The following is a 72,089-nucleotide window of genomic DNA, read 5'->3' as shown; positions in this document are numbered from 1 at the left end:
CTCTGCTTGGGCCAGCTCACCATGTAGGCCTTCACCAGGAGGTCCCAGGAATTGGACCCCAGACCTCCCATATGGTAGGTGGGAGCCCACTCACTTGAGCCACATTCACTTCCCAGATTTTCCAGTTATTTAAGAGAAGTCAGAATCAAACGTGCATGGAAAATTTCATGAGTTTTAAAGTGGGAAATTCAATAATTCCAATAACAGTCTCACCAAAATAACAGCAAATATTTCCTACATACCACATGCAAAAATGTACACAGGCTAGTTATGGCCTGTGGACTCCCAGTTTTCAATCTCTGCCTTTCTAAAGGGAGAAAAAGTCGCGGGAATGCAGTTCCTGGGATCCTCACATCTGAAAATATTCTGATCATTTAATGGGATTATAAGTAATTCAAGCAGGTTTTTTTCCAAACATAGTGATTTTCATTTTTACTATTCATCAATTTTCATTCTTGTTGAGTAATATTATATAAAAAAAAGGACCCATGTATACATTTTTTTCTTGTAGTGTTTGAATAACTGTGGTTTAAAAAATACCAAATGTGGCCACCCACTTTAAAAGAAAAATCAAAGATCATCTCTTGTGGCCAATGCTAATTTTTTTCCTCCATATTTTGGACAACTACCAGCTACTTATATTTTTCTAATTGGTTCATATTTGAGAAGCCAAATTCAAGCTGCTGGTCGAAATTGACAATGTATCCAAAGGATTGGATCAATTTCAACTCACCAGATTGTTGTTTTACTGAGCTGTCAGGATTAGCATTCTTCCACTGTGATTTGAACACTGCCCAAGAGGGAGTAACCATACATTTCAGGCAAAGAATTTAAGAAGGGGAAGGATATTGCTTATAACAATGGGAACACAATGGAGGTATTGTCCTATGCGTATGCAGAATCCAATATTTTCTAATTACTTTTCACATTGTTAAAAGTCTTCTTCTGTTTGTATAGACATGTAATAGATTTAGTATAATTTATTATAAATTAATTTAATATTATATATTAAATACTATATAAATAAACAGAAATAACAATGCATAGGGTGATCATTGGAAAAAAGCAGCAGCAAAAATGAGAAAATTATGTTTGCTATTTAAAAGCTTGGAATTTAAGGAGCAGATGTGGCTCAAGCAGTTGAGTGCCTGCCTCCCACATGGGAGGTCTCAGGTTTTGTTCCCGGTGCCTCCTAAAGAAAAAAAACAAACAGACAATGAGGAAACAAACAAACCAAAACAACGAGCAGACAACAAGCAAAAACAAGCAGACACTGAGGGCAAACAATGAGGAGACAACGAGGACAAACAGCAAGCAAACAGACAACTAGAGCTGAGTAATAGCTGTCCTCCCTAAATGCGGCAAGTGCTTAACAATTCTCACGTCATGAAAGAAATGCGTACATGTGTGCCTTTCTGGGAAGGGAGTCTTTAGCTTTTATCAGTGAGATTTTAAACCAAGGAATTTTAGGAACTTCTGGTACAGGCGTGATGAAGATCGTGCTTTGGTAAGAAAATATAGGGACACTGAACAAAATAGGCAACAGGACAAGGAATGGAAAATGCAGACCAACTGGAAATTTATTATATTAATCATTACTAACTAAAAAAAAAGGCTTTAAATTAAAATAAGAGTAGAGATGGCATGAGAGTGGTTAAAATCATGTCTTACAATGAAGAAACTGAAGCTCAGATCTGTTAAGTAACATGCCCAAAATCACACAGCCAAAATTCACTTCAACAGGCAAGATGTGAATTCAGTTTTACTGAATCTCTAACTCCTTTTTTACCACTCCTTTGTCTCTCTTTTAGTACACGTGGAAAAGAGGCAGACACACCATTAAGGCAACACACTGAATGCTGGACGGATCCTAGTCAAAGAAACACCTATAAGCCCTATTAAGGTTGCGCTCTAAATAAACTAAGCACTCAGAACTAAATGCCTGGCATACAAATTACCCCTAATTGGATGAAGGAATCATTATTTATCCTAGACCACTTCCACCATATCTTTTTAAACTGAATGGTTCTCCTCTGAGAATTATTATATGATGAATTTCAAAAGATTTATATTTTGGTTGGAGATGGAGAGAGATTTGTATGTGACCTAAGGAAAGCCCATCATTAATTACATGAAATAAATTTATTTAACAGGAAGAGATTTTAAATTATGGGACAAATGTTGGCTAAAGTTTAGTTGATATATTTCTCCTTAGTACCCAAACTGTAAAAAGTCAACTACCTTTCTTTATTACCCATTCTCTATTTTGGAGTTCCATCCAAATTGAAAGAGTTTTATGGAGTTACATAATACTGAAGACTCCAGTAATCATGCATAACATCAGTTCTTTTGGAAGGCAATAACTTAATGCTACTGAAACAAAAACTTTATTAGAATTTTGACAGTGCTTTGAAATGATAATGCCCTAAAGCCACTATCTGTTTTATGAAGTCATTACTATTTAGGGATAACATAGTTGGCATCAATTTTATTGAAAATAGGGAATTGCTATTTTTATGCAAATGTCATGGCAAGAGGTGAGCATGATTATTACACATTAAGGGAGGCTGGAAATTAGATGTTCTTTTGATGTAAATCCAAAATCTAGGGTAAGAATTAAGAGTACTTGATTTTACCCTGAAAAAATACTTAAGGATGGCTTAATCCTTTGTCAGACATTAGGCAATTTCTCTCTGGGTTAGAGGTTGGGGGATTTCTACATGTCACAGATAAGATGTAGGATTGCTGATATGGGAATAGGAAGTATATTTGCTGCTTCTAGTATATACCTCCACAGTGATAACATCCAGAACTTAGTTTTCATGGTTGGAGTGATCTTTCTATTGCTGTGCAACAAAGCAACAGCTGCTACCTTGCACATTTTCTAGAAGAAATATGTATACATATGGAAGAGAATATATTTCATTTATAATTGGAGAGGCCGTCTTGCACGATATCCTTTCTTTTAATCTTATTTTCAACCCAAGTTAATAATCATCAAAAAAAGCTAGTAAGATATATTATTGTTATTATATGCTATTATTATTCTTATTGCCATTTCAAAGGGAAACATTTGAAGTGTCTTAGTGCAGTAATAAATCTTTCATTCATTGGCTGTTGGCTTTGCCAATCTAAATGCCAGAGATAAGAAATCAATCAGCATCTGCATATGTCTTCTTTTGTAGTTCCTATTTTGCTTATGGAACTTTTAGTGGGACTATTTATGGAGCCAGGAGACAACACCAAATGCATTTTTAAAAAAAACAAAACTAAATATCATTTAATGAATATTAGATTGTAAATATACAGATTTGGAAACAATTTTATTTTTATAATATATGAATATTCAGTTTGATGAACTTCTGATCTGAAAATGTTGGCTGAATGCTATTAGTATATTACCAGAGAAGATACCACAGCTAAAGTATATTTTGCTACTATCATCATGTATCAGATCCCAAGAGTATTTAAATATATTTCTGATGAAATCGAGTGCTGGTATATTGATGGATAATTTATTTTATAAAACTAAGCCTACAATGTTAATTGTTTTCACATTCAGAAATTCATTTCTACTTTGCTGTGTTTTGTTCTTTTTCATTTAATTAAAATACCATATTGCACTTGCTCTGTACTCTTTTAAGATGTCAAAAACTTAAATTCTCTGGGTGGTGGGTGGGCTCAGGCTTGCAGTCAGGGTCGTGGCGGGCAGGAGCTCTGACCTTGCTTCTCTAGCTCCTGCCAGGGCCGCTCAAGCCAAGTCCTAGCACGCTGTGCCCTTCTCATTTCTGTCCTCTGTACTGTGAGACCCGCCTGTGTTCTCAGGCTTCAGCTATCAAGCCTGTGACAATGTGGTGCATTCGTTTTAGGGTCATTCCAGTTCTGCTCTGGAACTACAAAAAGTTTCTGGAGTAATTTCCTTCTTTTTTAGTTTTATAGGGCCCGGAAAAGCTATACAAGAATCCAGCAATAAAAATAAAGGCAGTGTAGACTTTAAGGGTGCAGACATAAATGGATTACCCAGAAAAAGAGCAATGGAAATCTCTGATGAAAATTTTTAAAAATCCCAAACTGTCCCATCATTTTAAAAATGGACCTGATAATATGAAACAGTGCCTTCTTTGCAATTTTCTCTAACCTTTTCTTTAAGACTAGAATTCCAGATATATAGTTTAGGTATTTCCTGTATGCTAATTAGGAAATACAAGGTATTTATATTTAAAATGTGTTTAGTTATATTTAATGAACTCATCCCTTAATTCTTTTTTTCATTAATGTAGCTTTCATTTCTATTTTTGTGGTTTTTATAATACAAATAAAATAGAGCTTCTAGTTTGAGTTCTAAATGATTTAACTAAATGAGTGCATGATTTTTATTTTTCAATAAATTATTATAAAGTAAGGTTTGGTGAAGCTATTAGGTAAAGGACAAATGAGTTTCTATGAGTCTCAACAAAAGAGTCGGGAGGTCATCAGAGGGGTCACACATATGCATGCCTCAGCAGGGTCCCAGAGACAGCCAAAGTCTATACAAGCCCAGGTATTTGTTCTTCTGAGGGCTACAGAGACCCACAGGTTCTATGGTCATGGCAGATGACTCTGGAGTTCAGTGCCATGTCGTTTGGACCTACTTTGGAGTTTGTGTTCCTGAGTGTGATGGAGTTGGACTCAGATGTTATCTTTCTACACATGCCTCTTCTGTTACTTTTACCAGACCTGTGGCTGGTGCTGGGGTTGGTGTATACTCAGGAGACCTGAATTCTGGACTGTCCATGTGAAAGCCAGGCCCTGAGCCTCAGCAGATTTGCAACTCCTACCATCTGGTTTATTGGAATTACCCCAGCCAGCTAACAGGGAGTTGAAGAAGATCGACCACCACACCAGGGAGCCAAGAGTGCCTAAAACTGCAGGCAGGAGAATTGCATACATCATCCATGTGGAATCTAAGCCCCCATTCGATATAGAGGTGGAGTGGACATAACCATCCCAGGGTCCACAGGATGGAGGAATAGAGTATGGGCTAGTGTGGACTTACTGATATTCTACTATGGAACTATTGGGATTAGTAATGGAAGAAATTGTATCATTGATGTGGAGAAAGTGGCTGCGGGAGCTGCCGAGATAGGGAGAGGGAAGAAGAGATATGAGGTGGGGGCATTTTCAGGACTTGCAGTTGTCCTAGATGGTACTGCAGGGACAGATGCTGGACATTGTATGTCCTGCCACGGTCCACTGGGTGGACTGGGGGAGAGTGTAAACTATAATGTAAACCATTATCCTTGTGGTGCAGCATTGCTCCAAAATGTATTCACCAAATGCAATGAATATCCCATGATGATGAAAGAGATTGTTGATATGGGAGGAGTGGGGTTAAGGGGGTGGGAGTATATGGGGACCTCATATTTTTTGAATGTAATATTTAAATATAAAATAAAGAAACATTTTTTAATAATTTTAAAACAGCAGTGAAAATAAAATATGACAGATAAAACTCAAATAGAAATAAATTTACCAACAATGTAAAGCACTTGTATTCAGAAAACTGAAACTCATTGTTAAAAGAAATCAAAAAAGACCTAAATTACTGGAAGAACATTCCATGTTCATGGATTGGAAGACTAAATATCATTAAGATATCAATTTTACTCAAATTGATAGACAGATTCAATGCAATCCCAATAAAAAGCCCACCAAATATTTTTTTAAACTGAAAACTTGATTATCAAATTTATTTGGAAGAGTAAGTCATCCTGAATAGGCAGAAGCATCTTAGAAAGAAAAAGTGAACTCTCTTCTCTAGCCTTTAAATGATATTACCTAGCTAGAGTGGAAAAAACAGCACAGTACTAGCATAAAGACAGACACATAAACCAATGGAAAGAAACTGATGGTTCACACACCTTATCCACAAATTAACTCAAAATGGATAAAACACCTAAAAATAAAAGCCATAACCATAAAGCTTCTGGAAGAAATTGTGGGAAAATAGCTTCAAGACATGGTGATAGGCAGTGGATTCTTAAAGGAGAAAAGAGGAGTACTGAGATGGACTACTGAAGTATAAGTATATGTAGAAGTTTTAATTAGCTTTACTGTAAAAGTGTGGAAATGTAGAGAGTGGATGGTAACACTTAGTAACTATTAGTTTATAAATGTGGATGTGGCTGAAAATGGTAGTCTAGGTATGTGAATGCCAATTAGCAGAATGTTAGAGAATATTCTAGGAACAAGAGCACAGTAAACCAAGAGGTGGATGAGAATTGTGGTTAATGGTACAGATGCAAGAGTGTCCTTTGTCAGCTAAAGCAAATGTACATTACTATTGCAGGGTGCTGGGAATGTGGAAAAGCATGGGAAAGATACAACTGGGGTGACCTATGGACTGTGATTAGCAGTAATAATATAATATCCTTGCATCTATGCAAAAGATGTACTGTGTCTATAAGGGAGCAGTATGGAAAATGTGTTCCAAATATACACTATGGACATGGTAAAAATCAGGTGACATTATATTATTTGTAACAAATGTTCCACTAGTGTGGTATGTTAATATAGGTGTGCTGATTGGGAATTCTGCACAAGTGCATGATTGTTTTATAAGTTTCCAACTTATGTCATAAAAAATATATTTAAAAAATAATAATAGGTTTGGTTGGTGGGAAATACACCAAATATAAGAAAAGGACTATAATTCATAGTAAGATTTTGACAATATTCTTTCACAATTTGTAACAGACATCTCATGACAGTGCAGGGTGTTGGTGGAGGGTTGAGGTACGGGACCCGCAAATGATGTTATGCATGTTTGCTTTTTAAGTTCACAACTTTTATTATACTCTTATTGTTTCTCTATGTTTATATATAAGTGATATAAAGATAATAATAGGGGGTTAGGAGAAATTACTTTGTTTGATAGTAATATTTTGACAATGCTTTTTAATCATTAGTTAAAAAGATTCAACAACAATGCAAGGTATTAGTGGTAGCTGTGAGAGTCCGGTATGATGTTATATATGTTTGGTCTGTAAGTTCACAGCTATTACTGTACAATTATTTTTTATGTATGTTTATGTATGAGTGATATACTTCAATAAATTTTAAAACAAAATTAAAAGTATTGGAAAGAATGGAGAGAAATAAGAAATCTCATTTTTTGCTGGTGAGAATGAATATTTGTAGACTCAGTGTGGAAGTTCCTCAGAAAGTTAAGTATAGTATTAGCATATGACCAATCAATCTCACTTCTAGATATGTACACTAGAGAATTGAAGGCACAACTTGAACAAATATTTGCAAAACTATGTTCATAGTGGCATTATTCACAGTTGCCAAATGATGGAAGTAATCTAAGTGTCCATTAATGAATGAACAGAGTATGGCAGATATATTCAATGGAATATTATTCAGCTGTGAAAAGGAATACATGTGACAGCATGGATAGACCTTGAAGACATCATATTGTGTGAAGTAAACCAAACATTTGTTTATTGAATGATCTCACTGATATAAAACAATTAAAACAATCTAACTCATGGAGTTAGAACCTAGAATATAAGCTACCATGGGATAGGGTGGGGTTTGGGAACAGGGAGTTAATGTTTAAACTGCATAGCATTAGTATTTGGAAAAGTGGACAAGTTTTGTTAATGAATGGTGGTGATAGTAGCAGAGCATTGTGAACAAAATAGCATGATATATATCTCAGAATGTGATTAAAAGGGAAAATGTTTGCTTGTATATATGGTATATGATTTTTTAAAAATTTGTAGAACTGCATTATGCAAAAAGTCAACCCTTATTTAAATCATGGACAATAGTTAATATTATCTTTATATAAACATGCTTTCATTAATTGGAACAAATGAGTCACAGTAATACAAAGTGTTAATGATAGACTGGAATATGGGAATCCTGAATTTTATAGATTATTGTTGTATAAGCCCACAACTTCTCCAATTACAAAGTAAAAAATTCTTACCATGGTTGAAGAAATGGTGAATTTCCTGGCCTTTGTCTACCTACCTTATAATCATGGTTTGGTAATCTGAATCAGAATCACCTGATTAATATAGTTGGACTCCGATAGATCCATGTGTTCACTCATCCCAAAGTTTATGGAAAACCTTACTTCCTGATGGACTCATGCTGTGCTCTCATTTACCTACCTGTTTCCTTCATTACCACTGATCTCAGCTACATTAGCGCTTCTTCAGAAAATGTATGACATCATAACTAGTCCAAATCTCTCTAATATATACTCATATTGAACCATATACCTTCTACCAGAGCATTCATTATAATAACAATTTTGCATTTATTTTAGAAATGTAATATGTACATCTATCACAAAATGGCAGCTTCATTGTGACTGAGGATTCCTTCTTTTTTTTTGGCATTAATGCTTCTCAATTACCACTAACACAATAGGCAGTTTATAACCATATGCTCAAAAAATCGATGACCTTATATGAATGAGGCAGATGTAAGAAGTCAGAGTCCCACTTTTGAGACATTATTACAACAAATATTTTATCTGTATCCTGAAATGCTGATGATGAATTTATTGCTATGCTTTATAGTGTACCACAGGTCTGTTAGGCTCCATTCATCTTTCTTCATTCTTTTTTCATTTCTGCTCAAAGACTAGATCATTTCTGTTGTCTTATTTTCAAGTTTACTGATACTATTTTCTGCCTGCTTAAATCTGTTGACAACCCTTCAAGGAAATTTTCATTTCAGTTCAGAATTTATGTTTGGCTCCATTTTATCATTTCCATCTTTTTATTGATATTCTCATTTTGTACATACATTGGTTTCCTAAAATCCTTTGGTTCTTTTTCAAGGTTTTCCTTTATCTATTGAGCCAGTCATTTTATATATAAACTACCACAAAGAAAAGCCAGGACCAAATGTCTTCAGAGGGGAATTTTACCCAAGATTCCTAGGTAAATTAATACCAGACCTTTTTGAATCTTCCAGAAACCTGAACAGAAGGGAACAATACCTAACTCTTTCTTTAAAACCAATATTACCCTACAATATAAAGCCAGATAAAGATAAAAAAGAAAAGAAAATAGCATAGCATTTAAAAGTGAATATATATACTAAATTCTTCCATAAAATACTAGTAAATTGAATCCAACAGCACTTTTAAAGAATTATACAACCGTATGAATTGGAATTTAACCCAGGTATGCATGCTGGGGTTTTAACATATAAGATAAATTATTGTAATATACCACATTGACAAAACAAAGGGAAAAACATGATCATCCCTATCTACACAGAAATGATGTTTAACTTCAAAACATTGCTGCAATAAATTAAGGAAGACATAATAAATGGAAAGAATTCCATCTTCATGAACTGGAAGATTAAATATCATTAAGATGTCAATTCTACCCAAATTGATCCAGATTCAACACAATCCCCATTAAAATCACAACAGCTTGATATACAGAAATGGAAAAGCCAATAGTCAAATGTATTTGGAAAAGTAAGGGGCCCAGATTAGCCATAAACCTCTTGAAAAAGAAGAATGTAGTGGGAAGACTCAGACTACTAGTCTTTAAAGTATAAGAGAAATCTACAGCAGTCAAAACAGCATGGTATTAGCATAAGGTTAGGCATACAGATTAATGGAAGGAAATTGAGAGTTTAGAAATAATTCCACACACCTAGAGCCCACTGATATTTGACAGGACTTCCAAGTCCACTTCACAGGGAGAGAATAATCTCTCCATAAATGGTGCTTGGAGAAATGGATATCCATATTGAAAAGAAAGAAAGAGAACCCCTATCTCAACACTGTACAGAATTCTATTCAAGATGGATTAAAAACATAAACATAAAAACCAGGACCAAAAAACTTCTTGAAGAAAATATATAGAGGCATCTAACAGATCCTGTGGTACCATTTTCATAAACTTTACCATGAAAGTATGAGTGGTGAAAGAAAATTTAGAAAAATGGGTTCTCCTCGAAATTAAAAATATATGGCTTCAAAGAAGTTTTTTCAAGAAAGTGAAAAGGCAGTGTACACAATGGGAGAAAATGCTTGGAAACCACATATCTGATAAAGGTCTAATATCCTGCATCTATAAAGTCTACAACCCAATACAAAAACATTATACAACCCAATTAAAAAAGGTCAAAAGACTTGAATAGACACTTTTCCAAAGAGGAAATACAAATTTTTAAAGAACACATAAAAAGTTACTCTACATCATTTGCTATTAGAGAAATTCAAACCAATACCTTAATGAGTTACCATTTCACATCTCCCAGACTGACCACTCTTAAAACACAGAAAATTATGTAAGTAATGGAGAGGATGGGGAGAAATAAGAATGTTTATTTCTCTTTATATTTCTTTCACTGGTGGGAATGTAGAATGGTGCAGACTCTCTGGAAGACAATTTGGTGGCTCCTCAGTAAGCTAAGAATAGCATTGGCATCTGATCTTGCAACCCTACTAGTAGGTATATACCCAGAAGAGCTGAAAGCAGGGATGTGAACAGATATATGCACACCAACATTCATAGTTGCATTAATAAATATTTCCAAAAGATAGGAGTAACCCAAGTTTCCATCAACAGAGGAAAGGATCAACAAAATTTGGTTTATGCATAAGATGGTATATTATTTAGCTTTAAGAAGGAATGAAGTACTGATGCATGAAACAAGAGTGTACCTCGATAATCTTATTTGAGTTAAATAAGCCAGAAACAAAAGGATAAACAATGTATGGTCTCACTATCATGAACTAATTATATTATACAAACTCCTAGATGTAGAACCTAGTAGATACTTTACCAGACAAATGTATAGCTGATGCTTATTCTCTGCAGAATTTTAAATTATGTTGACTCTAAATGTTTGGAAATTTACAGAGATCATGGTAGCACAATATTTTGAATATAATTAATAGTGCTGAAATATTAGTGTGAATATAGTTAAAATGGGTCTGTTTTGGGTCATATATATTACTAGAAGAAAAGCTAGAGTATTGACCTGGGGATTGTATAACACAGTGAACTCTTTGGTAGATGAGCATTGCAGCTAATAAGGCAAATATAAGAATGTTGTTTCAGTATCTTCCCAGCAAAAAAACATTGCTAGTGTAAGATATTAGTAATAGGATGGTTTATGGGGGAAAATGCACCTAAAGCTAAATATGGACTTTGGTTAATAATATTCTAACATTCTTATTCTTACATCAATTTTAACAAATGTACTGAGTCCATGTTAAGTGTCAAAATAGGTTGTGTTTTATATCACAAATTTCATTGCCAGTTGTATGTTTTTACTCTGAGGCTTCTCTGAAATACATGCAGTGAGCTGCAGATCAAGACTCATATTCAGAAGGGAAAAAGATAAAAGAACTTTACATGAGACCGAAGACAAGAACATAAATTATGTTCTACCTGACAATTAACTTAGCCCTGGTAAGAAGGTAAAAGTGGGTCATGGAAGGTGTCTCAATGGATAGGACATCATGAACATCTTGCACATTATATAGCTCCATATTTCTATGGGATTTAAATGGTGCCTGGTTGCCATAGGTATGTTTTCTGGAGAGATATAGGCGATTACAGTAGCTAGCAAAATGTTAAACTTTTCTCCTGGGGAAGTCCTGTTACTATCTCAAATAAGATGTCCAAAAACTCTGGAATAAATAAGACTTGGCCGGTAAAAGAAACCAGGCTAATAAGCTAAGCCCTCAACCTTGATGCTTGCACTTATGAACCTTATTCCTGTAATAAGGATACTAATGCTAATTATAATTAATGCCTAAGAGTTACCTCTTGAAGACCTCCTTTTTATCCAAGAGAAGCCTCTCTACTAGACAAGATCTACAAAAACGATCTCACTACTTTCCCCCAGGCATGGGACATTACTCCCAGAAATGACCATCCCTGGCACTGAGGGATTATTAACAGGCATTTATTAATGATGCATTTGGAGAAACACTTTGCTCAAAAATTGGAAATATTAAATTAAATATAATTTCAGGACAAATAGATTTCAAAGCGAGTCAGGAGGTCACTTCAGATCTCACACTTACACAGGTCTCAGTTGTTTTCTCAAAATGCTACAGTAAAAAAAGCAACAAAAAAGTGTTCCTGAGGGCCCTAGAGATGTCCAGATGCCATAGGCAAGCCACATTGCCTCATGACATCAATACCCCTTACCAGGTTCTTTCTGGAAATATGTGAAAAGTTCTTTTTTTTTTTTTTTTAAAGTTCTTCCCCTAATATAACATAGTTATACTTGTTTATAAATTGCCAATTATGATTCTTCTCCTTAATTTACTTGAACCTATAACATTCAATTTATCTGTTAAGTATAATTCTATATTAGTCAGCCAAAGGGGTGCTGATTTAGCATATCAAAAATTGGTAGGTATTTATAAAGGGTATTTATTTGGTGTAGGAGCTTACAGATACCAGGCCATAAAGTAGAAGTTACTCCCCTCAACAAAGTCTATTTCCACGTGTTGGCGCAAGATGGCTGCTGACGTCTGTGAGGACTCAAGCTTCCTGGGTTCTTCCCTTCCTCAGGCTTCTTTTTCCTGGGCTCAGGGTTTCTCTCTTCCTGGAGCTTGCTTCTGTTTCCTCTCTCAGCTCACTTTCCAGGGCTCCGGCATAAGGCTTCAGCATCAAACTCCAACATCAAAAACCCCCAGCTCTGTTCTTTGCCATGTCTTTTATGCCCTAATCATTAAGCCAATCATGTCCAGGTACAGATCAGATTACAAGTATAATCCAATATCTATTTTTGTAATTCATAATCATATCAAACTGCTACAATTTTTCATAGGTTTATGAATTTGGATTTTTCCTATGCAGGTTGATCTCTGAAACCCATGAGATGTGTGGCCAATTCCTAGTCTCCTGTTTTTCTGGCCTGTCCTGGACAACTAGCAAAACAAAGATGCAGGGCATTATATACCCTGCCATAACCCACTGAATAGACTTGGAGAGAGTGTAAAACTTCAGCATAAATTATAATCCATGCTATGTAGCAGTGCTCCAAAATGTACTCATCAAATGCAATGAATGTACCACACTAATGAAAGAAATTGTCAATGTGGGAAGAAATAGAGTTGTGGGGCGTGGAATATATGGGAACCTCTTATTTTTTTTTTAATATAACATCTTTTTGTGTCTACATATCTTAAAAAGTGATAATAAAAATTTTAAAAAAACCGATGATAGACCAGACACATGACAAAAGGAAGGATCATCTTCAATTTCAAGCCAAAAAATTCCAAACCTCTGCCTCATAATAACTATGTCCCTTCTCAGCCTGAAGCAGTCAGAGTGGACATCATCCCAAATTGCTCAAGATTGAGAAATGAACAAAAATAAGGGAGAGGAGGATTATAATCTCTGCCCAAAGCTGATTCATCATTGTAGTCATTATTTTATGCTTACAGAGTAACTAAGAATATTGACATTTACTTCCCCAGACTTCACTTTTCAGCCACAATCCAATTTATAAACAGGCTGCTACTCATTAATATGTTACTGTCAACTCTATCCATTTCCACACTTTTACAGTAAAGTTAGTTGAATCTTCTACATACATTAAGTATCAGTAGTTCTTCTCAACCCTCCTCTTATCACCTAATAACTTATATTCTAGGTTTTAATGTCATGTGTTTATTCTTCATATTAATAAGACCATGCAATATTTGTCCTTTTGTGACTGGTCTACTTCACTTAGTGTAATGTCTTCAAGATTAATCCATGTTATCATATGCGTCCCAATTTCATTTCTTCTTACTGCAGCATAGTATTCCATCATATGTATATATCATAATTTGTTTATCCATTCATATTCATTGGTTGATAGACACGTGGATTGTTTCCATCTTTTGGCAATTGTGAATAATGCTTCTTTGAACATGGGTGTGCAGATGTCTGTTTGTGCCATAGTTTTTAATTCCTCTGAATATATTCTTAGTAGAGGAATTCCTGGATCATATGACAGTTCTATATGTATCTTTCTGAGGAACTTCCAAACTGTCTTCCACAGAGGCTCCACCATTTTACAATCCCACCAAAAGTGAAGGAGTATTCCTATTTCTCCACATCCCCTCCATCGTTAATTTTGTCTTTTTAAAAATAATGGTCATTTTATGCGGGGTTAGATGATATCTTATTGTGGTTTGTTTTGTATTTCCCTAAGCTAGTGATGTGGAACATTTTTTCATGTGCTTTTTGGCCAATTGTATTTCCTCTTTGGAGAAATGTCTATTTAAATTTTTGCCCATTTTTTGATTGGATTGCTGGCTATTTTATTCTTATTAAATTATCTTTTTTGTAAAGATACATAGATCACAAAAAAAGTTACATTAAAAATATAAGAGGTTCCGACATAGCCCACCCCCCACTACTCCCACATCAACAACCTCTTTCTTCATTGTGGCACAATCATTGCATTTAGTGAATACATGTTGGAGCACTGCTCTACCACATGAATTATAGTTTACATTGTAGTTCACACTCTACCCCGGTGCATTCAGTGGGCTATGGCAGGACATATAATGTCCAGCATCTGTCCCTGCAATATCACATAGGACAACTCCAAGCCCACATCTTACCTCCTCTTCCCTCTCCCTGCCCTCAGCAACTATGATGGTCACTTTCTGCAGAACAAGGCTATAGTTTCTTCCATTACTAGTCACAATAGTTCTATAATAGAGTACAAGTAAGTTCACTCTAATCCATATTTTATTCCTCCAATCTGTGGACCCTGGATTGGTGATGTCCACTCCACCTCTATATCAAGAGGAGACTTAGATCCTATGTGGTTGATGGATGTGATTCTCCTGCTTGGAGTTGTAGGCACTCTCAGTTCCCTGGTGTGGTGGTTGACCATCTTCATCTCCATGTTAGTGGACCTGTGTAAGTCCAATGAACTGGGAAGTAGGAGTTGCAACTCTGCTAAGGCTCAGGGCCTAGGTGGCACATGGACAGTCCAGAGACTGAAGTATTCTGGGTATACACCAAACCTCGCACCAACCATAGGTTCAGTAAAAGTGACAGAAGAGGCATTTGTAGAAAGGTGACAACTGAGTCCATCTCCATCACACTCTGGAACAAAAACTCCAAAGTAGGGCCCACTGACAAGGCACTGAGCACCAGAGCCAACGTGCCATGGCTGTAGAAACTGTATGTCTCTATATCCCTGCAGAGAATGAGTACCAGGGTTTTATTTACTTTGGCTATCTCTGGGATCCTGCTGAGGCATGCATAAGTGAAATCTTCTAATGACATCATGAATCTTTGAAGACTCTTAGCCATAAAAACTCATTTGTCTTTACCAATTCCTCCTTTTATTCAAGGTCTTTTTCTACTTGCATCTCCAGTTAGTGATTGGTAGTAATCTCTCAGTGCCATAGAGACTCATCCCCAGGAATCATGTCCCACATTGAGGAGATGGTAATGCATTCACATGCTGAGTTTGGCTTAGAGAGTGGTCACATTTGAATAACATGGAGGTTCTCAGGATGTAACACTTAGGCACCTTGCAGCTCTAGGCTTAGTTCATATTTGAGGCACATAGGCTCATAAGCCTAGTCATCAATATCAAGGGCTCATCATTGGAGCATCCTTCTTCACTAGTCTTTGCCCTTGCACTTGGGAGATTGTTGCTCTTCCATTGGAGAATGTGACAGAGCTCCCCGCTAGCTAGCAACTTGGCACTCCCTCAGTTGTCATTAGAAACTGTAACTACTCTGAAAATACACAACGAATATCCAAACATTTTTATACACCCTATATACATGCCCTGAAGAACTCCCTCCCAACCATGTGTCCCTCATATTATCACCCCACACCAGCATTCCTCCCCTGCCATAGTTGAAACCCTCTGTGGTCCCAAACATTTTTAAAAAGGAAGCCTAGTTTATTGCCAAATTCAATGTATAGTAAAATGAAATAGTAAGGATAGTTTTAAAGATTAGAAATAGAATACATACTAATTGAGAGAAAATAAAGTAAAAATAAATTGAAGTATTAAAAAATGAAAAATATCATAAAACTGTTTTTGCCATTTTGCCTTTCATCACTGTAATGGTAGTTGCCCTGTCTGTACAGTGGCAAGGCAATTTCTTTCATTTTTTCCTCAGTATCTACATTCTTTTTTCCCCTAATTTTTTATTTTGTCTTCAAAAAAAATTTAGATCACAGTAAGGTCACATACACAATATACAGGACTCCCATATATCCAATACCAAACTCTTTTCCCCCTTCTCTAGCAATGATATTTTTACATGTTCATGTTATATTTGGTGCCACTGATGTACGGATATTGAAACATAGCTATCAAACATGGTTCCCTTTTGGTTTACATATGGTTTATATTTAGACTGTGCAAATTTCTAAATTTTTCGTCACATTATCATTTGCCTTATGGTTTACATTTTAGCCCATAGACTTTTATACGTTTTTGTTCAAATTTAACATGTCCTCTATCCATCATTGCATGAACTTGTGGAACACTTTCATTGCCCCTAGTTACTCTGCTTCCATCTATTCTATTCCTCTCTCCCCCTTCCCTCAGGGCCCACAGTCACAATCAAGCTTCACTGCTTGAAGGACCAGATTCACAAGTACTTGTAACAATGCTGAGGGCTTGACACACTGGACTGTGCTCCCCATTGGGAACCGCCAATCTCTCGAGAGACACAATTCCCTCTGTTTGACATCATCAGCCCTCCCCAGGATGTAGGTACACATTCCCACTCTTATAGTGGAGTAGTATTCTATTGTATGTATATACCACATTTTGTTTATCCATTCATCTGTTGATAGGCATTTGGGTTGGTTCCAACTTTTTTCAATAGTGAATATTGCCACTATGAGCATTTGTGTGCATATATCAGTGTGTCCTTGCTTTCAGTTCTTTTGGGCATATGCCCAGCAGTGGAATTACTGAGTCATAAGACAAATCTATAGCTAGTTTTTTGAGAAACCGCCAAACTGTCCTCCAGAATGGCTGGATCCTTCTGCATTCCCACCAGCAGTGGATGAGTGTTCCCATTCCTCCACATTCTCTCCAAAACTTGTAGTTTTCAGATTTTTTGATAGTCAGTCTTATGGGAGTAAGAAGATATCTCATTGTAGTTTGATTTTCATTTCCCTAATAGCTAGTAATCTGGAGCACCTTTTCATGTGGTATTTAGCCATTTGTATTTCGTCTTTGGAGAAGCATCCGTTCAGATCTCTTGCCTATTTTTAAAATGGGTTGTTCTTTTCTTTTTACTTTTGAGATATAGGTGTTCTTTGTATATGCAGCATATTAGTCTCCTATCAGATACATGGTTACTGAATATTTTCTCCCATTGGGTAGGCTATTTTTTCACTTTCTTGATAAACTCCTTTGAAGTACAAAGGTTTTAATTTTGAGGACATCCCATTTATCTATTTGTTCTTTTGCTGCTTGTTCTTTGGCATGAAGTACATAAAGTCATTTCCTATTACAAGGTCCTGTAGATGCTTCCCTACATTCAATTTCAAGTTCCTTGAATCCCCAGGTCTAAGATGTGTTTCTTGTAGACAGCATATAGATAGGATATATTTCCTTATCCATTCTTCCAATCTGCATCTCTTGACAGGTGAGTTTAATCCATTGACATTCAGTGTTATTACTCTCAAGGAATTACTTACATCAGACATATTTTCTTTGGATTTGTGTTTGTCAAATGTCGTTGTGTTTTTTTTCTCTTTTTGTCTTTTTAGTTTTTCTTATATTCTCCTTCCACTCTGTCTCTCCTGTTCTGTTCCTTTCCTCCTTCAGCACTCCATTTATTTTTTCTTGAAGGGCAAGCATACTCTCTTAGTTTCTTTTTATCTGTGAATATTTTTTACTCTCCATCATTTTTGAATGCCAGTTTTGCTGGATAGAATATTCTTGGTTCAATTTTTTTCTTTTTCTACCTTGACTATGTCATACCACTGCCTTCTTTCCTCCATGGTTTCAGATGAGAAATCAGCATTTAATCTTATTGAGCCTCCCTTGTATGTGATGGTTCTCTTTTCTCATACTGCTTTCAGTATTTTCTCTTTGTCTTGAGCATTGGATAATTTGACTAGGATAGGTCTTCAAGTAGGCTGTTGGGATTTATGCTGTTTGAGGTGTGTTGTGCTTCCTGGACATGTACAACCATCTCCCTCAATAGGCTTGAGAATTTTTCAGCCATTATTTCCTCTAACACTCCTTCTGCCTCTTTCCCTTCTCTTCTCATTTTGGGAAGCCTATAATGCATTTGTTTGTGCATTTTGTGTTGTCATTCAGGTCCCTAAGTTCCTGTTGCATTTTTTCTATATTTTTAAATCAATTCTACTATCTATGTGATATCAGATGTACTGTCTTCACCATCACTAATTCTTTCCTCTGCCTCTTCAAAACTGCTCTTAGTGGCTGAGAGTGTGTTTTTGATTTCTTGGATTCTGCTGTTCACCACCATCATATCTGTTATCTTTTTTTGCATGGTTACAATTTCTTTTGTATGCTCTCCAAGCTTTTTCTTAATATCCTTAATCTCTTCCTTCACTTCATTAAATTGGTCCATGAGATATGTTTTGAGAGCTTTGATTAATTGTTCAATATTCTGCTTCTCTTCATGGTTTTTAGTTTGTTCATTGGACAGGGACATGTTTTCCTGATTATTGGTATGGTTTGTAATTTTTTTTGCTCTCTGGTCATCATTTTATCTTGATGGGTTTATTTAGTTGATTAGCTTCTCTGTCTAGTCTTGGGGTTTATTTTGGTGTTGCTTTTGTGTGAATGTTAATTCTTCTCTTTGACAGTTTGTCCTTTTTCTATTTCCTTGCTGTTTTCTAAGTTCCCTTGAAGGAAAATATTAGGGCCAGGGAAATTAGAAGAGGTAAGAAAAGAAAAAGTATAATAGTCATAGATAGTAAATGTTAGCAGAGGAACCATGTGAGTTCTAGGAGAATGGATATTAAACTCATGAAAGCTATGTAGAGTTGTAACAGTAAAAAAGTGGAGTACATACAATGAGATGTAAAGTGAATATGGGGAAGAATATAGTATGAATTAAAAGACCAGTGTGGTCAGGAGAGAGAGGATGAGAAAAGAAAGGACAATAACACAAAGAGTGAATAAAAGAAAACAGAATGGAGGTTTCAGAAATATAAAGTCAGAAAAATTGGGGACTAAGCAAAGAGAGGTGGAATATAAGAGAAACAATAGACAATGCAAGATAGAAAGATGTAAAGGAAAGGGAATAGTGTTAGTAGCCAAGATCAGTACACACAGGAAAGAGGATATCAAAGATGAGGAAGCACAGCAAATAAGAAAAACTGCCTGCACCACCTAATAGAAAGAATGAAAAAAGAAAAAAAAGAAAGAAAGAAAAAGAAAAGAAAAAGGAAAAAAACAAACAAGGGATAAAAAGGGGTCTTTGGGGGAATGAAGAGGAAGGAAAGACAAGAAAACAAACCAACAAAAAAGACCAGACAAGGCCTCAAGCAAGGAATCCTCTTTGTAATTGAATAAACTGCTTAGGAGTCTATCCTTCCCCATTTCTCCCTTCCTCACTTCCCTCTTTCCCAAGGCAGTCATAGGATTTTATGAGAGCTCCCCTTGGAGATTCATATGGGACCCTGCTAAACCAATTCACCAGAAAAAAATAATGATTCTTTGTTTCTTTGAGAGTGAGCATCCACACCTTGCCAGGAACTCTAAATATGCTAGTGGAAGCCTACAAAGCACATCCTACTGTACCCGTCCCTTAAGTGTGTTACAGAGAACTAGGTAATTTGCTGACTCCACCTTCTCCCAGACCAAGTTTCCCAATCTCAGGGCTTTTAGGTAAATTATGCTCTCTCAGCAGATTTACATCTCCTCTCTTCCTGGCCACTCCCTAAGCCAGCTGGTATGCTCCTCCAAACTCATAAAAAGGGGGACCAGAAAATTGAACCTGCACATCTCAGGCCCCTCTGCACTCCTCAGCAAAACTCTCCCACTTTCAGAGTTAATCCAAGAGTGGAGGGCTAGGGGAATGCCTGAGCTCAGGGACTGATGGGTTTGGGGAACATGGGTTTGGGAGAATGTGGGCTCGGGGTACATGGCTTTGTGGAAAGAAGGTTAAGGAGAATGCAGTGTTTGGGGAATGTGAGGATCAGGGAACACGGTTTCAGGGATCATTTGTTTGGGGAACAAGGGGCTCAGGAATGTCGCTGTGTGACTGGCGGTGTTCAGGGACTGCTGAAGCTATCAGCCCTAGGGGAAGGGTTTGTCTTCCCACAGCTTCAGGCTCCATTGTGAGAAACCCATGGTTTTTCCTTGAAAAAGCACTGCTTTTTAGCTGTCTCTCCAGATTCGTGTCCAGATACCTCCTGCTTTGTAGGTTCCTAACACTGTTCACTCAGACTGGATTCTGTTCCCCCTCAGGTATTTTGCAGGAAAGATGACAAGTGTGCACTCGCTTGGATGCCATCATGCCCTACCTTTTCCACCAGGCCTTGAATATGTTTCCCTACATTTTCTTCTAAGATCTTTATGGTATTTGCTTTTATTTTTAGGCGTTTGATCCATTTTGAGTTAATTTTTATATAAGGTTTGAGATAGGGGTCTTCTTTCTTTCTCTTGGCTATGGATATCCCGTTCTCCCAGCACCATTTATTAACTAGACCATTCTGTGCCACCTGGGTGGGTTTCACAGGCTTGTAAAAAATCACTTAGCCATAGATATGCAGGTCAATTTCTGAACCATCAATTCAGTTCCATGGGTTTATGTGGTCATCTTTATGCCAATACCATGCTGTTTTTACTGCTATAACTAGGTAATATGTTGTAAGTCATGAAGTCCGAGTCTCCAACTTCATTTATCCTTTTAAAGAGGTTTCTGGCTATTCAGGGCCTCTTAGTCTTCCAGATAAATTTGATAATTGTGCTTTCTGTTTGTTTAAAAAATGCTGCTGGAAATTTTATTGGGATTGCCTTGTATCTGTATATCATTTTGGGTAGAAAAGGCATCTTAATGATATTTAGTTTTCCAATCCATAAGCATGAAAAATTCTTCTAATTATTTGTATTTTTTAAAATTTCTTTTAGCAATGCACTCTAATTTTCAGAATGCAAGGGCTTTACATCCTTGCTTAAGTTTATTCCTAAATAATCGATTCATTTATTTGCTATTGTAAATGGAATTTTTTCATGATTTCCTCTTCACATTGCTCATTAGTAGGATATAGAAACACCACTGATTTTTGCATATTGATCTTGTATTCTGACACCCTACTGAAATATTAATAGATCTAGCAGCTTTCTTGAAGATTTTTTCAGGAATTTCTAGATATAGGATTATATTATTTGTGAATAGCAAAAGTTTTACTTCTTCCTTTCCAATTTGGATGCATTTGATTTATTTTTTTAAGATTTATCTTATTTATCCCCCTTCCTGCTTGCTTGATGTCTGCTCTCTGTGTCCATTCACTATGCATTCTTCTGTGTCTGCTTGTCTCGCTTTGTTTCATCATCTTGCTGCATTAACTCTGTGGGCACGGGCCATCAGCTCTGCACAGGCACAGGCAGTCAGCTCTCTGTAGCCGTCAGCTCCCCTGAGCAGGACCATCAGCTTGCCTTCACAAGGAGGCCACGGGAATTGAACCCAGGGCCTCCCATATGGTAGATGGGAGCCCAGTCAATTGAGCCACATCTGCTTGCTGCCTTTTACTTCTTTTTGTTGCCTGATTGCTCTAGCTAGAGTCTCTAGCACTGTACTAAACAAGAGTGGTGACAGTGGGCATCCTTATTTTGTCCCTGATCTCAACAGGAAAGCTTTCAGTCTTTGACCATTGAGGACAATGTTATTAATAGCAACAGGTTTTTCACATATGGCCTTTATCATATTAAGAAAGTTTCTTTAAATTCCTTTCTTTTTAGTATATATATCACGAACAGATGTTGTATTTCATCAAAGCCTTTTCTCTGTCAATTGATAAGAACATGTGATTTTTCTTCTTTGATTTATTAATGAGGTGTATTATGCTGATTGGTTTTCTTGTGTTGGACCACACTTGCATGCCTGGTATAAAAATTCACTTGATCATGATGAATAAGTCTTTTAATATGTTGTTGGATTCAGTTAGCTTGTATTTTATTGAGGATTTTTGCCTCTGTATTCATTAGAGAAATGGGTCTGTAAATTTATTTTTTTGGTAATATCTTTACCAGTCTTTGGTATTAGGATGATACTGGCTTCATAGAATGAGTTTGGTAGCATTCACTCTTGTTCAATATTTTGGAAGACCTTGACTAAGAGTGGTATTAAATCTTCTTTGAATGCTTGGTAGAATGTACTTGTGAAACCATCTGGTCCTGGGCTTTTCCATTTTGGGGAGCGGTTTGACGACTGTTTCAATCTCTTGTGATTGGTTTGTTGAGATCTTCTATTTTTTCTAAGGTCAATGTGCATTTGTACATTTCTAGGAATTTATCCAATTCATCTACATTGTCTAGTTTTTTGACATATAGTTGTTCATAGTATCCTTTTACAATCTCTATTATTTCTGTGGGGTCAGTAATAATGTCACTATTTTCAATTTTTATTTCATTTATTTGCATCTTTATTTTTTTCTTGGTCAGTCAAGCTAAGTGTTTATCAATTTTGTTAACCTTCTCAAAGAACCAACTTTTGGTTTTAATTCTATTTTTTGTTCTCAATTTCATTTATTTCTGCTCTTATATTTGTTATGTATTGCATTGGGATTAGTTTGCTCTCTTTTTCTATTTGCTTTAGATGTGGTAGTTAGGTGATTGATTTTAGATCTTTCTTCTTTTTTGATGTAAGCATTGAGAGCTATAAATTTTCCTATCAACACTGCCTTTGGTGCATCCCATAGGTTATGATACATGGCATTCTCTTTGTGATTCATCTTGAGATATTTATTGATATCTCTTGGAATTTCTTCTTTGACCCACTGATTATTTAAGAATGTGTTGTTTAATTTCCATATATGTATGCAAAGTTACCCTTTTTCTGCCACTCGTTCATTTCCAACATTATTTCTTTATGATCAGAGAAAGTACCTTGCATAATTTTGACTTCGTTGAATTTATTGAGATCTGCTTTGTGATTTAATATATGTTCCATCCTGGAGAAAGATCCATGACCAGTTGAAAAGAATGAATATCCTGTTGTTTGGGTATGCAATGTTCTGTATGTATTTTTTTAGATTTTTTCATTCATCACATTATTCAAGCTCTCTATTTCTTTGTTGATCCTCTGCCCAGATGCTCTACCCAATGGTGAGAGAGGTTTATTGAAATCTCCAACTACTGTTGTAGCAATGTCTATTTCTCTCTCCAGCTTTCTAGTATTTACTACATGTATCTTGGGACATCCCAGTTAGGTGCATATTTATTTATGATTGCTATTTCTTCCTGAGGAATCATCCAATTTATTAATATGTAATATCCTTCCTTGTCTCTAATAACAGTTTTGCTTTTAAAGTCTTTATCATCTAATAAAATTATTGCTACCCCAGCTTTTTTGTTTGTTTGTTTTGGTTATGACATGCATGGAATATATTTTTCCAACCTTTCACTTTCAGTGTATTGGTCTCCTCTCTGCTGGTGGTGGTGCTGGAGCCTAGGGTAAGGCTACAATCAGATCTTGGTGGGAAGAAGCCATTTCTTAACTTCACTGGATTTTCAGTCAGCAAGGCTTCCCCTCATGCCAGGGGCAGTGTCAAAATGGCAGCTATGGACTCTTTCTAGCATGGACAGGTTCAAACCTTAGCTGTTGTACTTTAGCCAGCCAAGCCCACTATTCAGTAACTGAGGTCTGTGGACAATTGTCTCCTCTTTCACAATTTATGGGAAATGGAACTTCTAACTCTAGGAACAGAATAGCTCCTGAGGTGCTTGTGCTGCTACAGTAGGATTGGCACCAACCTCTCTAGGTGGCTTGCCATTTCACAGGGAGTTGGTGCAGGTCACCCCAGCTCCCTCCCTGCCAGAGGTGGTGCTGGTTTTAGGCTACAGATGCAATCTGATCTGAGTGGAAAGCAGCTGGTCCCTACAAGCACTGTGATTTTCATTCAGCCCCCCTTTCCCCTCATACCAGGGGCAGAGTCAAAATGGTGGTTACCAGCCTCCTTCTCACATGGACAGGCTCAAAGTTTAGCTGTTTCTAGGATTATACTTTAGCCTGAGTATAATCTGAATAATAGTCTGAGGGGGAGTTTATAATATCCATACATAAACAAAAAATTAGATAGTTTGTCAACAAAAAATTGGCCTACAAGAATTACTAAAAGGAGTTTTGAAGGTTGAAAAGAAAAGACAAGAGAAAGTGGCTTGGAGTTGTGTAAGAAAATGAAGATTACCAGGGTAACTAAAAGCATAAATGTAAAACCCAGTGTACTGATTCTCACTGTATAACTCTACTCTTTAATTCCTAAAAATGTCAGAATACAATTGAACAAGAAAAAAGCATATTTCTTGAAAGTGGGCAAGTATAATACAAAGTGGTAAAGTGGGAAAAAAAGAACATAAAGAGGGGAAACAGAGGGATATTGGAGCAGAAAAAATGTCCATAATTGATCATAAGTTGTTATCTTTTCAATAAGAGTATTATAGATGAAGTCTGTGTAGTAAGAACACCAAGGTAACTACAAAGAAAGCATTTCTAAAAAGAAACAGATACATAAATGACAAAGGGATCAGTCAGATACCTCAAAAAAGAACAATACAAAAACGGTGGTTGCAATAAAAGACAAAAAAAAAAAGACAAGAAAAGACATGACATATAAACACCAAAGTACAAAACAACTGAAGTAAGTACTGCCAGTACAGAAATAAAACTAAATGTTAATGGATTAAACTCCCCAATGAGCACACATAGGTTTGCAGAATGGATAAAAAACATGACTCAGGTATAATTTATTTACAGGAGACTCACCTTTGAAACAAAGAATAAAATATGCTGAAAGTGAAATATTATAAACATAATGCCATCCAAATATTAGCTAAAAAAGAACTGGAGTAGCTATACTGATATCAGACAAAATAGACTTTCAGCCAAAAGCTGTGGTAAGATACAAAGAAAAATACTAATACTTATTAATAAAAGGGGCAAGTCAACAAGAAGAAATAAGAATCATCAATATTTATGAACCTAACCATGAAACCCCCAAATACATGAGGCAAACAGTAGCAAAAATGAAGGGAAACATAAATGTGTCTACAATAATAGTTGGAGACCTCAATATACCACTCACAGCAATAGAAGAAAAATAAGAAAGGAAGCAAAGAACTGAATAATAGGATAAATGAACTAGACCTAACAGACACATACAGAAAATTCCACAGAAGGATATTCATTCTTCTCAAATGCACATGAATCTGCCTTTTTTAAATTTTATTGACTCATTTTATATTGTTGATAGATCCCATAAAACATTACATTAAAAAAAATAAAAGGTTCCTATATACCCCACTCCCCACCCCACCCCATCATTTTTGTAAATTGTATTTTTGAAGATATATACTTCATAAAAAAAGTTACATAAAAAAATATAAAGGTTCCCATATACTCCCACCTCCCCACTCCACTCCTCAGACACCAGCAACCTCCCCCATCATTGTAGCACACTCATCACACCTGGGGAACAAATTTGGGGGCACTGCAGCACTATGTGGATATTAGTTTACCCTGTACTTCACACTCACCCCCAGTACATGCAGTGGGTTAAAACAGGATATGTAATGTCCAGCAACTGACCCTGCTATATCATGTAGGACAACTCCAGGTTCCAAAAATGCCCCCTCATCACATCTCTTCTGCTCTCTCTCTGCCCTCTGCCACTACTGTGGAGACTTCCTCCACGCCAGTGATACAATTTCTTCTATTACTAGTCACAATAGTTTTATAGTAGAATATCAGTAAGTCCACTCTAATCTATATTTTATTCCCCCATTCTGTGGAACCTGGGATGGTGATGTCCACTCCACCTCTACGATTGGGTTTAGGTTCCACATGACTGATAGATGCAGTTGTAGGCCCTCTTGATTCTCTGGTGTGGTGGTTGACCATCTTCAACTCCCTGTTAACTGACCTGGGTAAGTCCAAAGAACCAGAGAGTAGGGGTTACAACTCTGCTGAGGCTTAGGGTCCAGCTGGTACATGGGCAGTCCAGAGATTGAAGTCCACTGAGTATACACCATCCCTAGCACCAACCACAGGTTCATTAAAAATGACAGAAGAGGCATGTGTAGAAAAGTCACATCTGAGTCCAGCTGATCACTCTCAGGAGCACAAATTCCAAAGTAGGACCCAATGACATGGTACAGAACTCAAAATTGATCTGCCATGACCATATATCCTGTGGGTCTCTGTAGCCATCAGGATTACCAGTAAATAAGGTTCTATCTACTTAAGCTGTTTCTGGGGGTCCTGCTGAGGTGTGCGTATGCATGACCACTCTGATGACCTCCAAACATTTTTGAAGACTCTTAGCCATAGAAACTCATTTCTCTTTACCATTTCCCCTTTTATTCAAGGTCAAAAATCCTTTTTTAATACATGATCATACATGTAGGCTGAGATATTCTGCTGGTCCTTTTGTTCAAGGTCTCTTTCTAGCTGCATCCCCAGTTAGTGATTAGTAGTAATCCCTCAGTGCCAGGGAGGCTCATCCCTGGGAGTCATGTCCCACACTGGGGAGAAGGTTTGCATTTACATGCTGAGTTTGACTTAGAGAGTGGCCACATTAAGCAACATGGAGGTTCTCAGGAGGTAACTCTTAGGCATACTGCAGCCCTAGGCCTAGTTCTTATTTCAGGCACACAGGCTAATAAGCATCATCATCAGTATCAATGGCTCATCATTAGACCATCCTACCTTGTTGGTCTTTGCCATTGCATTTGGGGGATTTTTGCTGTTCCATTAGGGAATGTGACGGAGCTTCCCTGAGTAGGAGCTCAGCACTTCCTCAGTTGTCGTTTGTAACTATAACTACTATGAAAATACCCAACCTATATCCGAACATTTTTTGTCCCCTATATACATGCCCTGGAAAACTCTCTCCCAACAATGTGTCCCCATCAATAACACCCCACAACAGTGTTCTTCTCCTGCCATAGTTGAACCTTTTTGTGGTCCAAACTTCCTCAACATTGAAGCCTAATATATTGCCAAAATCATATAATAGGAAAATGAAATATAGTGATGGGTTTAAAAATTAGAAATATACATACTAATTAAGAAATACTAAGATAAAGTAAAAATAAATTGGTGTATTGATAAAAATGATAAATATTATAAAGTTTTGCTTTTAATGTTTTGCCTTTTATCTCTGTAATAGGTGTTGCCCTGTATATACAATGGTAAGGAATTTTCTTTCATTTCTTCCTCAGTGTCTACATCCATTCTTTATTTTCTTTTTTTCTAATTTTTAATTTTGTCTTCAAAAACGTTTCAGATCACAGTAAATCACATATACAATATAGGGGAATCCCATATAACCAATATCAAGCCCTTACCCCCTTCCCCAGCAATGACCTTTTTACATGTTCATGCTACATTTGCTGCAGCTGATGTACAGATTTTGAAACATAGCTTTCAAACATGGTTCCATTTTGGTTTACATTATGGTTTACATTTTACACTGTACAAATTTCCCAAATTTTAGTTTCCTTATGTTTTACATTATGGTTTACATTTCAGTTTATAGACTTGTATACATTTTTGGTGTACCTTTTCATGTCCTATATCCATCATTACATGATCTTGTGGAACACTTCCATTGCCCCCTAGTTACACTGCTTCCATCTATTCTATACCTCTCTTCCCCTTCTCTCAGGGCCCACAGTGAAAATCAATCTTCACTACTTGAGGACCAGATTTACAGATACTTGCAACAATGCTGAAGACTTCACATACTAGACTGCCCTAACCCATTGGGAGTCACCGACTCTCTCAAGGGACACAATTCTCTGTTTCAGAACACCAAGTCTCCCCAGGATGTGGGTACCCTTCACACTCATTGTGCAGTCTCCACCCAATGATTTATCACACTATGACAGTGTGAATACTCACGCACCCCCTAACAACCTGACCCTGTGCCAGTTGCTCCCCCTTAAGCACATTAAACACATAATCCTTCCTTATTATATTTTCTAAAGAGTTTTCTCAACCTTATAGTTTCAACCATATACCTGAGAGTCTCCCATATTAAATCGTTTCCCCCATCCCAACCCCAATTCCTTGGGCCATCTGACCCATCCTTCCAATCCTAGTCTCCCTCAAGTCCACAAATCTCCTCCCAAAGATATCCCTATGCCCCCATCTTATCCCTTTCCTGTACAAATCATAGATTTCACCCATGTAGGCATCAGGTCCCAATCTTCCTCTCCCCCCCTCCAAAATCCTTTAAGCCTATCTTCCAGTCTCTAGTTCTCTGAGACAGTTTGGTTTGCTTGTTTTGTATCAAAGAGGTCATGTAGTATTTGTCCTTCAATGCCTGCCTTGCTTCACTCAACATAAGGTCCTTAAGATTCATACACGTTATCCCATATGTTTGTACTGTATTCCTATTTACAGCTGAGTAGTATTCTATTGTATGTTTATACCACATTTTATTTATCCATTCATCTGTTGATGGGCATTTGGGTGGATTCCAACTTTTGGCAGTAGTGAATAATGCTGCTATGAACGTTGGTGTGCATATATTGGCTTGTATCCTTGTTTTCAGTTCATCTGGGTAAATGCCCAGCAGTGGAATTGCTGGGTCATATGGCAAGTCTATAGCTAATTTTTGAGAAACCGCCAAACTCTCCTCCTTATTGGCTGGGTTGTTCTGCATTTCCACCAGCAGTGGATGGTGTTCCCATTCCTCCACTTTCTCTCCAGCACTTGTAGGCTTCTGTTTTTTTGATAGCTATCAGCCTTATGAGAGTAAGATGGTATCTCATTGTAATTTTGATTTGCATTTCCCTAGTAGCTAGTGATTTTGAGCATTTTTTCATGTACTTTTTAGCCATTTGTATTTTTTCTTTGGAGAACCATCTGTTAGGTTTTCCCATTTTTAAATGTTTTGTTTGTCTTTTTATTTACAAGATATAGGAGTTCTTTATATATGCAAGATATGTCTCCTATCAGATATATGGTTACCAATGTTTTCTCGCATTGGTTAGGCTCTCCTTTCACTTTCTTGACAAATTCCTTTGAGGTGGAAAAGGCTTTAATTTTGAGGAAGTCCCATTCAACTATTTGTTCTTTTGCTGCTCCTGCATTGGGTGTGAAGTTCCTGAAGCCGTTTTGTATTACAAGGTCCTGTAGATGCTTCTCTACATTGTTTTCCAAGGTCTTTATTGTCTTGGCTCATAATTTAGGTGTTTCAGCCATCTTGAGTTGATTTTTGTATAAGGTGTGAGTTGGTAATCCTCTTTCCTTCCTTTGCATATAGATATCCAATTCTCTAGGCATGATTTGTTAAAGAGGCCATTCTCTCCCAGTTGAGTGGGCTTGGTATTCTTGTCAAATATTAGATGACTGTATAAGTTAAGATCTATATAAAAACTCTCAATTCAGTTCCATTGGTTAGTCTATTCTTGTGCCAATAACATGCCATTTTCACTACTGTAGGTTTGTGGTATGTTTTAAAGTCATGTAGTGGGATTCCTATGATTTCATTTTTCTTTTTCAATATGTCTTTGGCTATTGAGGCCTCTTTCCTTTCAAAATAAATAAATAGCAAGTTTTTCTAATTCATTGAAAATGCTGTGTTGATTTTTATTTGTATTTCTTTGAATCTGTAGATCAGTTTTGGTGGGATAGACATTTTAGCAATATTTAATCTTCCTATCCATGAACAGGGAATATTCTTCCATTTATTTACGTCTTCTTTGATTTCCTTTAAGTGTTGTATAGTTTTCTGTGTGTAAGTCTTTTACTACTTCAGTTAAATTTATTCCTAGGTATTTGATTTCTTATTTACTATTGTAAATGGTATTTGTTTCTTGATTTCCTCCTCACATTGCTTATCATCAGTGTACAGAAATACTACTGATTTTTGCACATTGATTTTATAACCTGCATTTTTACTGAATGCATTTTTAAGTTCTAGAAGCTTTTTTGTAGATTTCTCAGGGCTTTCTACGTGTATGATCATGTCATCTGCAAATACTGAAATTTTGACTTCTTCCTTTCCTATTTGGAGCACTTTTTCATCTGGTTCTTGCTCAGTGCTCAAGCAGATACTTCTAATACAATGCTAAATAGAAGGGGTGATAGTTAGCATCCATGCCTTGTTCCTGATCTTACAGGGAAAGATTTTAAGATTTTACCATGGTAAATTATGTTAGCTGTGGGTTTTCCATATATACCCTTTCTCATGTTCAGAAAGTTTCCTTCTATTCCTATCTTTTGCAGTGTTTTTATAAAAAAGGGGGCTGTATTTTATTGAATGATTTTTGTGCATCTATAGATACAATCATGTGGGTTATTTTCCTTCAATCAGTTTTTGTGGATTACACTAATTGTTTTTCTTATGTTGAATCATTCTTGCATACTACAAATGAAAGCCATTTGGTCATGGTGTCTAGGTGATTTAATGTGTTGTTGAATGTGATTAGCAAGTAGCTTTTGAGGATTTTCACATCTAGTTTCCTTAGAGAGATTGGTCTGTAATTTTCCTTACTTGCAGTGTCTTTGTGTGACTTTGGCATTAGGGTAATGTTGGCATCATAAAATGAGTTAGGCAATGTTCCTTCTATTTCAATTTTTTGGAAAAGTTTAAGCAAGATTGGTGTTAGGTCTTTCCAGAAAGTTTGGTAGAATTCACCTGTAAAACCATCTGGCTCAGGGTTCTTCTTAGTTGGGAGGATTTTAATGACTGAGTCTCTTTATTTGTGATTGGTTTGTTGAGATCATTGATTTCTTCTTTCATCAATGTAGGCTCCTTCTATGTTTCTAGGAATTTGTCCATTTCCTCTCAATTGTCTTTCTTGTTAGAATATAGTTTTTTGAAGTCTTTATTTCAGTGGGGTCAGTGGTGATATCCCTTTATCTTTTCTTATTTTGTGTATTTGCATTTCCTCTCTTTTTTTCCTTGTTAGTCTAGCTAAGGGTTTATCAATTTTATTGATCTTCTCAAAGAACCAGCTCTTTGCTTTGTTTATTTTTTTGAGCACTTTCTTATTTCCTATTTCATTTACTTCTGTTCTGATATTTGTTATTTCTTTTTTCTTCCTTTGGGTTTAGTTTGTTGGTTTTTTTACTAATTCCTCCAAGTGTACAGTTAGATCTTCAATTTTAGCTCTTTCTTTTATGATATATGAATTTATGGCTATGAATTTCCCTCTCATATAAATTTTTATATATTGTATTATTATTTTCATTAGTTTCAAGGTGGTTATTAATTTCTGTTGAGATTTCTTCCTTGGCCCACAGCTTTTCTAAGAGTGTGTTGTTTAACCTCCATGTCTTGGTTCCAAATCTGGGTCTCTGGTCCTTGCAGATTTCCAGTTTCATTCCACTGTAATCAGAGAAATTATTTTGTATGATTTCAAGCTTTCTGAATTCATTGAGACTTTCTTTGGGGCCTAGCATATGGTCTATCTTGGAGAATGATCCATATGCACTTGAGAAGAATGTATATTCTGCTGTATTGGGTGTAATATTCTATATATTTATGATATCCAGATCCTCTGACATATTGTTTCTTTAATGATTCTCTTTTGAGATATTCTGTCCAATGGTGACAGCAGTGGTGTGTTAAAGATCTGAACTAAAATTATTGAGGCATCTATTCCTTCCCTTAGTTTTTGCAGTGTTTGTCTCACATATTTTCAGGCACCCCTGTTAGGTGCATAAATATTTATGATTATTTTTTCTTTTTGAAAGATTATCCCTTTCACTGATATATAGTGTCCATCTTTGTCTCTCACAAGTGCTTTGCATTTAAAGTCTATTTTGTCTGATATTAATATAGCTACTCCTGCATATTTGTTATTGTTTGCCAGTAAGATTATTTTCTAGCCATTCACCTTCAATCTCCTTGAATCCCTGGCTCTAAGACATGTTTCTTGTAGACAGCATAGAGATGGGTCATATTTCCTTATCCAATCTTCCTATCTGTGTCTCTTAACAGGTGAGTTTAATTCGTTGACATTCAGTGTTATTACTTTCAAGGAATTGCTTATGTTAGCCCTATTTTCTTTGAATTTGTGTTCATCGTATGTTGTTTGAATTTTTTATCTCTTTTTGTCATTTTAGTTGTTGTTAACTCTCCTCCAACTTGTCTCTCCTGTTTTTTTCTTTCATCCTGCAGAACTCTCTTTAGTACTTCTTGAAGGGCAGGTTTCTTGTTGGCATACTCTGTTTGTTTCTGTTTATCTGTGAATATTTTGAACTCTCCATCACATTTGACTGCTAGCATTGCTGGATAGAGTATTACTGGTTGGAAATTATTTTCATTTAGTACCTTGACCATGTCATACCACTACCTTCTTGCCTCCATGGTTTCAGATGAGAAATCAGCATTAACCTTATGGAGGCCCCATTATATGTGATAGTTCTCTTTTCTCCTGCTACTTTTAGTATTTTCTCTTTGTCTCGAGCATGAGATAATTTACCAAGTATATGTCTTGGGGTAGCCTGTTAGGATTTATGCTATTTAGAGTGTGTTGTGCTTCCTGGACATGTACATGCATCTCCCTCAAGTAGGTTTGGGAAGTTCTCAGCCATTATTTCCTCCAAAACCCCTTCGATCCCCTTTCCCTTCTCTTCTCCTTCTGGGATGCCTATAATGCTTATGTTGCCACATTTTGCATTGTCATTCAGGTCCCTAAGTCGTGGCTGAATTTTTTCTATCTTTTTATCGATCAATTCTACTATCTGTTTGATTTCAGATGTACTGTCCACAGCAATAATTCTTTCCTCTGCCCATTCAAATCTGCTGTTATTTGCTGAAAGTGCATTTTTGATTTCTTGGATCGTGCTGTTCATCCCCATCACATCCATTATATTTTTGTGCATGATTACTATTTCTTCTGAATTCTCTCTAAGTGTTTTCTTAATATCCTTAATCTCTTCCTTCATTCATTAAATTGGTCCATGATACATGTTTTGAGAGATTTAATCAGTTGTTCAGTGCTCCACTCCTCTTCCTGGTTTTTAGTTTGTTCACTGGATTGAGTCATGTTTTCCTGATTGTTGGTATGGTTTGTAGTTTTTTGTTGCTGTCTGGTCATCATTTTATCTTGATGGGTTTATTCAGTTGATTAGTTTTTTCTGTTGGGGTTTAATTATTTGGTTTGTGTGTGTGTGTGTTAAGCCTTCCTTTTGTCACTTTGTTCTTCTTATTCTATTTTCTTGTTTTTGGCTAAGTTCCCTTGAGGAAGCCCTAATTTTGTCTCAGTCTGTCCAGGTCAATGTTCAGGCACCTCCTGCTTTGTAGGTTCCTGAAACAGCCCTCTCTTACAGGATTGCATCACCACTCAGATGGTCCTGGGTGCCCTTTAGTCAGCTGGAAGGAACTTGGTGGGCCCTGCATCCAGCTCGTACTCACACTCCTGGGACAGCAGGGGGACTGCAGGGTGGTGGACCCTGCTCCTAGTGGCCTGGCTTACAATAAACCGTGAAGTCCCCTTGCTGGCCCTGAGGACAGGCACTAACCGCCTGCCAGTGTCTCCCACTCTTGCACTCCCACCCACTCTCATGCTCCCTCTTGCTGGTTCATCCTTCATGATAGCTTACATTGGGTCACAAAACAAGGTTTGATAAATTTAAACATATTAAAACTATGCAAAGCAACTTTTCAGACCATAAAGGAATGAGGCTGGAAATCAATAACAGGTAGAGAAATGAAAAATCCACATATATATGGAAGTTAAGCAATATGCCATTAAACAATCAGTGGGTCAAAGAAGAAATTACAAGGAAATTCGGTGAATACTTTGAAGTGAATGATAAAGACAACATATCAAACTTATGGGATGTGATGAAGTCAGTGCTGAGTGAGAAATTTATAGCCTTAAATGCTTACATTGAAAATATAACAAGAGCTAAAAATCAAAGTCTTAACTGCACACTTTAAAGAACTAGAGAATGGACAGCAAATTATTGGCTTAGACTACTTTCAGCGGGGAGATCATCAGACAGTTAACTTAAGGCAATGCAACAGTTTAGGAGTGCTGTAAAGGATACTTTCTTTCTGGATGAAGGCATAAAGGATCATTTTGAAAGACAAATTATCATTAATAGCATTACCTTACCTGTACCATCTGGAGTCGAGCATGTTCCTTCCCCAGGTGCTGGTTTGTCACTTTACCTGTATCTCCACATATGTGCATTACATTCCAATGCTTATAATTTGACCTTTATTTCAGTCATACCCTTTTTTCTTCCATACATTTTCTTTTCTGAAGAGATAGGTACAAAAACTAATCTAAGTTAAATAAAACCTAACCAGCATTAAGCTTGGGTGATCTGAGTGGATGATAGAAGCCAAATCTTTTACTGTTGGAGATAGAAGTTACAGAAAAGTAATGGGAAAAGACTGGAATGATCACATTGGAATAGATTAGAGTTGGAGATATCACTATGTACTCATGTTTACTTCTCTATATATTTACAAATGGATACATATTGAAATTTTTATGGGTACATGACTATGCATGTACTAGAAGCAGTGACACCTCAGTAGCAAAGATTACATTTGGCATCCAGATTTTTGCATCTAATGGTATTTTACATTAAATGAAACCAGGGTTCCTTGGAGAAATGAATGATTCTAGGCTTGGGGCAAGAAATATATATATATATATATAATGATGTAGTTCTAGAAATTAAGGGAGTGCCAAAAATGATGTAGCTATGTGTAAGAGACAAAGGATCCATCTGAGAGAGTGGCCATGGGCCTAACTGAAGCAATTTAAGATTTTAGCAAAAAATATAATTGTATGGACACCTGTTCCATATGCTGAAAGGGTCAACAGTTATAGTGCATGACCTTTAATACTGAGAGTAGGTTGTGGTCAGTGTTGGAATGTAGTTATGCAGCCTTGAACAGGTGGGGTACAAATAAGTTAATGTTTATGTACAGGAGTTATGTACGTAGTAGTTACCTCAGCATCAAAATCAGACTCTGGGCTTGTTCAGTAGCTTGATTCTAATTCTCAAAGAACAAACCTTTATTATGGGCAACTAAATAAGTAAATGACCCAAGTAATTAGATCAGCCACTGATATTGGTTTCCCCTGTTACATACTTAAATAGGTGTGCTCTTGATCTGTAAATCCATACATTTGCAGGTGTCAGACAAAGCATCAAGACTACAATAGCCCTGGAGTCTGAATTCTGACCAATGAATTGAATGACCTTACCTATTTTCCATTCAGCATAGCTGGCACTGTGGCCAGACAGCCACTGCAACTTTGTGGAAACCATTCGCTTTTAGGTTGCTTCATCATCAATGAACAAGGGCTCAACATTTAGTGGATTTTCAGAGAATTAAGGATCATGTAGGTTCATTTCCCTTTCTTCAGACTATAGCGAGTGACATGACATTTTCAACAAAGGAAGAAATACCATTTTTTCACCTGTAAAACCAAGATGACGCTAGGTTCTTTAGAGATACATTCTTGAATATATACATTCTATTTGACAAGCATGAGTTTTTTAAATAAAAGTTGTGAGTTTATAAAATAATCACATGTAACATACAGGATTCCCATTCATTGCCCCACTACTAACACCTTACATTGCTGTGGCATATTTACTATGAAGGATGAATGTATACTGTAATATTTTTGCTACCTTAGTCCATAGCTTATATTTCATATATTTTTCCACAAGCTATCCTATTATTAACACCATATTAATTAGTATTATATATCTGTTTTATTTCCTGAAAGAACATACCAATGTTTGTACTGTTAACCAAGTCCATCTTCCACCATGGCAGTCACTGATTTATACAGTCTCCTACCTTGTGTAATCCAACTAAAGTGTAAACTCATGGGCTCTCAATTTCATTACATTGTTGTACCATCATCAACCTCATTCATGTTAAAATGTTTTCATTGCTCTAGAAGGAAGAGTCCTATACCCATGTATACATCACAATTGTTGACCTTTACCACTATATAGGACTTTCTTTCACTTTCCTGCTAAAATAGTACAATATTACTTTTATCTATAGTCTATATATTATTATAAGGATGAGAAGCTGAAGAAGAGGATGACCCAGCCAGAACAGGACCAAACCAAGAACAAACAGCAACAGGAAAAAACCCGATCCTGAACTCTTTTGCAAATATGCCCTTCCCTGACCATCTGGACTTGTGACACTGGTGGGAAGAAAGAAAAAACAACACAAATAAATGAATCTCAGAGAAGGTACTGGGGGAGCTATTAAAAACAAATCTCCACAGTAGCTCTTCAGCGGATAATCTTCTGCTTTCCAGACCCATTCATTCCCACCCCTCTGCTTTTTTTAAGTCCAGCCACCAAGGTTTTCTTCTAAGGTGAATCACCCTTGTTAGAAATATTGGAGCTCTTGCTAATAAAGTATGACTCCCCCCAAAACAGTATTTCCATATTCTAAACATATTTTAGTAGACGAACGTTCTTGTACTTGTATTATTAATCACAATCCTCATCCACCACCAAAATCACAGGTTATACAAACCCTGGATTATCCTCTGTCTTTCAAATGACATTAAACTCCCTAGACTTCTTTTTTCAACCAAAATCATATTTATAAATGAGGAGTGTTAGTTATACTCTTCACAGTGTGTTACTGTCAATTGTATTCATTTCCATGCACTTTAAACAACCTTACTAAACACTCTACAGAGATTCAACATCAGCTCCCCTTTTACAACCCACATTCTGTCCCCTAGTAATCTATACCCTAGAGTCAACTCCATGAGATTACTCATCATATTGCGTTATCAGTGAGACTATGCAGTATTCATCCTTTTGTGTCTGGCTAATTTCACTCAAAAAATGTCCTCAATGTTCGTACATGTCGTCATATGCATTACCAGTTCATTTCTTTTTACAATTGAATAGTATTCCATCATATGTGTATATAATATTTTGCTTACCCATTTTTGCTTAATGATTACTTGGACTGCTTCCATATTTTAGTTATTGTGAGTAATGCCAATATGATCTTTGGTGTGGAAACGTCTGCTCACGTCATTATCTTCAGTTTTCTGAATATTTTCCTAGGATCAGGATTGTAGGATCATCTCCAGTTCTATATTTAGCATCCCGAGGAACTGGATAACTGTCTTCCACAGAGGCCACCCCATTTTACATTTCCATCAACAGTGGGTAAATATTCCTACTTCTCCACCTCCTCTCCAATACTTGTTGTTTACTGCTATTTGTTTTAATTTACATTTTTTAAAAGAAAAATTTAAGATTACATAAATTTTACATTGAAATTATAGGGAGATTTCCATATGCCCTAATCTTTCACTCTTCCACCCTTTCCCCATTAAGAGCAACTTTCATTAGTGAGGTATATTTGTTACAATTCATGAATTCATATTGAAGATTGCTACTATGTCTACTAGTTTACATTATAGTTTACACTTTGTACTGCACAGTTTTATGGGTTTTGACAAAATGTACAATTGCCTGTATCCGTCATTGCAATTTATTTCTGAACAATTCCAATGTTACATACATACTCATATTACATCTATTCTTCCCTCTTCCTCCCCTCAGAAACTCTGGTGACAACTCCTTTTATATCAATGTTATAAGTATTTCCATTGTTAGAAAAATAATAAGTCCACTTTAGTCCATAATTGTGTTCCATCCTTATTTTTGTTTATTCCTCAATCTTGAGGATTTGGGGATGGTTAGGCCCAATGTGATTCTGTTTGAGAGGAGATCTTTTTTTTTTTTTTTTTTTTTTTTTTTTTATTAATTTTTTTTTTATTGACTTTGTAATAATATTACATTAAAAATATATATGTGAGGTCCCATTCAACCCCACCCCCCCACTCCCCCTCTCCCCCCCCCCCCCCAACAACACTCGTTCCCATCATCATGACACATCCATTGGATTTGGTAAGTACATCTTTGGGCACCTCTGCACCTCATATACATTGGTTCACATCATGGCCCATACTCTCCTCTATTCCATCATGTAGGCCCTGTGAGGATTTACAATGTCCGGTGATTACCTCTGAAGCACCATCCAGGGCAGCTCCATGTCCCGAAGACGCCTCCACCTCTCATCTCTTCCTGCCTTTCCCCATACCCTTTGTCCATTATGTCCACTTTTCCCAATCCAATGCCACCTCTTCTATGTGGACACTGGATTGGTTGTGTCCATTGCACCTTTATGTCAAGAGGAGGCTCAGATTCCACATGGATGCTGGATGCAATCCTCCCACTTTCAGTTGTAATCACTCTAGGCTCCATGGTGTGGTGGTTGTCCTTCTTCACCTCCATCTTAGCTGAGTGTGGTAAGTCCAATAAATCAGGTTGTAGGTGCTGGAGTCTGTTGAGGCTCAGGATCTGGCTATCACATTGTCAGTCCAGAGATTGAGAGGAGATCTTGATACCATGGGTCAGATGGATGAAAAGGTCTTGCTTGCATTTGTAAATCCTCTGTTTTTATCAAATGAGCATTGTCCTTTTGTTAGCTCTCCTGGGCAAACCCAATGAACAGGACAGTAAGTGCTACAACTCTACTGAGATTCAGGGATCAACCATGCTATGAACAGACTAAAGATTTACATCTCTGGGACATATATTTCATGATTAGTGTGCTAATTGTAGGTTCAATTAAAAGGGTCTGAAGAGTCAAGTGTAAGGAAATTATAAATGAGTATGACTCTTGTTACTTTGGGGTACATATATTCCAAAGTAGGACCCACTGACAGCTTGCCAAATTCCTGAGACTGCTTATAATGTCTAGAAGTCTCTAGATCCCTCAGGAGCCCACCAGCTTAAGACACTGTTTGCTGTGGCCGTCAATGAGACATGAATAAACATAACATCTGGAATGATCTCCTGACTCACTCCTGAGACATGAATAAGCATAACATCAGGAATGATCTCCTGACTCACTTTGAAATCTCATAGCCATAAAAATTCATTTGTATTTAATATTTCCCCCTTTGGGTCAAGGTCTTTTTCCAAATGCATTGCTAGTCCAAAATTCATAGTAGTCCCTCAGTACCTGGGAGGTTTATCCTCCCTTGCTGGGGGAAGATAGTGAGTTTATATGCTGAGTTTGACTTAGAGTGAGGCCACATTGGAGCAAAAAGGAGGCTTTCAGGAGGTAACTGTTAGGCATTACATATGACTAGGCTAAGTTTCAATTTCATAGGAAAAAGGTTTATAAGTAAAACCATCAATGTCAAGGGCTTTGTGTATTGGTCTGTCCACTTTCATGAAGAATTATCCATGTAATCTAGGGATTCTTGCTGCTCTATTAGAAAACATAGCAGGACTTTCCAAGATGGGAATTCAATATTCTTTCAGTTATTGTGTGTGTCTCAATGCACCAAGGCAACACACCACAACCACTTGAATATATTCAAATTCCATAAAGGCATGCTACAGGTGCCCCTTTCCCAACACATCCTTCCATTTTCACCCACACTGGTGATCCTCCCTTGCCTCAGTTGTGACCCTTCTGTAATCCAAAACCTCCCCCAAAACAAAGCCAAAAGATAAATAAAATCATTAAAAGTAATAATAAATAAAATACTAAAATAAAAATAAAAAATAAAAATAAATTTTCACTGTTTTATTAAATCACTGTAAGGTATGTTTATTTTATGTACAAAGGCAATTTCTCTTGTATGTTCCCTCATGCATTCTTTTTTTTTCTGTCTTTACTTTTTTTAAATGTTACATTCAAAAAATATGAGGTCCCCATATACCCCACACCTGCCTCACCCCATTCCTTCCATATCAAGAACTTCTTTCCTCATGATGGGACATTCATTGCATTTGGTGAATACATTTCTGAGCACTGCTGCACCACATGGATAATGGTTTACATTGTAGTTTACATTCTCCCCCAGTCCACCCAGTGGGTCATGGCAGGACATACAATGTCCAGCATCTGTCCCTGCCATACTACCCAGGAGCTTTAAGTAAGAGAAAAGTCATGTAGAAAATATAGGGGATTTCTCTATACCTCACATCCTCAACTTCTCACAGTTTCCCCTATTAATAGCATCTTACAAGAATATTGTACATTTCTTACATCTTTGTACCGATTCTGAAGCATTACTACTACCTTGTACAATGACTTACATTATGGTTTACATTTTTCACCATACACATTTATGGCCTACATGATGGAATAGAGGAGAGTATGGGCCATGATGTGAACCAATGTATATGAGGTGCAGAGGTGCCCAAAGATGTACTTACCAAATCCAATGGATGTGTCATGATGATGGGAACGAGTGTTGTTGGGGGGGGGGAGAGGGGGGGTGGGGGGGTGGGGTTGAATGGGACCTCACATATATATTTTTAATGTAATATTATTACAAAGTCAATAAAAAATAAAAAAATTAAAAAAAAAAAAAAAAAAAAAAAGCATTATGAGTATAATCATTAAACTGAGCTATTGACAACATGGGAAAATGCTGAGGCCATAGTGGTAATGGAAGAAACAAATAAAAATTTTAACACATGTAAAAAAAAAATAAAATAAAATAAAAATAAAATTTATAATGACCTGTATCAATCATTGCAAAAGCATACAGAACAATGCCACTGCTGTATAAGTGCCCTGTTCTATCTTCCATTCTTCCCTTCCCCTCTGCTCAGAATGTATGGTCTCCACTAAGTTTCAGTTTTTGAAGAATAACATTCATAGCTATATGCATTAATCCAAAAGCCTTGATATATTGGTCTGTTTTCTCCTATTAGGCATGCCCTATGTTCCCTAGACATTCTTGTCATCTAATTGAGGACATATCAGGACTCTCTGTAATGGGAGTTTAATGTTTCCTTGTTTAATGTGTGGGTCTCCAGCTACTGAGACAACACCCCATGCCAAGATGAACACAATCACATTCAATAGAAGCATGACCCAGGTGAGGCCTGTCCCAATATCCCCCTATCCCCAATATCATACACAAATAACCATACCTTGCCATAATAGCCAAAAGAATATACAATTATGGTTTTTTCTTTTTTATGATTTTTTTAAAGAAACATAGATCACACAAAATGTTACATTAAAAAATATGAGGTTCCCATATACCCCATTCTGCACAAATCCCCCTCTTTCCACATTGACAACTTCTTTCATTAGTGTGGTACATTCATTGCACTTGATGAGTGCCTTTTGGAGCATTGCTACATAGCATGGGTTATAGTTTATGTTGTAGTTTACACTCTCTCCATTTCCAATTATAAGTTATGACAGAATATATAATGTCCTCCATCTGTCCCTCCAATATCATTCAGGACAACTTCAAATCCCCCAAAATAGCCCCAATATCACCTCCTTTCCCTCTCCCTGCATTCAACAATTACTGTGGCTAGTCTCCACAACAATGATTTAATTTCTTCCATCACTAGCATCACAATAATTCTATAGTAGAATACCAGTAAGTCCACTCTAATAAATATTTTATTCCTCCACCCCGTGACCCTGGGATAGTGATGCCCACTAAAACTCTAAATTAAGAGGTTGCTTGGATTCCACATTGTTGGTGGATGAATTCTTCCCCCTGCAGCTGTAGACTCTCTCAGATCATTTATGTGGTGGGTGACCATCCTCACCTCCCAATTATTTGTCTTGGGTAAGTCCAACAAACCAGAACATAGGCCTTCTAACTATACTGAGACTCAGGCCCCAGCTGGCACAAAGAAAATCCAGAGTTTCAAGTCTCCTGGGCATACACCAACACCAGAACAAACCAGAGATTCAGTAAAAGTGACAGAAAAGGCATGTATAGAGGGGTCACATCTATGTCTAGATCCATCACACTCAGGAGCACAAATTCCAAAGTAGGGTCCACTGGCAAGACACTAAAATCCAGAGTCATCTGTAATGACCATATGAACTGGGTGTCTCCAGAGCCCTCAGGAGCACCACTAACTGTGGTTATATCTACTTTGACTGTCTGTAGGATCCTGCTGAGAAGGGTATAAACACAACCCCTCTGATGACTTCCCAACTCATTTTGATGTCTCTTACACATATAATTCATTTGTCTTTACCATTTCCCCCTTTTATTCACAGTCTTTTCCTAGTTGTATCACCAGCTGGTGCTTGGTAGTACTCTCTTGATGCCAGGGAAGCTCACCCTGGAGGTCATGGCCCATTCTGGGGGAAGGTAATGCATTTACATGCTGAGTTTAGCTTAGAGAGTGACAACATTTGAGCAACATGATGGCTCTCTGAAGATAACTCTTAGGCACCGTGCAGCTCTAGGCCTAGTTGATATTTCAAGTACATAGGCTCATAAGCATAGTCATCAGTAACAAGGGCCCATCATTGGAACATCCTTCACCACTGGTCTTCACCCTTGTTCTTAGTGAATTGTTACTGCTCCATTAAAGAGTGCAACAAAGTTTCCTGAATGGGAACTCAGCACAGCCTCAGTTGTCATGTGAAACTCTAACCACTATGTCAAAACCCAAAGAATATCTAAACATATCTCTATATCCTATATGCATACCCTTGAGATCTCCCTCCCACCCATACCTCCCCCATCGATGTCATCCCACATCAGTGCTCCTCCCGTCATAGTTGAACCCTCTGTGATCCAAAACTTCTTCAAAAGAGAAGTAGTATATATTGCCAAATTCAGTTAATAGGAAAATGAAAAAGTAATGATAGGTTTAAAGATTAGAAATAGAATACATAATAGTTTTTTAAAGAACTAAAATAAAGTAGAAAATAAATAAAAAGTGAAAACTATCATAAATTTTTTTTTGCTATTTTGCCTTTCATCGCTGTAATAGGTGTTTCCATGTATGTACAGTAGCAAGGCAATCTCTTCCATTTCTTCCTCAATGTCTACATCTTTTATTTTAAATTATGTCTTCAAAAAAGTTTTAGGTCACAGTAAAGTCACACACAGAACATAGGGGACTCCCATATATACAACATCAAACCCACTTCCCCCTTCATCAGTGATGATCTTTTTACATGTTTATGTTACCTTTACTGCAAATGATGTACAGATATTAAAACATAGCTACTAACCATGGTCCCATTATAGTTTACATTTTAGACTGTACACTTCTATAATTTGTTGGTTACATTACAGTTTATATTATGGCCTACATTTTAGACTTTACACCTTTATAAATTTTTGATGATATTTAATATGGCCTGTATCCATCATTGCGCATTTATGCAGAACATTTCCATTGCCCCACCCCCAGTTACGCCCGCTTCTATCTATTCCATTCCTGTCCTGCCCTCCCCTCAGGGCCCAGAAAGACAATCAAGCTTCACTGCTGTTTATTCTGCTGTTTGGCATGTATTGTTCTATAAATCCCAGTTTCAGTTAGTTAATTTATTCTATTTTTCCAGTTCATTTTTTCTTCTTTTATCCTCTATCCAGATGTTCTTTGCAGTGTTGGGTGTGGTGTATTAAAATCTCCAACTATTATTTTAGAGACTATTTTATTCTTACCTTTAGTTTTGAGAGTGTGTTCCTCATATATTTGGAGCTTCAAGTTAGGTGCAAAAATATCAATTATGAATTTTTCTTCCTGGTGAATTGTCCCTTATATTGTATATAATGACCATCTTCATCTCTTCTAATAGTTTTGTGTTTAAATCTATTTTATCCAATATTGATATCACTTCTCCAGATCTGTTCTGATTATTATTTGCATGGAATATATTTCAGTCTGATTGTGTCCTTGAATCTAAGTTGAATCTCTTGTAGAAAGCATATACTCAGTTCACTTTTAAAAATCCATTTTGTCAGTCTATCTTTTGACTGTGGATTCCATTCCATTAATGTCCATATTATTACTGTAAAGATATTACTTACTTTGGCCACTTCATAGCTTGGCTCTCCATTGCCATATCTTACTATTGCCAGACATTGTACTCTTTTAGTTATCTTTACTTACAGTCTTCATTTCTACACTCTTTTCTAAACCTCTTACATTTGCCTTCTGCTTTCAGGTTGCACCATTTCCTACTGTATCTCTTGTAACCAGATCTCTTGTTGGAGAAGTCTCCCATTTTTGTTTTTCTTTGAAGACTTTAAACTCAAATTTCATATTTAAAATACAGTTTTTCCAGAAAAAGAGTTCTTGGCTGACGGTTGCTCCCTTTCAGGACCTTAAATAAATCATAGCACTTTCTTCTCATCTCCATGGTTTCTGATGTGGTATCTGCACTGGTCTGACTAAGGATGCTCTGCTTTTCTCTTGCTTCTTCCACAATCCCTCATTATCTCTACAATTTGACACTCTTAATAGTAGGTGTCTCAGAGTAGGTTTTCCTGGATTTATTCTGATTGGGACATGTCAATCTTATTGGATCTTGATATTTGTATCATTATCAGCGTTGGGAAATTTTAAGTCATTATTTCCTCAAATATTTTTTCTGCCCCTTAGGTTCTCAATTCCTTCTGGGACACCTCTAATGTGTCAGTTTATGTGTTTCATGCTGTCACTCTATTCCCTGAGACTCTGTTCAATTTTTACTTTTGGTTCTTTTCTGTTTTCTCTGTTTTCAAATCTGATGCTCTATCTTGTAATTCACTAATTCTGTCCTCCATCAATCGAAATCTGCTTTTATGTTTCTCTTGTGTATTTTAAGAGTTAAGTTTTGATTTTCAAAGAAGCTTAGATTATATAAATGTTACATCAAAAATATAGGAGAGAGAACCAGCAAGATGGCTGCAGAATAAGCAGCTCTTAGAGTCAGCTACTGCTACAGGGAAGTGAGCACACACCTAAACATTCTGGAGCTAGGTGAAGCACCTGTTTGGGGGCTCCAGGGGGCCAGAAGAGCATCCTGAAACATCCTTGAAGGAATCGAAAGAGGGACTGCCCATCTTCAGAGAAGTCTCATAAGTATAATGTTCCACACCCTGGATGCTGGCGCCCATCCTCCACTTGTGGCACAAGCCACCTCAGGAGCTGTTCTGAGGCTGGAATTGAAAGCTCCACTTCCCAAAAAAGGGGGAGAAAGAGACAGTTGGGCACCAAGTTCAGCTACTGATGAATAAACTCAGCAGGCTAAATTATAATCCTAAGAACAGCTAAAGTTTGAGCCTGTCCAAGCCAGAAAGAGGCCAATAGCCACCATCTTAACACAGCACCTGGCATGAGGGGGGGGTGGGGTGGGATGAAAATCACAGTGCTGGTGGGGACAGGCTTCTTTCCATCCAGGTCAGATTGCAGCTCTAGCCTAAGCCCCAGTGCCACCACCAGCAGGGAGGTAGCAGCAGGGACTTGCACCAGCCTCTCTGGGAAATTACCAGCCAAGCCTTGGAAGCTGGTGATTATCCTACTCTGGTGGCATGAGCTTCCCCAGGACCTATTCTGTGGCTGGAATTGGAAGCTTGATTTCCCAAAAACAGGGGAAGAGGAAACGGTTGGCTGCCAATTTCGGCTACTGATTGGTAGATGTGGGTGGCCAAGATATAATGCTGGTAATATCTGGGGTGTGAATCAACCCATCAAAAGAGGCTGGTAGCCACCACATTGACTCCGCCTCCAGCCTGAGGGGAAGCCAGGCTGAATGAAAATCACAGTGATGGTAGGAACCAGTTTTTTCACCCATATCTGCCTGCAGTCCTAGCCTAAGCTTCAGCCCCAACTCTGGCAGGGAAGAGGCTGGTGGGCCCTGCACCAGCTTATCCAGGAAAATGCAAGTAACTTTTGCTGGCATGGACCAAAAATTGGAAATCTACCTGGGCAACTGCGGTCATCTTAGGACCCGCACTGCATAGATTGCTGCTCACACCTGCAGCTCAATCCCCACACCAGGCAGGGGAGAAATTGGCATGAAGGTTCATTAGACTCTCTGGGCAACTAGAGTCTAGGCCTCCATGACTTGGATTATTCCACACACTGTGACTCTGTGCGAACCCTGGCAAAGGAGAAAGTTGGAAGAAGCTTCATTGGTCCCTGGAGCAATAAGTGCAGCTTGAACCTCCACAGCTTATAGCACCAACTACTTGCTTTGCTCCTACTGCATAAACAGCAAGGGAGAAAGGGCAGGAACCTGAAAACAAAAGCAAAAAACTACACCCAGAATAAATACTCTAGTAAGCCAGATGCCAAGACACCAATCAAAAATTACAATTTACACCAAGAAACAGGAAGCTATGGCCCACTTAAAGGAAGAAGATAAGCTTCCGGATGACATAAAGGACTTGAGACAACAAATCATAGATGTACAAACAAATCTCCCTAATATATTCAATGAAATGGCTAAAGAGATTAAGGATATAAAGAAGACACAGGATTAGCACAAAGTAGAATTTGAAAGCTTACATAGAAAAATAGAAGGTCTTATGTGAATGAAAGGTGCAATAAATGAAATTTTAAAAAAAAATCAGAATCATAATAGCAGATTTGAGGAGGCAGAGGAAAGGATTGGTGAGCTTGAAAAAATGGCCTCTGAATGTGAACATACAAAAGAACAGATGAATAAATGGAAGAAATTGAACAGGATCTCAGGGAACTAAATGACAGCAAAAGGTGTGCAAACCTATGTGCCATGGGTGTCCCAGAAGGGGAAGAGAAGGGAAAAGGGACAGAAGGAATATTTGAAGAAATAATGGTAGAAAATTTCCCAACACTGTTGAAGGACATAGATATCCATGTCCAAGAAGCACAACGTACTACTATTCAAAAAAATCCAAACAGACCACTCCGAGACACATACTCATCACAATGTTAAATGCCAAAGACAAAGAGAGAATTCTGAGAACAGTAAGAGAAAAGCAATGCATCACATATAAGGGATACCCAATATGATTAAGTGCAGATTTCTCACCAGAAACCATGAATTCAAGAAGACAGTGGTTTGATATATTTAAGATACTACAAGAGAAAAATCTGTAACCAAGAATCTTATATCCAGCAAGACTGTCTTTCAAAAATGAGAGCAAGATTAGAATATTCATAAATAAACAGAAACTGAGAGAATTTCTAAGCAAGAGACAAGATTTTCAGGAAATACTAAAAGGTGTCCTAGATCCTGAAAATAAAAAAGACGGGAGAGAGAGGCCTGGAGGAGAGTATATAAATGAAGATTATATCAATAAAAGTATCTAAAAGTGTCAAAAGAGTGATGAAGATAAAATATGACTCAAATAGTCAGGAATAAACTTAATCAATGATGTAAAGCACCTGTATTCAGAAAACTGACTCAATGTTAAAAGAAATTTTAAAAGGCCTAAATACCTGGAAGAAAATTCCATGCTCATGGATTAGAAGACTAAATATCATTAAGATGTCAATTCTACTCAAATTGATATACAGATTCAATGCAAACCCAATAAAGATTACACCAGCATTAAAATATATATATATATGAAAACATGATCATCAAATTTATTTGGAAGGGTAAGAGGTCCTGAAGAGCCAGAAACATCATAAAAACGAAAAGTGCACCCTCATCTCCAGACTTTAAAAGATATTACCTAGCTATAGTGGTAAAAACAGCATGATACTGGCCTAAAGACAGACACATAGACCAATAGAACCAAACTGATGGTTCAGACACAGACCCTAAAAAAAATAAAACAAACAAACAAAAAAAGAAACAGACCCTCACAGGTATGGTCAAGTGATATTTGACTAGCCTGTCAAACTCACACAGCTCGGGTAGAACAATCCATTCAACAAATGGTGTTGAAAGAATTGAATATCCATAGCTGAAAGAAGGAAAGGAAAAAGGAGCCCTTTCAACATGACAACATGCACACATTCATATTCTGTAAAGGAAGCCCCAAGTGCACCTTTTCTTAAATATCCCCCACCATTGACACACTGCACCAGTGACCCTCTCCTGCCATATTCATCAAAAGAACATTCCCAATGTAGTAATATCAATCACAGACCTATAAATCCCCAGAGTTCACCTTTTCCTTCCTCCAGCCTTCCCTCTAGGGACATGGATAGACCAACCCATACACCCTTACGCTGCTTCCAACACCACCAACCTCACTCACATTCCTGCACAGCCATCACCCACACCCACTGCCAAATCTCCCCTCTCCACCTTATCAAAGGTTTTTCCCATATTGATAATCAGCTAAACACTCTCTACTCCCTTTCTGTCTCCTGAGAACCTATTTCCCAGGCTCTAGCTTTGTGAGTCTGTTCATATCACTGACGTCATGCAGTATTTGTCTTTAGTGACTGGCCTACTTCACTCAACACAAAGTCTTCAACATGCATTATATGGTCATGTGGGTAAGAGTTCATTCCTTCTTACAGCTGAACAATATTGCCTTGCATGTTTATACCACATTTTGCTTATCCATTCATCTGTTGGTTTATTCTTGTGTTGCTTCCAATTTTTGGCTATATTGAATAATACCACTATGAACATTGGTGTTTATATATCCATTCATGGCCGTGCTTTCAAATGCTCTTGGTTTATAACCATCAGGGTATTCATGGATCATACTGCAATTCCATAATTAAATTCCTGAGGATCCTCTAAACCATCATACACAATAACTGCACCAGTCTACATTCCCACCACAGTAGATGAGGGCTCCCTTTCCTCCATATCCCCTCCAACACTTGTAGTTCTGTTTTTTATTTCAAATACTTGGCCATTCTAATAGGTGTAAAGTGATATCTCATTGTAGTTTTGATTTTCATTTCCCCAATACCTAGTGATGTTGAGCATCCTTTCATGTGCTGTTCAGACATTTTTATCTCCTTTTTGGAAAAATATCTATTCATATCTTAGACATATTTTTAATGGCTTGACATTTTATTTTTAACATGTAGATTGTTTTTATATATACTTATTGCATAAGTGATTCCCAAATAATTTCTCCTGTTGAGTAGGTGGCCTTTTCACTTTCTTGACAAACTCCTTTGAAGAACAAAAGTTTTTAATTTGAGGAGTTCACATTATCTATTTAGAGTTTTGTTTCTCATACTTTTGAGTATAAATGTTATGAAACCATTTGCTACTACAAGATCTCATAATTGCTCCCTACATTATATTTCTATGACCTTTATGTTCTTCACTCTTAAATTTACGTCTTTGTTCTATCTTGATTTAATTTTTCTATATGGCATGAGAAGGTGAGCCTCTCTAATTCTTTTGGATAGAGACATCCAGTTCTCCCAGCACCATTTGTTGAAGAGGCCATTCTGTCCCAGTTGAGTTGGCTTGGTGATCCTGTCAAGTATCAGTCTACCATATCAATTCAGTTCCAATAGTCGATATGCCTATCCTTTTGCCAATACCATGCAGTTTTTACCTTTGTAGCTTTGTATCATGCTTAAATGTCAGATGTCATGATTTTTCCAATTTTGTTTTTCTATCCCAATACATTTTTGATTATTTGAATGTCCCTTATCCTTCCAAATAAGTTTCCTAATTGCTTCTTCAGTTCAGTAAAAATACTGCTGTACATTTTGTTGGATTGTGTTAAATATGTAAATCAATTAGGTTGGGGCAGATATCTTAATGACACATAGTTTTCCATCTATGAACATGGAATATTCTTCCTTTTATTTAGATCTTCTTTGATTTCCTTTACAGAGTTGTATTTTTTGTGTATAAGTCATTTACATCTTTAGTTAAATCTATTTTTAGATATTTTATTCTTTAATTCCTATTGTAAATGGATTTTTTTTCTAAAGTCCCCCCTCAGATTACTCATTGTTAGTGTACAGAAATCTTACACTTTTACATCTTGATGCTATATCCTGCTGCTTTACTGAACTCATCTATCAGCTGTAGAGACTTTGTTGTAGATTTTTCAGGGCTTTCTACACTTAGAATTATTTCATCTGCAAATAGTGAAATATTTGCCTTTTCCTTTCTTAACTTGGATGTCTTATATTTCCTTTTTCCTGCCTAAGTCCTCAAGCAAGTGTAACACAATGTTCAACAAGAGTATTTGCCATGGGCATCCTTGTCTTTTTCCAGATCATCAAGGGGAAGTCTTTAGAATTTCACCCTTGAGTATGATATTATATGTGGGTTTTTCATATAAACCCTTTATCATATTGAGGAAGTTTCCATCTACTTCAATCTTTCAAAGTTTTTTTTTTTAATCTAGAAAGCATGGAGTATCTTGTCAAATCCTTTTTCTGCATCAATAGAGATGATCATGTGATTTTGTTTATCTGTTAATGTGGTATAATACATTGATTGATTTTCTTATATTGAAACATCCTCACATGCCAGAGATAAAACTCACTTGTTAATCATGTATAATTCATTTGATTAGTTTTGGAATAGGATTATGCACTATTTTCTTGACAATTTCAGTATCTAGTTTTTTTAAACACTTTGGTCTGTAGTTTTATTTTCTTTTTCCATCTTTATGTGTCTTTGGTATTAGGGTGATGTTTCTCCATAAAATGAATTATGGAATGTTCCCTCCATGTTTATTTTTTGGAAGATTTTAAAAGGATTTGTGTTATTTCTTTCCAGAATGATTGATAGGATTCTCCCATGAAGCTGTCTGTGGTTTTATTGGTTGGGAGTTATATATATATATGTATGTATGTATGTATGTATGTATACATATTTTTTAGTATTAATATTTTATTTATTTTTAAATTTTATTTTTAATTAAATTTTTAAAAGTTAATAGATCTCACAAAATACTACATTAAAAAACGTAAGAGGTTACTATATACCCCACTCTGCACTCCCCATGCCCTTCAATTTTTGAAGAAACAGAGATCCCAAAAAATGTTACATTCTAAAAATATAAGAGGTTCTCATATACCCTGCACCCTGATCACCCGACTACTCCTACATCAACAACCTCTTTCATCATTGTGGCACATTCGTTGCAGTTGTGAATACATTTTGGAGCACTGCTGCACCACATGGATAATAGTTTACATTCTACTTTGCACTCTTTCCCAGTACATTCAATGGGTTATGGCAGGATATATAATGTCCAGCATCTGTCCCTACAATACATTTAGGAGAACTCCAAGTCCCAAAAATGCCCCCACATAACTTTTCTTCTTCCCTCTCCTTGCCCACAGAAACTACCTTGGCCACTTTCTCCATATTAATGTTACAACTTCTTCCATTACTAGTCACAATAGTTCCATAGTCGAGTATCAGTAAATTCATTATAATCCATATTTTATTTCTCCATCCTGTGGATCCTGGGATGGTGAAGTCCACTCCACCTCTATATCAAGAGGGGGCTTAGATTACACATGGATGTTGGATGCAATTCTCCTGCTTGTGGCTATAGGCACTCTTGGTAGCCTGATGTGGTGGTTGACCATCTTCACCTCCTCGTTAGCTGACCTGGGCAAGTCCAAAGAACAAGAGGGTAGGATTTGCAATACTGCTGAGCCTCAGCACCCAACTGGCTTATGAACAGTCCAGAGACTCAAGTCTCCTGAATATACCCAAACCCTAGTGCCCAACACAGGTTCAGTGAAAGTGACAGAAGAGGCATATGTAGAAAGGTCACAACTGAGTCCAAAGCGAGTTCTCCAGGGCATGTTTATAGGGTACATAAAAATGTTTGGATATATGTTGGGTATTTTCATAGTAGTTACAATTACAAACAACAACCGAGTTCCTACCCAGGGGAGCTCTATCACATTCCCCAATGTAACAATAACAATTCCCCACATGCAATGACAAAGACCAATGAAGAAGGATGATCCGATGATGAGCACTTGATACTGATGGCTATGCTTATGGGCTTGTGTGCCTGAAATATGAATTAGGCCTAGAGCTGCAAGACTTCTAAGAGTTACCTTCTGAGAGCCCCCACGTTGCTCAAATGTGGCCACTCTCTAAGCCAAACTCAGCATGTAAATACATTGCCTTTCTCCCATCAGGGGACATCATGGGACATCATGGGGATGAGCCTCCCTGGTGCCAAGGGATTACTACCAATCACTAACTGGTGATGTAACTAGAAAGAGACCTTGAATAAAAGGGTCAACTCAGACCAGCAGAATATCTCAGCCTACATGTAGGATCATGTGTTAAAAACTGCTTTTTGACCTTGAATAAAAGGGGGAAATGGCAAAGACAAAAGTGTTTATATGGCTGAGTCTTCAAAAAATGAATTGGTTGGGAGGTTTGATGGTTAATTCAATCATGCTAATTGTGATTGCTCTATTGAGTTCATCTATTCTTCTTTCATCAGTTTAGGTTGTTTGTTTCTATAAATTTGGTCATTTGATCTATGCTATGTGTCTTGTGGCATACAATATTTCAAAGTGTCCTCTTAAGCTACATTTTATTTATGTGGGATAAGTGGTGATATCCCCCCTCTAATTTTTCATTTTTATTTTTGGATGTTCTCTCTTTTCTCTTTATTAGTCTAGCTAAGTGTTTATAAATTTTATTAAGATTCTCAAAGAATCAGGTTTTGTTTTTGTTTATTTTTTCTATTGTTTTATATTCTCAATTTCATTTGTGTTTGCTCTAATCTTTATTTCCATCTTCTTGCTTGCTTTAGGATTATTTTGTTGTTCCTTTTCTAGTTCATCTAAGTGTCTGATTTTAAGCCTATCTTCTTTTTAAACGCAAGTATTTATTGCTATAAATTTCCCTCTCAGAACTGCTTTAGCTTCATCCCATAAGTTTTGATACATTGTGTTCTCATTTTCATTCATTTAGAGTTAGTTACTGATTTCCTTTGCAATGTCCTCCATGACCACTGAGTGATTAAGAGTTGTTTGTGTAACCTTCATATCTTTTTGCCTATCTGGTTCTCTGCCCATTATAAATTTCAAGCTTTATTCTGATGTGGTCAGAGAAAAGGTTTTCTATAATTTCAATCTTTCTCAATTCATTTAGACTTGTTTTGTGACCTGTCATATGTTTTGTCCTGGAGAACAATCCATGTTTGCTCAAGGAAAAATTTTGTCCTCTTCTATTTCAGTGTAATATTCTGTATGTGTCTAGTAGGTCCAGTTCCAGTCACCTATTTTTCATTAGACTGGGCAACATGTATATGTTTTGTTAGTACAACTGTATTTTTTGCTGGTGTCTAGGCATCCAGTTTAGATGCTGGGCATATTCAGTTCGTTAGGTTCTCTTTCTACTTTAGAGTTTATTTCATTTTGTTTTGCATTAAGGGTCCCCTTTGAGACTTGGTTCCACTTATTCTAAATTCTTGTCACTGTCTGTTTTGTTCCCCCAAAATATTAAGAACATGGAAATAGAAAGAAAGAAGAAGGCTGAAAAAAAGAAGTTAAAGGAACCTTAAAAGCACTATGGAAAAAAGTAATCAATTGAAAATCTTCAAAAAATACAAAGGAGTATTAACAAGTTTGAATAAAAAAAGAAACTGCAAAAATTTTTTGAATAAAATTAAAGACTGGAAAGAAGAAAAGTGAAGAAAGAAAATGAATACCAGAAAGACAAGATGGAATGAAAGAAAGCATCAGAAGAAGGAAAATTAAAAGGAAGAAAAGGAAGAAAAAATATAAGGTGAATAAAGACAAAAAAGATAGAAAAGGAAAGAAAATGAAATGAAAGAAAAGAAACCCAGAAAATACAGGACTCTCAGGTCACTAGAAACTTTCTCAGGCTGCCATGTCTCATCAGTCAATCTCCCTGCATCCCACACTCCACATGGAAGTTTACCTTGTGTAAAGAAAAAATAAAGAATAAATTATTAAACAATTAAAAAATATATAATTTTTTAAAAAACTCAGTCTAATTTCCCTGTCATGAGGATTCTTTTCTCTTAACTCCCCTTCTCTAGGACCTGGCCGGGTGCTCAGTAATCAATAGATTGCTCTCTGGAGCCCTTCTCTTCAGGGCTGGTTAGGCCCTTGACAATATCTGGGCTGCCTCTCCCCATCACCTCAGGCTGTTGTGTGTTTGAAGGCTGGCTAGCTGCTTCTGCCTGCTCTCTTTTCCTCAGTTAGTGCTTGCTGCCTGCCTCTCCTGGCTTCCCTCTCTCCAAGACTGTTATATGCCTGTCAGCCCAGCTCCTTACTGAACCAGTTCCTCTCTCTCCCAGGGAGGGTGGGTGTGACAGTCTGCCTGATCAGCTCCCTACTTCCCCTCTCTGGAGCCATTTTACTGCTGCCTGACGTCTTTCCTTTTTATTTCTAGTTTACCACCCTCTCTCAATTTCCCCTAGTCTTCTCTCCCATCGAACTGGCTAGTTTCCAGCTCCATACCTGCTTTCTCCACAGCTCCCACTCATCAAGAACCTAGTGAGTACTAGAATACACCCCTAGTCACCTGGGGGTTTTCTACGCTCTCAGAGCCGGCTGTGCACTGATCTTCCACCTATATCACTTCCCTGGCTTCCTTCTCCATTTGTGCCAGTTGTTTGCTGGCTTGCATGCCATATCTCCCATGGCTTCCCTTTCCCCCAGCTAACTGGTTTCCCCCAGCTGTCCTCTCCAATTGGCTCATTGGAGAGGTCTCATGGTTTCTCTTCTGACAGGTGAACCTGCCTACCTTCCACAGTTTCTGGAGTGCAGCTTGCATTTTCCTACTCCACCATTTAGATCTCCCATTTTCAGACTTCTCAACATCTGAATAGTATCAGTGTCTAGAACTCTTTTCTTTTTGCCCAGGCATGCACCCATGTTTAACCCCACAGCCTTTGGTTCTTTCAGCCTCATTTGCTTTTCACCCTCCCTGCTCATATGATATTAAGCAAGATAGGATGGTGATGTATGCATCTGTATTCAACAGATTTCTAAATGTTTGAATTCCTCCCTTCCCTGAAATTCCCAAGAATATTTTCTTTTTTACTTAATGATACAGGAATTGAAATACAGGGATAGGTATTTTGATTCTACCTTGATTGTTAATCTGAATTTTAAACATAATGGAAATTGTAGAAGAGTAATAAAGTACTTTAGGAAGAAAACGGCATTCACAGGGTCACAGAGACTGATGATTGCAGAAAGAAATTTTATTGGGAAGCTTTCCCAAAGGAGTGGGTCTGAAGAATAAATGTCAACCTGCCCCTGGCTGAGGTGGTCATGAATTCATAAAGCACATCTATCGGTGGGAAAATACTTAGTCAGATGGAGGTGGGGCTTGATAAGACCTGAGGGCCAATAGGGAACTGTAGAGGTGAATTATTTCTCTTGTATGGATAGGGGTAATGAATTCTAGAGGGGCAGGAGGGGAGGAGTTGGTGAGGCCATGTGGCTCCTTTGTCTATCTTTGTGAAGAATTGAGTTCTATCTCTGAACATAGTCTATGGCTTTTTCAACCAATCACTTAGGCTCTGGATGGGGGGCTGCTCTATGTCACAGGAATGCAAGTCACTGTTTATTAACCATTGTAAACCTTGTAATCAGTTAATCATTATAAACCCTGTAAGGGAGAAACTTTTAACAAGTACATTTATATGATTTTCTAGTAGGAAGCTACTTCTGGCATAGGAAAAAGTCAACCTAAAATTATACTTAATTAAGAGGCTATCTTCATCAAAAAATAAGTAAATAGAGAGGAAAAAGAGAGAGAGAACTGGTATCAGTATATACAGGGAAACAAAACAAATAAGAAAAAGGCAGAGAAACAACGAAAAAAATGAGAAAAGTAAACCAACAAACGCTTCAACAAAGAGGTTCCCAATGGTGAATGAACATGTGAAAAGATCTTCAGTTTCCTCAGTAATCAAGGCAATTCAAATAAACCACTTTCTTATATCATGAAACTCCAACCATAAGACTAAAAGAAAAATGATAAAACCAAGTGTTGGTAAGGATGTGGATACACCAGAAATCTCATATATGTTGGGTGTGAAATTGGTAAAAAAGGTTTGGAAAATTTATAGCAGAATCTAATGATAATGAAACAGATGCAAACCTATGACCTAAGAATTCCACTGCTATATAAAATACCCAACAATATTTTGTACATGTGTCACCAAAACACAAGTTCTAGAATTTACACATTAGAATTATTCATAATGAGCTCAAACGGAAAACACCTCACAGGACCAGCAACAGCATAATAATTAAATTAATAGGTTAGTGTTTCCACAACTAAATGCTACACATGAAACTTTATAAATGTTACCCAAAACATACTGCAATATAGGTAAATTCACCAAGAACATAAGGAGTGTTTAGGAACAAAATGTAAAAGAGTTCATATTGTACTATTTCATTTATACAAATTAATAACCAACAAAAGTAGGCTATGTAACAATAGTTATTCTTAGGGTTAGTTAGTAGAAGGGGCACAGACAAGGTAGGGATGGGGAGGCTGACAATATTTTCTCCCTTGACCAAGGGGCTGCCTATAGATTCAGAGTGCAACAGGTATAGAGTGCATATACTTCAGTTTGTGAAATTCTATTGAGTTGTAAGCTTTGTCCTGCATAAGTGTATTTGCTATTTAAAAATATATCACCAATAAGAAATGGTGGGTGGAAGTATGTAGAGCAGTGATTTAATGCCCTTCTATTGTCAAAATAGGGATTGGAGAACTTAAATAACTTTATACCACGATTCAATTTTTAAATTATGTTGGCATTTTAAGCTGAAAATATTAAAAGATGTTGAGTATATAACCTCCAAAAAAGAGTTAAAGTGTTGCATTATTTTTAGAAAACAATGCTGAAGAAAGTTTATAGAAATAAGAAGATAGACCAGGTATAATAAAGATCCCATAACAAGTAGACTGGTAAATCCAAACTGAAATATTAACATTATCAGAGTAAATAAAATATATCGGTTGCCCTTCTTAATTATAAATACTTATTGATGATATTCAGCTGGAAAATTTTTTAAAGAGATACAACTAAAATATAAATTTTGAGGTAAGAAATGAAAGATATACTGTACACTAAACAATTAAAATTTTAATATGAAAACAATTTAATATAGAAAAAAGGAACATGGATTTTAAGATTAAAGTAATTTGTCATAAGTGCAATTATGATTAATTTTGATTTCTTAACATACTATTCCCTTTATTAATATTCTTGGAAAATGAGCAATTTGTCTGATTTATATAGATATAGAAATTTATCCATTAATACGCAGACACACATGTACATGAATACAAACGAAAGTGTGTGTGTCGTTTCGATATTTTTCTCTCTTTTTGCTTAATGTGGTATAATTGTTTATGAACAAAAAAATAACATGAGGGAGTGGGTTGGGGAAAGTACAGCAAATATAACCTATGGACTGTAGTTAGTAGCTAGCCGCTGACAATGCCCGTTCCCTAATCTGTTACAAATATTTCACAACAATACAAGGTATTTATAGTGGGATGTTGTATGGGAGTCCCCTACGACCTTATGCACGTTTGTTTTCTAAGTGCACAAGTTTAACTGTACACCTATTTTTTATGTATCACCAGATACATTTGAACCTGGTGGTTGCTGCCTGAAATTCATAATTATAAAGTTATCATTTTTTCTAAATTTTGCATCCATAACTTCGAGAGACAAACTTGACTGGTGAGTTTAATCCAGTCTTATTACTGTCTTATTACTGTCAAGGAATTACTTACATTAGGCATATTTTCTTTGGATTTGTGTATGTCATGTTATTTTTATTTCTCTTTTTGTCTTTCTAGATGTTCTTACACTCTCCTCCAACTTTGTCTATCCTGCTTTTTTTTCAACATGCAGAACAAACTTTAGCATTTATTTTACATTATATAATTATATTGTTTTTTAATTAAGTAATTAATTAACTAAGAGGTACTGAGGAGTAAAGCCAGAACTGCATAACTTGAAAGCAGGAGCTCAACGATGGACCTACATCCCCCATCCACATTCCCACACTATTTCTTTATTTTTTTATACTTTTTTATTATTATTTCTTTTTCTTTTTTTAAAGATTTATTTATTTATTTTTTATTTCCCCTTTCCCCCCACCTCCCACCTCAGTTGTCTGTTCTCTGTGTCTATTTGCTGCGTCTTCTTTGTCTGCTTCTGTTGTCAGTGGCACGGGAATCTGTGTTTCTTTTTGATGCGTCATCTTGTTGTGTCAGCTCTCCGTGTGTGCAGCACCATTTCTGGGCAGGCTTCACTTTCTTTCATGCTGGGCCCCTCTCCTTATGGGACACACACCTTGCGCATGGGGCTACCCTATGCGGGGGACACCCCTGCATGGCATGGCACTCCTTGCGTGCATCAGAATGCACATGGGCCAGCTCCACACAGGTCAAGGAGGCCCAGGGTTTGAATCGCGGACCTCCCATGTGGTAGACGGACACCCTAATCACTGGGCCAAGACTGCCACCAATCTTTTTTTAAAGATACATAGATCACACAAAATGTTACATTACAAAATAGAAGAGGATCCCATATACCCCACTCCCTACAACTCCCACTCCTCTCACATAGAAAACTTCTTTCATTAGTATTGTACAATCATTGCATTTGATGAATACATTTTGGAGCACTGCTACACAGCATGGATTATGGTTTACATTGTAGTTTACATTCTCTCCTACTCCATTCAGTATGTTATGGCAGGATAGACAATGTCCTGTGGCTGTCCCTGCAAAATTATTCAGGACAACTCCAGGTCCCAAAAGTGCCCCATATCATGCCTCTTTTTCCCTCTCCACATCTTAGGCAACTCCCGTGGCCATGTCTCCATATCAATGATATAATTTCTTCCTTTGCTAGAGTCACAATAATTGTCTAGTAAAATACCAGTGAGACAACTCTAATACATATTTTATTCTTCTATCCTGAGGACCCTGAGATAGTGATGTTCACTCCACCTCTGAATTGAGAGGGTCTTAGGTCCCACATGGCTGATGAATGCAATTCTTCTGCTTGCAGTTGTAGACTTTCTTTGATTTTTGCATCTTATTATATTTGATTCTTTTAGTGGCTATTGTAAGTGAAAATTTTTTCTGATTTAATCCTTAAAATGCATTTATGATTATATAGAAACATCACTGTTTTTTAAGTATGAATATTGAGTCTGGTTACTCTAATGAAATCATTTATTAGCTCTAGCAGTTCTGTTGTAGATTTTTCTGGACTTTTTAGGCATGGGATCATATCTGCAAACAGCAAAAATTGTACTTCTTTTTCAATGTGGATGCTTCTTATTTCTTTTTCTTGCCTGATTGCTCTTGCTAGAATCTCTAGCAGTATATTGAACAACAATGGTAAAACTGGATATCCTTGTGTTGTTCCTGTTCTCAATAGGAAAGTGTTCAGTCTTTCACCATTGAGTAAAATGTTAACTCGGTATTTTGTATATAGGGCTTTTATCATGTTGAGAAAATTTCCTTCAATTCCTATCTGTTGCCGTATTTTTATCAAGAAAGGATGCTCTTTTTTTTGTCAAATTCTATTTCTGTATCAATTGATAGAATCATATGATTTTTCTTTTTTGATATACTAATGTAGTGTATTACACTGATTGATTGTCTTGTGTTGAGCCACACTTGCATACCCAATATGAAACCCACTTAATCATGATGAATGATTCTTTTAATGTGTTGTTGGATTCAATTAGCAAGTATCTTTTATTGAGGATTTTGTCATTTGTATTTGTTAGGGAGGTGAGCCAGTAATATTCTTTTTCATAATATCTTTATCTGGCTTTAGCATGAGGGTGATATTAGCTCCATAGAATAAGTTTGGTAGCATTCCTTCTTTGTCAATTATTTTGTACGAACTTGAGTAAGATTGGTAATAAATCTTCCTTGAACGCTTGATAGAACTTACATGTGAGACCATGTGTTCCTGGGATTTTCACTTTGGAAAGATGTTTGATGAGTGTTTCAATCTCTTGTGATTCCTGGAATTTTTCCGTTTCCTCTACATTGTCTATTTTTTTGGAATTGGCAGTTGTTCATAGTATCTTATCATGATCCTTTTTTATTTCTGTGGTGTCAATAGCAATATTGCAATTTACACTTTTAAAAATTTAATTATTTTCCATCTTTTCTCTTTTCTTCTTTGACATCCTAGCTCAGGGTTTGGTGATTTTGTTAATCTTCCCAAAGAACCAACATTTTATTTTGCTAATTCTCTCCATTGATTTTGTTGTTATTGTACTCAATTACATTTATTTCTGCTCTGGTCTTTGTTATTTCATTTTTTCTACTTCTTTTGTGATTAAATTGCTGTTCATTTTGTAGATTCCCCAAGCTGTGTAGTTAGATCATTGATTTTAGCTCTTTCTTCTTTTATAATATATGCAGTGAGGGCTATAAATTTCCCTTTCAGCAAGGCCTTCGCATCCAATAGGCTCTTTGTTTGATTCTCATTTTCACTCATCTCAAGCTATTTATTAATATCTCTTGAATTTTACTCTTTGACTCCCAGAAAAATAATGTGCTATTTAATCTCCTTATATTTCTGAATTTTCCATTTTTCCTTTTATTATTGATTTTCAACATTATCCCTTATGATCAGAGACAGTCCTCTATATAATTTCAATTTTACTGAATTTATTGAGATCTCCTTTGTGAACAAATATGGTCTATATTGGAGAAAGGTCCATAAGAACTTGAAAAGTGCATATGTCCCGCTACTTGGGGATGCAATGTTCTTTATTTGTATATTAGCTTTAGCTATTTTTCATATTATACAAATTTTCTGTTTCTTTATGATCCTCTGTCCCCATGTTCTATCCATTTCTGAGAGTGGTGTATTGAAATGTCCAAATATTATTGGAGAGCTATCTGTTTCTCCCATATGTTTTGCCAGTGTTTGTCTCATGTATCTTAGGGCATCATGGTTAGGTGCATATACATTTGGGATTGTTCTTTTATCCTGGTAAATGGTCACATTTATTTTAATAGAATATCCTTCCTAGAAAAAGACAGGACAGACAGAATTGGAGGAGAGAAAAGCAGCATATGCAGTACACAAATCCAAAGAAAATATGGCTAATGTAAGTAATTCCTCAAAAGTAATAACACTGAATGTCAATGGATTCAACTCACCTGTCAAGAGACATAGATTGGAAGAATGGATAAAGAAATATTACCCATCTATAAGATGTCTAAAAGAGACCCACCTTAGACCCAGGGATTCAAGGAGGTTGGAAGTGAATGGCTGGAAAACAATCTTACAAGCAAACAATGACCAAAAAAGGGCAAGAGTAGCTATATTAATATAGGACAAAATAGAATTTAAATGCAAAACTATTGTGAGAGACAAAGATGGACACAAAATTTAGTAAAATGGATAATCTTTCAAGTAAAAAGGACAATTTAAACGTTTATGCTCCTAACCATGGCAGCTCCAAATATGTGAGGCAAACACTGGAAAAACAAAATGAAAGAATAGATACCGCCACAATTATAGTAGGGAAATTTAATACATCATTAGACAGAACATCTCAACAGAGACTCAATAATGAAACAAAGACTTTGAACAATACATTAGAGGAGCTGAACCTAACAGACATATACAGAACATTACACCCAAACACAGCAAGATATACATTCTTCTCAAGGATACATGGATCATTCTCCAAAATTGACCACATGTTAGGCCACTGGGAACTTCTCAACAAGTTCAAAAAGATTGAAATAATACAAAAAAGAACCAGATTAGGCACCAAAATATGGAAGCTAAGCGTACACAAACAGTGGGTCAAAGAGGAAATCTCAAAAGAAATCAGCAACTACCTTCAAACTAATGAAAATGACAACACAGCATATCAAAACTTATGGGATGCAGCAAAAACTTTACTGACAGGAAAATTCATAGCCATAAATTCATACATCATAATAGAAGAAAGAGCTAAAATTGAAGACCTAACTGCACACTTGGAGGAATTACTTTAAAAAAAACACAACAAACTAGCCCAAAAGGAAGAAGAAAGGAAGAAATAACAAAGATCAGAACAAAACTAAATGAAATAGAAAATAAGAAAGTGCTAGAAAAAATGAACAAAACAAAGAGCTGGTTCTTTGAGAAGATCAATAAAATCGATAAACTCTTAGCTAGACTAACAAAAAAAGAGAGAAGATGTAAATACACAAAATAAGAAATGAGAAAGGGTATATCACCACTGATCACACAGACATAAAGAATATCATAAAAGGATACTTTGAAAATCTATATGCCAACAAGAAGGACAATTTAGAGGAAGTGGACAAATTCCAAGAAACACATAAGCAGCCTACATTGACAAAAGAAAAAAAACTTATGATCTCAACAAACCAAAAACATGTAAAGAGATAGAATCAGTCATTTAAAACTGCCCAACTAAGAAGAGCCCAGGGACAGACAGCTTCACAGATGAATTCTACCAAAAATTCTAGAACGAAAGGAACTAACACAAATCTTGCTTAAACTCTTCCAAAAAATTTGAAATAGAGGGAAGATTGCCTAACTCATTCTATGACGCCAATATTATCCTAACACCAAATTCAAACAAAGACACCACAAGAAAGGAAAATTGCAGACCAATCTCTCTAATGAACCAAATGCAAAAATCCTCCACAAAATACTTGCTAATAGTATTCAAAAACACATTAGGTGAATTAGACACCATGACCAAGTGGGTTTCATTCCTGGTGTGCAAGGATGGTTCAACATAAGAAAATGAAACAATGCATTACATGACATAAACAGATTGAAGGAAAGAAATCACATTATCATATCTATAGATGCAGAAAAAGCATTTGACAATGTACAGCAACCTTTCTTGATAAGAACACTGCAAAAAATAGGAAGAGAAGGAAACTTTCTAAACATGATAAAGGGTATATATAAAAAACCCACAGCTAACATCATTTTCAATGGTGTTAATGATGTCAATGGTTTCAATATTTCCTTCTAACATCAGGAACAAAACAAGGATGCCCACTATCACCACTCTTATTTAACATTGTGTTAGAAGTACTTGCTGAGCATGGAGGTAAGAATCAGATATAAAAGGCATCCAAATGGGAGAGGAAGAAGTAAAAATTTCACTATTTGCAGATGACATGATCCTATACATAGAAAGCCCTGAGAAATCTACAACAAAGCTTCCAGAACTTATGAATGAGTTTAGTAAAATCACACGGTATAAGACCAATGTGTAAAAATCAGTAGCATTTCTGCACACCAATAATGAGCAATCTCAGGAGGAAATCAAGAAACAAATACCACTTATAATAGTAAATTTAAAAAATCATATACCTAAAAATAAATTTAACTTAACTAAGGATATAAAAGACTTATATACAGTAAACTACACAACACTGTTCAAGGAAATCAAAGAAGACCTACATAAATGAAAAAATATCCCTGTTCATGGAGAGGAAGACTACATATCATTAAGATGTCTATCATACTCAAACTAATCTACAGATTCAATGCACTCTCAATAAAAATCAACCCAGCATTTTTTAATGAACTAGAAAAACTAACAATGAAATATATTAGGAAAGAAAAGAGACCCAGAATAGCCCAAATTCATTTTGAAAAAGAGAAATGAAATTGGAGGAATCACACCACCTGATTTCAAAACATACTACAAAGCTACAGTGGTGAAAATAGCATGGTATTGACAAGGATGAATATACTAGCCAATGGAACCAAATTGAGAGTTGTGATAAATATCCTCACATACACTGCCATCTGATATTTGACAAGGTCACCAAGCCCACTCAAGTGGGAGAGAATGGCCTCTGCAACAAATGGTGCTTGGAGAACTGGATATCCATATGCAAAAGAATGAAAGAGGATTACCATCTCATGCGGTCACCCCTCGGGCTGAAGTGTGGTTTGCTGGCCTGGTGGGGGAGCGGCCACGGTAGGCCAAGCTGCTGCCCCCATAATAGGGTGGTTGGTCGGACTCACCGCCACCCCTGAAGGGAACTCGGCATGGGCGCAGAGTGCCCTCGGGTCTCCCCTTCTCGGCAGCCATGCTTCTGCGGCCGCCCCTCCTCCCGGATAGCACCACACGATGCCTTATGAGGCAACACCCTTCTTCTTCTTTCCCCCTGCGCAGGCGCAGGGCGAAAAATTCCAGTCTGCCTTCCCCCCACCCCCGACAGCGGCAACAGCCAGGCATGGGCGGGAAACTCAAGTCTGCCCTCTACCCCAGCAACAGCAGCCACGAATCCCTAAACCCTGCCACTTCCCCCAGCAACAGCAGCCACCAATCACTAAACCCTGCCCCTTCCCCCAGCAACAGCAACAGCCAATCCCTAATCACCACCCCTCCCCCATCCAGTACCTCCCACTGACTTTTCTCCGGCAACCAATCAGAACAGGGCATGGCTTCTACCAATCAGCCTTCCCCAGCCCCTATAAAACTGTTGCCTCTCCCTCAATAAAGTTGGACTTGCGTGTTTACCTTGTCTCCGCGGTAGTTCTTCTGCCATGCGCCCTCCAGTCCTGAGAGCCCCCGACAAGGGCCTGGCCTCCCTTGTCCCCAGTTCATCGCCTGCTTCTCTGGGTGACCCCCTCATCGCCGGCTTCGCCGGGCGACCCCGTCAGCCAAACCGCGCAACCCCTGTGAGACCGATCCCTCGTCTGCTGCCGGACCGACCCCTTGTCCCAAGTGGGACCGACCCCTTGTCCCAAGCGGGACAGACCCCTTGTCCCAAGCGGGACCAACCCCTCATCCCAAGCGGGACCGACCCCTCGTCTGCAGCCAGACCCCACCTCTACCGACCGAGCAAGCTGCCGCAATCTCATACTTTATACAAGAAGAAACTCAAGATGGATCAAAGACCTATATATAAGGGCCAAGGCCATAAAGACCTTGGACTACAATGTAGGAGAGCATCTACAGGAAATGGCTTCATGAACTTCACACCCAAAAGACAAGCAGCAAAAGAACAAATAGGTAAATGGGACCTCCTCAAAATTATATCCTTTTGCACCTAAAAGAAATTTGTCAAGAAAGTGAACTGACAGCCTAACCAATGGGAGAAAATATTTGGTAACCATATATCTGATAGGAGACTAATATCCTGTATACATAAAGAAATCCTACATCTTGAAAATAAAAAGACACACAACACACTTTAAAAAATGGGCAAGAGATTTGAACAGACACTTCTCAAAAGAAGAAACAGAAATAGCTAAAAAGCACATGGAAAGATGTTCAGAATCACTAGCTATTAGGGAAATACAAATCATAAATACAATGAGATACTATCTTACTCCCATTAGACTGGTGGCTATTAACAAAAAAACAGAAGACTACAAATGTTGGAGGGGATGTGGGGGAATGGGAACCTTCACCCACTGCTGGTCAGAATGCAGTAGGATCCAGCCATTCTGAAAGACAGTTTGGTGGTTTCTCAAAACAACTAGCTTTGCCATATGACCCAGCAATGGAATTGCTGGGTAGGTACCCAGAAGAACTGAAAACAAGGACACAAGCCAATATATGTACACTAATGTTCATAGTGGCATTATACACTATTGTCAAAATTTGGAATCAACACAAATGCCCATCAACAGAGGAATGAATAAACAAAATGTATTATATACATAAAATGGAATACTACTCAGCTATAAGAAGAAAACAGTAAAAACACTTAGGATAACTTGCATGAATCTTGAGGACCTTATGTTGAGTGAAGCATGCTGGGCATCGAAGGACAAATACTACATGAACTCTCTGACATGAAATAAGAAAACCAAGCTGTCTCAGACAGCTAGAGACTGAAGTATAAGTCTACAGGAAATTAGGGGGGCGGGGGGAGGAATGGAAGATTGTGAGCTGATGCCTACATGGGTGAAATCTATGATAAAGTGGAGGTAAGTATTTGTCCAGGGAAAGTGCTGAGACCAGCTTAGCAATACTTTGGCTTGAAGGAAAGGCAAAGCAGAACTTCAAGAAATAAAGGACAGAGAGAATGACACAAGAAAGGAAATAAACATGGGACTAAGGGTCTCACAGCTTCTGGAACAGACAGCCTGGACTCTAGTTTCCACAATGATTCATTTAGAAACTAACAAGCAGGTGTTTGTTATTTACAATAATAAGGAACAAGTGCAACACTTTCAATAATAAGGAACAGGTCATACAAAGTTCAAATGCCTCATCACACAAACATTTTTTCATTCTGACCACACGGTGTTCCATCTAGCCAAGGCCCAGTTTTCCAAGTCTGCACTGTTTGTCTACATTTAGAAACGTTTCAACTTCAAACCATGTTCCTACTATTTTCCACAACATTTCCCCCTTTTTTGTTTTTTGTAAAGCAGTGATGGGAGATTTTGTGATTTCTTGCTGCTCGAAGGGGCTTTTTAAATGAGCACATATAATGGTTTTGAGCTAAGTGAGGGATGAAAGATTTTTAGTATTCCAACATTATTATAAAGTTCATTAACATAAGAAAACATTGTACTTTATCCATTACAGTAGATGGTATAGTTTTGTTTCAACCAATGAAACATTTGAGAATTTGATAGAGTAGTAATGGATACAGCATGTCCCAATTTTTTGTCTATTCCAGGCCCTTAAGGTACCATTGTCTCTGATGTTTCTTTTAATTTTGAAACAGAAAAAAGTACTCAGTAACATAATATCATCAGTAGGGTCACTGCCACAGGTTTCTTCTATGCAGCCACATTCACTGCCATCAGGCCAGGGCAGAAAGCCTTGAGGAAGAGCTGCAAAAGTCCATTATTAACCATTTCACACAGTTTTTGCAGCTTTTGTATTCATTCAGGCTTGTTTAATTTTACAAACCACATTATCTCACTGAAAGCTACCACAATACTTTTCCAACTTGCTGTATGCATACTAGTTCTGTCCCACATATCTCCATTTCTGATTTTATAAAACTAACCATTGTATTTTAGGACAAATTGCACCTTATTAAATTTCAGTTAGTAGTCTCACAAACTCTACCTTTTTCAATATTCTCTTAACTTTTACATCTTTCACTTTATCCTATGAAGAAAACTAAACTATTCATTTCAGTTTAAGCAAGAACTATTTTTTTATGAAGAGACATAGTAATTCTATTAATCAAGACTTACAATTTTTATTACTATAGAGATCTCATTAGCATTTTAAACAGGTAATAATAAAAGCACTTATTTAATTTTTGGCTATTTGAATAGAGCTCTTTCAGAACTTTTTATTTATCAAATTATATCACCATCCAGAGGCATCAAAATATACACTGGCAATGAACAATCACAAAAACAATTACAGCACACTAAAACAATTACAACACACACACTGACATTGATCAAGCAGACAAACACAAAAGCAGTTTCAAATCTACTAACTTAGAATTAATTTCTTCATTGAGTTTAATTTGATTTCCCCAAGCCATACTTGCTTTATGATGCCATGCTTAAACAAATTCTTCAGTTTAGGTGCTTTGATGTAAAGCCACTCTAGAAACAGCAGATAATATAAAAAGGGCAATATGCCCATAATAGCTACTATTAATACTCCTACAAACATTTTTTGCATGCTTAAACACTTTTTGTAAGAATAGCAAAGCATGCATATCAGGCAAAGACTCAATCCTGATATAAGATCTAGCTGAGCTCTTACAATGGCTGTTATTATAGCTAATATAGCTAGCACCAAGTTGGGAGCAGTAACTGTCAATTCCTCCTTTTCCAACCCTTGTTTGACTTCTTGACTTAGATTTTTGATTTGTCCCCCTGTTGGGGGTGAAACTGCTCTAGTCTTCAGAGTGAGACCCAGCCATGTAGTTTTCAGCATCAGTCTCTCCATCTGCATGACCAGAGATTCTGGGTTCCACAGGGACTTTTGTTGTCTTTTTGCACCCATGATATGGTTTTATTCGATGAGCTGGCACCCACTCAGGACATTCTCTGTCACCTGGGGAAATAAAAGCAAACCAAGTTAACAGCTTTCATGTTGACCATTCATTGGTCAGTGGATTATTCCACAAAATTAAAGGTTTTTCAAACAGAGTTTGAGTTTGAGTTTTAGAATTGTTTTGGAAATGCCTTTCAGCTGCTGTCCCTTCCAGGGTTGTTCCACAGTTAAAAAAATTAAGAGTGAATAATGTTTTGTGTAACTGCACATGCAGTGTCTCTGTCTCAGCCTTTATGTTTATGTAACATGAGTTTAAGGATTTGCTCAGACCTTTTCTGACAATCTTTTCTCATAGGACCAATTTTTCCACAATTAAAACATTTTCCAGGGAGCCTCTTATTGATTCTCATCGCTGCTATAGATTGACCATCATTGTAGCATGTTGGCCCTCTGTCCCTACGTTCTGGCACAATTTAACTCCACTCAGGCTTTGAGGATCAACTCTGGGAAATATTATTTCTCATATGTTAACCAGAAAAGTCATTTGATGCACCTCCAAGTCACCCTCCCTTCTAGTTTGTAAAATGCCCTATTGTAAAGCTGACAAACTTGGCTGAGCATCTCCCAGTATTGAAGGAAGAGGTGGAGGTGTCAGTGGAAGGGAAAGTGACTTTTTAAAGTCAGTTAATGAAGGAACTGAAGACAGAACAGTTTTAGATTTAGTATCATCAAAAGATTCAGTGAGAGGAACGTCATTACATTCTCTATCCTCATTCTCCTCCTCCTCATCTTCTGTTTGCAAGGGTTCCAAAACAAATTTTATGATAGTCAAACTGGGCCAAATAGTAACAGGGAGAAAAACACCTTCTACATGTAATTTTTTAAACTCTTTTCCCACCCTTTCTCAGGTCTACTAATTCTAAACTTCAGAATGCTGGGAACTATGGAAAATATTTTACTATAATCTGTAAGAGTTCTGAAGTAATAATCTGTAGGAGTTTTAAATATGAGGCTCACTAGCCTTGGCTTCTCCTGCTTTGAGGTGCTGTTCCAAGAGACAGACTTATAGGCAATATTTTGATTAACTTTCTCACTTCCCATCATAACCCTGTGAAAATACACTAGAGTGTCCTTACTTTCCAAGACTATGAAGGCCTTCCAAAACCCTCAGAGCTCTGCACCATTATGACTTTAGTTTCGCTCAAAGCAATCCTTCTTCCATTTAATTCCGTGTTCAGGTGCCAATCGCTGAGATGAGCTCACCACTAGTTTGGGTCAAAGGGAAGGTGATGCAGAATTTAATAAATAAAGGGCAGAGAGAAAAACACAAGAAAGGAAATAAAGATGGGACCACAGGACTCACAGCTTCTGGAATTGAGAGATTCGACCCTACTTACCACATTGATTTATTTAGGAACTAACAAGCAGCCGTTTGTTATTTATAATAATAAGGAATGGGTGCAACATTTACAATAATAAGGAACAGGTCAAACAAAGTTCAAATGCCTCCTCATGCAAACATTTTTTCATGCTGACCAGATGGTGTTCCATCTAGTTAAGGCCTGGTGTTGCTAAGCCTGCACTTTTGTTTGTGTTATGGAAATGTTTCAACATCAAACCATGTTCCTACTATTTTCCCACAATAGGAAAGGATAATATGGGGGCCTAGGGATACTTTTGGGTGGGGCTGTGCAGGCTTGAGGGGGCCTTGGAATGGGAGGATGGGTCAGATGGCCCAAGGAATTGGGGGAAGGGTTTGGGGGAACAGATGAACATGGGAGATTGTTGCATATGTTGATGAAACTATAAAGTTGAGAAAACTCTTTAGAAAGTATAAGGAAGGGCTACCTGTTTAAGGTGCTTAATGTGGAGCATCTGGCACTTGAGAAGACTTCTAGGGAGTGTGTGAGTGCTCCTTTTGTATTTGAGTGTTATATCTCTGGGTGGAGACCCATACAATGACTGGGGAGGTTTACTCCCATTCTAGGGAGGCCTGATGTTCTCAAACATATGGAAATAGTTCTCTAGAGAGAATTGGTGGTTCACAATTGGGGAGGACAGTCTAGTGTGTTAGGCCCTCAGCCTTGTTGCAAGTACCTATGACTCTGGTCCTACAAGCAGTGAAGCTTGGTTGTCACTGTGGGTACTGAGAGGAGGGGGAGAGAGAAATAGAATAAATGGAAGCAGGGTAACTGGGGGGCAATGGAAGTGTTCCACAAAATCATGCAATGATGGATATAGGGCATGTTAAATTTCACCAAAAATGTATAAAAGTCTGTAGGTTAAAATGTAAACCATAATGTAACTAAAATTTTTTATATTGTGCAGTCTAAAATATAAACCATAATGTAATCCAAAATGGAACCATGTTTGGTAGCTACAGATAAATATCAGTACATCAACTGTAGCAAATATAACATGAATATGTAAAAAGATCATTGCTGGAGAAGGGGGAAAAGGATTTGATGTTTGTACACATGGGAGTCCCCTATATTGTGTAGGTAAATTTACTGTGATCTAAAACTCTTTTAAGATGAAATTAAAATTTTTTTAAAAAGTGTAGTCACTGAGGAAGGAATGAAAGAACTTGCCTTGCCACTGTACATACGGGCAATACCAATTCAAGTGATGAAAAGCAAAACATCAAATTAAAGTTTTATGATATTTTTCATTTTTACTACCTCAATTTATTTTTTACTTTATTTTAGTTTTTCTAAATTAGTATATATACTATTTCTAATCTTTAAATCTACTGTTACCATTTCATTTTCCCATTGATTGAATTTGGCAATATATTAGGCTTCATTTTTGAAGAAGATTTGGATCACAGAGAGGTTCAACTATGGTAAAAGAGGAACACTAGTGTAGGGTGCTATTGATGAGGGCCACATGGCTGGGAGGAAGTTTTCCAGGGCATAAATATAGGGTATGTAAAAATGTTTTGGTATTCATTGGGTATTTTCATAGTACTTAGAGTTACAAATGACAGTTGAGGGAGTACTGAGTTCCTAGTCAGGGGAGTACTGTCACATTCTTTGATGGAACAGCAACAATCCCCCAAGTGCAAGTGGAAAGACCAGTGAAGAAGAATGGTCCAATGACGAGCACTTGATCCTGATGACTATGCTTATGAGGCTGTGTGCCAGAAATATCAACTCGGCCTAGAGCTGTAGTGTGCATAAGAGTTATCTCCTGAGAGCCTCCATGTTGCTCAAATGTGACCCCTTTCTAAGCCAAACTGAGCATGTAAGTGCATTACCTTCCCCTCAGTGTGGAACATGACTCCCTGGGATGAGCCTCCCTGGCACCAAGGGATTATTACACATCACTAGCTGGTGATGCAACTAGAAAAAGACCTAGAATAAAAGGGGGCTAATTGTAAAGACAAATGAGTTATATGACTAGGGATCTTCAAAATGAGTTGGGAGGTGATCAGAGGGGTCGCACTTACATGCATATCAGCAGGATCCAAAAGATAGTCAAAGCAGATACAACCTCAGGTATTGGTTTTCCTGAGGCCTATGGAGACACATAGGTCCTAAAGTCATGGCAGATGGCTCTGGAGTTCAGTGCCTTGGCAGTGGGCCCTACTTTAGAATTTGTGTTCCTGAGTGTGATTGAATTGTACTCAGATGTCACAATTCTACACTTGTCTCTATTGTCACTTTTAATGAACCTGAGGTTGATGCTGGGGTTAGTGTATATTCAGGAGACTTGAATCTCTGGACTGGTCATGTGCCAGATGAACCCTGAGCCTCAGCAGTGTTGCAACTCCTACTCTCCAGTTCATTAGACTTACCAGGCCAGCTGAAAGGGAGGTGAAGATGGTCAACCACCACTTCAGGGAACCAAGAGTGCTTACAGATGCAAGCAGGAGAATCACAACCACCAACCATGTGGAATCAAAGCTCCCTCTTGACTTAGAGGAGGAGTGGACATCACCATCCCATGGTCCACAGGATGAAGGAATAAAATATGGTTAGAATGGCTTTATTGGCATTCTACTATAGAACTACTGTGACTCTAGCAATTGAAGAAATTGTACCATTGTTGTGGAGACATTGGCCATAGAAATTGCTGAGGGTATGGAGAGGGTAGAAGACATGTGATGTGGGGCATTTCTGGGATTTGTAGTTGTCCTAAATGATAGTGCAGGGACAAATGCTGGACATTACATATCTTGTCATAACCCACTAAATGTACTGTGGGAGATTGTAAACTAAATGTAAACTATAATCCATGCAGTGCAGCAGTGTTCCAAAATGTATTCACTAAATGCAGT

Source organism: Dasypus novemcinctus, chromosome 30 (assembly GCF_030445035.2).
Source record: "Dasypus novemcinctus isolate mDasNov1 chromosome 30, mDasNov1.1.hap2, whole genome shotgun sequence".
Lineage (NCBI taxonomy): Eukaryota > Metazoa > Chordata > Mammalia > Cingulata > Dasypodidae > Dasypus > Dasypus novemcinctus.
Note: the sequence above shows the minus strand (reverse complement) of the source record.